Source organism: Gymnogyps californianus, chromosome 22 (assembly GCF_018139145.2).
Source record: "Gymnogyps californianus isolate 813 chromosome 22, ASM1813914v2, whole genome shotgun sequence".
NCBI lineage: Eukaryota > Metazoa > Chordata > Aves > Accipitriformes > Cathartidae > Gymnogyps > Gymnogyps californianus.
The window spans coordinates 5338831-5406454 of record NC_059492.1 but is presented as its reverse complement, the minus strand read 5'-3'; the positions used below and the strand labels follow the sequence as shown (position 1 = coordinate 5406454).

Sequence of the window (67624 nt, the reverse complement as noted above, 5' to 3'; positions counted from 1 at the left end):
TCGGCAGCTGCTGAAGCGCGTGATACCGCAGCTGGTGGCTGATGTGTTTTGGCACCCTTAGGTGCCGTTTGGGGGGCTCTTGGGGCACATGGCAGCCCCCCGCCTCTCTGCCTCCCCTCCTGTGTGCCTCTGCCTTGGCCTCGCGGGAGCTGAGCTCCAGCCGGCTCCTCTCCCTGCAAGGTGCCCGGCATCCTTGTGACCATCTTGGCCGTGCAAGCAGAAAATGAGAGACCCAGCTGGGTACCCTGGCACGCTGCCGGTGCTGGAGCTCTCTGGGGAGGGGGTAAAGCTTTCTGGGGCTCTGCACGAAGGGCTGGTGCTTTAGGGAGCTCGTGGACTTTCCTTCTCTGCCAGGACTGGGACTGTAATGGAGGGATAGCTGAGGACGACCTTCCTCTTCGCCTTCCTCCTCTACTTTCCTTGCCCATCTGACGAGAGCTCTCCCTGGAGGGTAACGGATACTCTCCCTCTCGCTGTGATTATTTGGACAATGCCCCATAACTGCGTGCAAATATGTTTTTCAAACTGGTTCTGCTGCCATCCGAGGAGGGGCAAGATGTGAAAACCAGGATCTCTTTTCGGAGGCTAATGACTCGGAAGTTGGAGCCGGCGGCGGAAAGTCAACACAAACACCCTAATTGGGGATTAGCTTTTCCCCAGTGCAGTTCACCTTGACGTGGGTCACCAAAGCCTCGGAGGGCAGCGGCATGCTCAGCCCTCGCCCTGGGAAGAAGCCGTTCCCTTGGGATCATGGGGGGACAGGGGGGTGCCAGGAAATCGCTGCCTGCCTGTTTGAGCAGTGATTTAGGTCTCGAGTCCGGGTTCTGGGGGGTGAAGGGAGGGAATGAGCGGCGGAGACACAAAAGCACAGCGAGCCCCAGCCCTTCTGCAGGCATCGCCCAGGATTCAGTGTCACGTCCCCGTCCCTGATCCCTGGTACCCCTGAACAGCAGCAGGATGCTTGGGTTCGCACAGCCCACAAGACACGCCATGCCGGCGCCCGAATCCCACAGGAGATGGCAACACGCCGGGAAGCCCACGGGAGGGGCAGTCTTCTTGTTTTATAAATTCTTCTAGTCATTTCCAGCGGTTGGCAAACTCCTCCGGGCACCCGGCCAGGCCCTTGCGAGCCTCCGGGAAGGATGCGGCTTAAATGCAACGATGCAGCTTTTCGTATCAGGAAACGCGTCCGCACAGGGACCCAAACCCGACTGAGCTGAGAGTGTGGAAATGCGGCAGAAACCACCTTTTTTCTTTCCGGGCTTGTGCCCCCGGCTTTGCCACGTGTCCTGCCACCGACCTGCTCGCCGCCGGGATGCTTTGCCGCTCCGGCTCAGGCTCTTGTGCATCCTGTTGTCCCCTCGCAGCCGGATCCGCGTGGTCATGCTCCTGAGCAACGTAGGCTTGTAGCAAGCAATGAAATCTTTCATGAGAGCCGCTGCCATTCCCGGGCAAGCTCCCAGGCGCGCTCTCGGCTGCAGGCAGAGGCTGGTAGAGCCACGTCAAGCAGCTGAACCCCCCCCCACTGCCGTGTGATTTCATTTTCAGGAGCCGATTTATTATTAGCAACAAGAAGCAGCGTGGCACAGGGTGTTTCACGGGAGCGTGTCGGTGGCCTCAGGTACGCCCAGGTCGGCCGCTGTTCGGGAGCACTGTGTCCTCCCGGGCGCTGCCATCGGCGGTGACACGGCAAGCGTCACCCTCGGGCCCATGAGGTGAGGAACTGGTGGTGGCTGCGGGGTGAGGGCAAGGGCATGACACAGCCGCCAGCCCCCGGCTCCTCTCCTGGGGACAGGGACAGCCCCCCCCGCGGCTCCGCAGGATGCCGCTCGAGGGGGTGACCATGCTGTAATTCTTTGCTCTGGTCCCGCACAGACTGTTTCACTCCGGTTCTCTCCCGCTGATGCTCAGCACCACGGGAAGGGTGTGGAGGGGGGGGAGATGGAGGGTCCCAAGGGGCGACAGCAGCCCCCCGTTGTCCCCGCATGCTTTCCCCCCCCCCCCGCAGAGTGCGGATCCCGAGGGGACAAAGCCGGGACCCACCGGGGATGGGGCACAGCTTGGGGACCCCCGGCAGCCCCGGGGGGGGGGGACGACGACCCGCCCTTGCCCCGGAGACACCCCGGTGGCATCAAAGGGAGGGGTCCCCGCACCGCCCCGGCGCGGACCCCCCCCTCTCCCCCCCCCGCCACCGGGGCCACCTGCGGGCGGGCGGGGGGAGGCGGGGGCCGGTGCGGGCGGGGCCTCCCGCAGCCCGGCCCCGCCCCGCAGAAACTTTCCGTCGGCGCCGGGCGCTCGGCGGGAGCCCGGAGCGGGGCCGGAGCCGGGGCTGCAGCCGGAGCCGGGCGGGCCCGGTCCTATGGGCAGCGGCTGCCGGTGGTGCGGGGCGGTGCGGGGCGCTGCCCGGCCGCGGCCATGTCCGCCGAGGCTGCACCTGCGGCGGGCGGCGAGCGGGAGCCGGAGCGGGGCGGCGGCGGCGGCGGTGGCGGCGGCTCGGCGGCGTCGGCTCCCCCCCGGCGGAGGAAGGCCCGGGCGGGCTCGTTGCGGAGGGCTCTCAGCTGGCTCCGCGGCCGGCGGCGGCGGCGCAAGGGTGGCAGTCCCCCGGCCGGGGCGGAGGGACGAGGTGAGGGGCGAGGGGGCGGCGGTGGCTGTGGAGGTGGGCAAGGAGGTGGGCAAGGAGGGGTCGGGGTGGTGGCGGTGGCGGGCGAGGAGGGGTCGGGGTGGTGGCTGTGGAGGGGTCATGGCAGCGGCCAAGGAGGAGTCACAGTGGTGGCCATGGAGGTGGCCAAGGAGAGCTCAAGGTGGTGGCCATGGAGGTGGGCAAGGAGAGGTCACAGTGGAAGCCAAGGAGGGTCGGGGTGGTGGCCGTGGAGGCGGCCAAAGAAGGGTCTTTGTGGTGGCTGACGAAGGGTGGACGTGCTGGCCGTGGAGGTGGCCGAAGAGGGGTCACAGTGGTGGCTGAAAAGGAGTCGAGGTGGTGGCTGTGGAGGTGACCAAGGAGGGGTCACAGTGGTGGCCAAGGAAGGGTGGAGGTGCTGGCTGTGGTGGTGGCCAGGAGGGGTGGAGGTGCTGGCCGTGGTGGCAGCAGAAGTGGCTGAAGAGGGGTGAAGGAGGTGGTGGCCGTGGTGGCCATGGGGGCCGCACTGGCCACGGTGGCTGCTGCCGCAGCGGCTGCGGCAGCAGGCCGGATCCGGCAGTCCCTGGTGCAATCTCGCCCCTGCCCCGAGGGCTGGTGCCGGTTCGCTGGGTAGGTTCTCTCTCCGCTGAGTCAGAAGGTCACTGGGGCTGAGGGAAACCTGGAGGGACGCCAGCCGCTGCCGCCTCCTCCTCCTCCTCCTCCTCCTGAGCAGGGTGTTTGCGTGCTCCAGGTGTGGCCCTTCCTGTCCTAGATATGGCCCTCGCCCCGGCCAGTTTGCAGGGTGCTGCCTCCATAGCCCAGCCACGTCCCTGCCACCTTGACCAGGACAATCGTGCGGTGGAAGGTGCTGCGGGTGCCCTCTCTTTGCTGCCCCGGGGCTGTGTTATGGGGATCCGTGGGCTCAGCTGGGCCGGGACCTTCAGCAGAGCGATGGGTGGTGGCGTGTCTGGTCATGCTCGTCTCCTTGGCGCACTTGTTTTGCAGTAGTAGGTGTCCCGGCGAGGCAGCAAGTCGCTGGAGGTATCACCCCGTGCAGCAGAGAAGTGCTCGGCCTCTCCCACCCCATGCTCTCAGGGACACCGTCTGTGTCACGCCACTGCCCTCGCTGCAGGGCACCTCCGGCGGGGACGTCACCGCGCTTTTGCCAAGGGAGAGGCCGCTTCTGCGGCACCCAAACGCAGCAGGATGCCGTCGCTTGGGACTTTCTTCCTCGTTTTGCCCCGGGGAGTGAATTTCCAGGCATCCAGGGCTGCACGCAGGCACGTTTACTGCTTGGAGAAGCACACGGAGATCTGTGATAGGAGAGGAGTGGCCGTGGAAAGGCAAAAGGGTCTTGGGAAGAGGCTGAGCTCTCTGCTTAGCCGGTCCATCGGATGCTGCCGGTGCCTCCCTCCCGGCCCACCGTGCGTGGATGCCGCTGCCGTGGCCCAACGCTGAAACCTGAGCAGAAAAAATGAGATGTGCCGGAGCATGTGATGTTCCTCTTTGCAGCGCAGAAACGCCCCCAGCAGCTCTGCCAGCCCTTTTTTTTTTTTTTTTTTTCCTTTCTTTCCCTAAAGTTGTAATGTTCACCAGCTAATCCTCGAAATGCAAAGTCACTGCCCATCAGGGACCTCCAGCCCGCTCGCCACACCGTCCCTCACAAGCACGCCCTGCCGAAGCAGCCTGCCGCTCGTGTCAGCCGGGGCTCCGTCACCGCGCTGCCGCCGCGCCGTTCAATTAGATATCCCCGTGTCCGGGAGAGCTGCCCCGAGCGCCCGCCTGCCTGTGATCCGTGCTGGTGATGGAGGGGCTGTGCAGTGCCACAGCCGGCGCCGGGGCTGCAGGACCCTTCCCCTCCGGGCTGTGCTTTCGGCTGCGCTGGGAGCCCATGGCATCCCGCTTGGCGTGCGCGGGGCCGGGAGGTGCCACGTTCCACCGCGTCGCCGCTTGCTCGGTGGCGTTCAGCGAGGAAGCAGCGCGGATGTGCAGTGGTTGCAGCTTGCGTGCATGATTGAATCACCCTCCCCGCGCACTTCCAGCGTGCAGAGTGCGCCGGGAGCCCCACCCTGCTTAACTGCCTCCGGCCCGGCTGCGGCCGGGAGCATCGTCAGGACACCGCCAGCACGCGCCAGGGTTACCAGCATCCTTCCCCGTCGGATGGGGGATAACGCTTCCCTGTATGACGGGGGTCGGGATGCCTCGAGCGGCAGTTTGGGCTGAGCTGTGGAAATGGAAGGAGTGTCGGCTCTAGCAGCGCCGAGTGCCGGCCGCTTTCCAAGGGCGGCTGCAGCTGCAGAGCTGCGCGCTGAACCCGGCAGCATCGGCTGCTGCCGCTTGCAGCTCTGACCTGCCCGGAGGCTGCATTGGCCTCGCTGCCGACGCCACGAGCCCTCGCGCAGCAGGAGCATGCCGGGCCCTGCCCCAGCTGGGAATTTTTCCAAACATCAGCTGGGAGCTGTGGGAGGGGGAGAGGGGAGAGCTTCAGCAGGTCCTTGTAGGCTCTGGGTGCCCTCGACTTTCCCCCTGTGTCTTCGTGGTGCTGGGGGGGGGTGGTTTGGATCAGGCCCGTGACCCGGCAGCTCCCCACTGTTCACGCAGGTGGCTTTGGTCGTGGAGGGGGGACAGGGCATGTCTGCCCATCCCCGGTGCATCCCGGCTGCGGGGGAGCGGGGAAGGATCATGCAGGGTCTTGGGATGGCTCGGAGGGGGGAGGCAGGGAGGGAAGCCGTCCCAGGGAGACGCGGGTCAGGACTAGTTCCTCAGCCTGGGCATCTGCCTGTTCACGACCTGGGTGTCGGTGAGGTCGGAATTGCTCAGCACTGAAATCATGGGAGCAGGAGGATGAAAGCATTTCCACTTTGGATCAAACCCATGGGTCCGTCTAATCAGAGATCCCATCTCTGGCCGCTCAAACAGCTGAGCTGTGTAGAGGAAAGACACAGTAATCCTGCTCATGGGCGAGTTGCAGGCCACCTCTCCGGGGGGGAACACCAGCGGCTTTATGCCGAGGCGGGGGATGGCTCCATCCCAGCTGGAAGCCGAGTCCTCTCCTGTTTCCTGACTGGATGCTCTGCCCTGTTTGGGCGAACGGGCCCCGCTGGCTGCAGCATCCCCTTTTTTATGCCGGTGCAACTCTTTGCCACAAGATAATTCCTGCTGTGAGCTGTAACGCCCTGTCCCGGGGTGTGCAGTGGCTGCCAGCCCACACTGTTTTACCTGTGCACAGCCCGTCTGCTTTGAGCACCTCCGTGGCCCCGTCCCCGTGGTATCCGAGCACCTCGCGATTCCTAACGTGTTTATTTCTGCAATAACGTTTGGAGGCAGAGGAGTAGTTAACCCCTGGGATGGGAACCGAGACAGGGAGAGCGGCTGGGCTGTATCAAGGGTCTAACGCAGAGCAAGGAACTGGGGTGCTCCACTGGCTCCAGTTTGCTCCGTGTGGCTGCTTTTTCCTGGTGGAAGCTGGGAGCAAGGAAGCTGAAAGCTTTTCCCGCTCCTCTGTGAGCGCTGCCTGCAGCCCCCCTGATGAAGGCAGCCTGTTAACCCTCAGCGGCGCGGCAGAAGCGAGCCTGCTCCCGCTCCCCGGGCTCCCCAAGCGCCCGGTGGTGCAGTGCTGCTGCCTGCGAGTGGTTTTAGTCTGGTTTTTGGCTACTGCTTTATCCAGGTTTCGCAATATTCTTCTTAATTCCTTGATGAAGTAAAGGAATCGATGTTCCAGAAATATTAAATTAGGGTTGGTTTTTTTTTTTCCCCTTTTTGATGCCAGCTTAGTCCGGCAGCAACAGATTTCCTGACTGGGGGGTGACACTGCGATGTTAAAAATAAAGCTTTAAGAGCGCACAGCTGCTTTATAACATCAGCAAGTGCTTGTTGAAAACCGTGTGGGGTGGCTTCGCCGTGTGCGTGGTGAGCCGGCAGCAGTGCGGTGAGCAGCGAGTGGCAGGGGCTGGGCTGCAGTGGGGACCGTGCCGGCGGCACCGGGCTCGACGCCGTGGGGTGGTGGGGGTGCACGCGAGTCCTCAAGGCAATTTGGGGCTGGGTTGTTCCTGCATGTTGCTCTGATAATAACTGAGATGTGAACTCTCCCCGGACACTTGATTTCCTCCGTCCTCTGCTGCCGCGTGGCACGTGGTTTGGTGTAAACACAGGCTTTGTGTTTTAGTCCTGAGCTTCTCAACTCAAAGGAGGGAGGAGAGGTGTAGGCACTGCTGCCCCCGCGCCTCCCGCTCCCCGGGATTGTTCCCCTGCGTGTGTGGGAATGAATTTGTTAATCTGCAAAAGGCAAAGAGTGACACTTCAGAAAATGTGAGCAGCAGGAATCCCCTGGCTGGCCTGAACTGGCAACGGTGAGCGGCTCTGCAAACAAAGAGAGGTGTGTCTGCAACCACAGCTATTCCACCTGGAGACAACTGGAAGAATTACTCTTGCGAATAACGTTCCATAAGATCCGATAAAACTATTTCACCGGAGTCATATTTCTCTTTAGAAGGAAGGTCTTATTTCATAAGACAATATCATCATTGACTTTGACTCCGGCAGCGATGGGAACATAAGCCGTTGGAAGGTGAAGAGCTGGGCAACGATGAAGTGAAAAAGCATTTCCCTGCCAAGCGGGAGCTGGAGCCCTGGGCTGGTCCCCGTGGCTCCTGCTGTGCACGGATAAAAAATACCTTACCCGGAGCAGGGAGCTGAGCTCCCTCTGTTTCTGCGGGCTGGAGCTGGAGCTGTCATCGGCAGAGCCGGCCTGGACTCCGGCTTGAGCAGGAAATCATTTTAAACCCTCCTGGTTATGTATTCCTGTTAATGATTGGGGATCTCAAGTGGGGTTTTTGTGTTACCTTTGCCTTGCTGAGCTTTACTTCCCCGTGAAGGGAACAAGGGCTGAATTCCTTTCTCATTCAGGCAGCTCGGCCTCCGCTCCGTGTTTGCTTGGCGACGGGATCAGGTTTAGAAAACACCAGGAGGGACGGATAAAACACCAGGAGGGACGGATCCTTCCCCCATGCCAGCGCAGAGGGGTCCCCGCTGCCCCACGCGTGGGCTGGCCAGTCTGACCGAGGGAGCGTGTGACTTTGGGACGATCCGATGTGCTTGAAGCAGTCATGCCGTGACGACAAGATCTGTATCTCATAGGCAGCTTCCCCCCGCCTCCTCGCTCCTTGCTATTATCAGAGTCCTCTCAATGAATAAACCCGGGGGTTTCTGGCCTGGAGAGTACTGGAGTCAGCATCTCTTGCTCCTGGTTCCCCATTCTTGCTGGCTGCTCCGCAAATGGGTTTTGTAGCGTGCCCGCTGTGCTGGGAATGGCATGCCAGGGAAGCTGCAAATGCTTCCCCTCCACTGCCATGCTTTCCAAGCGGATTTCTGGGTGCAGCAAGGTCTGGGATGAAGGATGAAAGCAGCCGGCTGGCAGTGCAGCCTGTCCACGGATTTCAGAGGGGTTTGTGTCCCGAAGCAGCGATGGGGCAGCGATGCAGGTTAAAGTGGGGTCTGCGGGGATGCCGGAGCTGCCCATGCTGCTCTTGGCCCCCCAGCTACAGCAGGGACTGAAACGTGGGACCCAGGAGGGGCTGGAGCTGGGTTGCCACGTGGCTGTGGGTTACCCCATTAGCCCCATGATATTTATGGCATGTGTGGGCTTTGCTGGGTTCTTGGGGCTCGGCTCCCTCTCGGAGCCGCCTCAGCACCTCCGAGGCTGTTGCTTGCTGTGGCTGGGGGCGGTGAAGCTTCGGTGCCGGCGGTGGCCGCGTTCGCTAGGCAGGTGCTGGCACAGAGGGCGTCTGTTTTGGGAGCGGAGGGGGAAGTGTCTCGCTGTATCTAGGGCAGTGTTGCAGGCTCCAGCCTCTCCTTTTCTTGCAGGGAGAGAAATAGAAGTGCTTCACTGGGAAAGCTGTTGTGTGTGGCTGCGGAGGAGCCCCCTGTGTCGTCGGGGAGGGGGACTGAGCGGCATGGGGGGGTCCATGCACCCTGTTTTGGAGCCGCTGCGAGGGGATGTACATCCCAGGGAGGCCCGGGAGGTGCTGGGCAGCGGGAGGAAGCCCTGTCCCAGCCTGGAGATGCCCCTGGCCGACTCGACTCCTGCAGCCCCGGGGGAAAAATCATCTCCCCCAGTCACTGGGCAGAGACCTCTGATCTATTGCACTTGTGACCACGACCTTAATCCCAGCTGCCCCAAGACGGAAAGGCTGTGCCTTGAACTGGGTACAGCCAGTAATCAGAAACAGGGAATAGTTTCCCACTGGATTCCCCATTCCCTTAACAGCTCCCACAGCAGACAGGGCAGCAAACACATGGGGACACTGGTACAGCCGCCCTGGTGCCAGGTACCGTCCGTGGCACAAGATGGTCTCTCCTTTGCCGAGCGTGCCTTTTGGGCAGCAAAACCAAGCTGGTGAGAAACTGAACCATCAATATTTCCATTGTGGAGAAGGAGACTCAAGTCCAAAGATTAATTTATTGCCGATCACCTTGGGAGGTCAGGACAAAGCTGCTGGTTGATTTTTAATTTTTTTTTTTTTTTTTTTTTTTTTTTTTTTTGCATCACCTCCCCAGTTTTGTGCTGTTCCCACAAAGCCCTCCTTCCTATTTATCCCAGTCTTTGATGAATCACCTAAGGAACATAAACATTGCCAGCAGGAATTGCCCACCGCCTGGCCGGCTGACCCCTCCCTGCCCTCGCAGCGTTTAATGTTCTAATTAAAAATCAGGAGGGAAAGCTGGGCTTCGGAGGGGGTAGGCTGGCGTACGTGTTTCAGAACGGGCAAGTGGCGGGGCTTGTCCGTGCAGCGTGGGCGGCTGCTGGAGCCGCGTTGCCCGTGCACCGAGCTGCCCTTCCCCTGCCAGCCCCAGCCGGCTCACTGCTTGCAAAACCCCATGCAGCTGGAGTAGGGGCTGGAGCCGGGAGAAGCCGGGGTGCACCCGGGGAGGGCATGAGAAGGAGGTGCCGGTGGTGTGAGCCGACATGAATGCAGATGTCCTCGTGGCTTGCCCAGCTGTGACTTGCCCCAGAGACAGGAGTGACCGTGGAGAGGGTGGCAGGGGGTTAACATCCACCTACGGGCGTGTGGGTGCTTGCCCTGAGGTTGGGCAACAGCTGGACCCAGCCCGCGTCCTCGGGCGCTGTGCTCCAACCTTGGAAGTCCTGTTCTAGCCTTGACTGCGCCGTACCGGGCTTGGCTGGGGTGTCCCCATGGGGCTGGGACCCCCCAAGACCTGGGAGGGGGGGTCGTAGCCTCAGTTGTCGGAGCTGTGCTCAGGGCCAGGCAGAAATGGTGGTGGCTCGGTGGAGCGTGGCAAACTCCGGGGAGGTGGGAGCGGGGCCGGAGGCAAGCGTTGTGCTCAGCTGTCCCGATGTTTGGGGACGTTTGGGGACCCGGGGTCTCGCTTTGCCCGCTCGGCCTGGCTGTGGCACCCACGCATCCCTGCCGGAGGGATGGGGCTGGGAGGGTGCTGTGGGATCCGACGGGCGATTCCGGCAGGCCCCTCCTCTCTGCCTGTACCATTGGCTCCGGCACAGCTGCCTGCGAGAGCTGAGCTCTGCCGGAGCTGGAGGGATGGGAGCCGGCGGCTGAGAGCCGTCGTCTCCCGTGGCCGCCCGGGCCACACCGGAGCCCGCTCGGCTCCGCCATGTAGCGCCCCGGCCTCCTCCACCCGGCCGTGGTGGAGGGCGAGAGCGGCCTCATGGGCAACGCGCACCGTAAGAGGAGCCCGGCGGGCGTCAAGGCCGGCTCCTCCTGGCCCTTTGGCCGTGCCGGGAAGCCAAGGGCAGGTAGGAGCGATGGGGCTGCCTGGGGAAGGGCTGCGGAGGGGTCCGGGCTCGGTGCCTTTTGGGGGAGTCGCGCCGGGAAAGTTCGCTGCCTCTGCTCTCCCCAGCGCGGCGTGGGGCTGGGCAGGACCTGAGCCGCTGTGGCTGGAGGCTTCGCTCTCCCCTGCCCTCCCCATGCTGGGGGGGGGGGGGGACGGCGGGCAGGATCAGGCCCTCTGACCCCAGGTGCCGGAGCTGGGGAAGAACCTCTGGCTGCACACAGGGGCTGCGCCGACATGCCGGGGACCAGCCATCGGCTCGCCGGTGCTATCAGGACGGAGATCATCCGCTGAATTAGTTACCGATTTGTTTTTCTAAGCGGTGTCCCAGCGGTTAGAGCAGGGACCCAGGGCTGCCGGCATCGCCTTCCTCCCCAGCCTCTGCGCCCATCCCGTGCCTCGGTTTCCCTCGCCGCGCCCTGGGGAGCGGCAGATCTGGGAGTGTTTGCAGAGAGCACCGGGCTGCTCCCCCCTGCATCCGTCCTGCACAGCTTGCCCACCTCGCTCTGCGTGTGTCTGTCTGTCTGTCCATGCACTGATTGCTCTGCTTCTTTATGCTCCGGCTCCACGGATGCAGCTGAAAAGCCCAGGAGGAGGCATGGGGCGGGGGAGCTCTTTTCTGCGGGGAAATAGAGTGGGGGAAAGGGTCCCGTGCCAGCCTGGACCCACATATTGAACCATCAGCCCCATGGGGTGCCTGGTCCCGGCGAGTTCCCTCCGCGGTTCCTCCGTCGGAGTGGGGCGATGCGAGCGGGGAAGGTCTCTCACAGTAACGTCGTCCCCATCCTGGGGTTACTGATTTCCCTGCTGATGTCGTTAAACTGTCCTCACGTCCCCAGCCCGGCCTGAGTCGGGGAGGGGACTTGACGGGTGCGTGGGCAGGGATCTGGGGTCGGTAGGAGTGGGGTTAGTGGGTCTCGGGGGGTGGTAACCGGGCGGTTTTCTCCTGCCAGCCCTGTGGGACCCCCCTCCTGCCCTTGGCTGCCCTGTTTCCCTCGGTCTTTACAGTCAGCAGCTGCCCAGGTTGAGGTGAGCCGAGCTGTCCGCAGGGTAAACAGGGTCTGGAGTCCACCCCTGGCAGGCTTGGGGAGCCACCATGCCAAGCAAAACTGCCCTGGAGAGGTGGGGGCCGGGACGGGAGACCCCACAAGCACATGGGGAGAGGGTGCCGAAATGCCCTGGCTGGCAGCATCTGCTGGGTGCATGGGGAAACTGAGGCAGGAGCAGTTACGCTAATCGCCCATGGCCATGCAGGGACAGCATCTCCTGCGCTGCAGGCTCTCCACCGTCCACCTCTCCTTGCCGGCTGGCTGCGGTCTCCTCTCCGCCGAAGTCATCCTCTTGTTGTGGTCTCCACCCGGGAAGGGCTTGGTGCCACCAGCCAGGCTGTGTCGTAGCCGGGCTCCTGCTCTTCTCTGGCTCTGCCAGACACTGTCCCTTTGCCTCTGCCCTGAACCGCAGCGGTGCAGGTGATGGGGTGAGCCGCCTTCCCGGGAGAGGTGGTTTGGGGGCTCGTGTGAGCATCCCTGGCGCAGTCTTCACCCTTTCCTTGTGCTGTTCCCGTCCAGACCTCCGTCTGCTCTCCATCCCCCTGCCAGGCTTGGGTGCCCCTTGCCAGTCCCTGAACCAGGACTGCGGGGCTGCCGGGGGCTGCGTGCCACCGCTGCTGCCCTTCCCCGGGGCTGGTTGGGAGAAGCCCTGCTCCGTTTCGGATGCCCTGAAATGGGTGCTCTGTGGGACCGTGCAATACAGCCGGGGCAGATCCTGCGAGGCGAGAGCCGGCGCTGGGGCCGAAGGCTGTGGGGTGGAAGGTGCTGAGAAAACATGGGGCGAGTTGTGTTTGTTCTCTGCGGTGGCTCCATGGCAACGGCGCGGTGGCCACAAAGCGAAAGAATTTGCATTGTGTCGCTTCAGCATTTCGGAGGGCGCAGCTGGGATCACCGGCTGGGGGCAGGGTGCGCCGGCACCCGCCGGATGGGCCCCCGCAGTTGCTCTCGTCTCGCCCCTGCCCCTCACCCAGACCCCGGGAGACCCTGGGTGCTTCTGGATTTTGGGTCAGAGGCTAATTGCATATCGCGGGCAACTGGACCAGTATCCCCCAGTTCCCGTCTCTCCATCCCCGGCTGCTTGGGAGCACCGGTTTGGCCCCGCCGTGCTCACTGCCGGCAGGTCAGGCCTGGGCAGGCATCAGCAGCTGCCTTTGTGCTTCTGCCATGCGTGGGGTGGCGTGGGCACCCACTGCCTTTTGATCCTGAAGGGCCAGAGCAGCGGTCCCCGGGGTCAGAGTTGGCCAGGCAGGAGCCTCAGGAGCATGGCTGAGGGCTGCCGGGATCACTCTACCTGCTGCAGGCAGCTGCCTGCAACCTGCTCCCTGCTGCCTGGGCCTCCCCACTCTGCTTCACCAGTGCCAAACCCGCGCGTCCCCATCCCCATGCCAGAGCGGGGCCCGGCTTGCTCCGGGGCGCATCCCCTGCCTCTCCTTCCTGGGCTCGTCTGCGGCGGGAGCTGCCGGGGAAGGTCCTTGAGCACCAGGGAGACCGAAGCCTCTTATCGGCTCCTTATCGGGACGGCCCTGCCAGGCCCTGCTGAGTCAGGGTGGAGGAACGTGGCGGCCGGCCAGGCTGCACCCCGCAGAGTCAGCGCGGATGCAGCTGCAGCCGGCGCGGGGCTCCCTGGGTGCAGGGTCCCCTGGCACCCGCGTCCCTGTCGTGGGTGCTGGGGCAGGTTGCAGAGGCAAGTGCCCTGGGGGGAGGCAGGTTTGGGGTGAGGGGTGACCCATGGCCGTGAGGCTCCCCGGCAGCAGGTACCAGCGCCTGCCCTAGCCGGGGAGCCGGTGGTGGAGCTCCTCGGCAGTCCCGGCTCTTGCCGTGCAGCTCTGGGGTGGGCTGAGCAGCTCTGGGCGTCTTCCTCCTTCGCAGCCGCTCTTCGTGCCAGACCCACGCTGGGCCGGCTCCGCAAACAGCCGGAGGAGCAGATAAGGGCAGGGGCCCGCCCCGGCGGGAGACGTGCCGAGATTTACACAGGCGCTTTCTCCGGGCACCACCAGCCCGGCACACCGGCCTGCTGGACTCACCTGCCGGCATCCTGCTGCCGGCTGGGAGGGCTGAGCCCTTCCCGGTGCCCCTTCCCGCTCCTGGAGCCGGGGAGGAGGTGATCTGCGGGTGTCCTGGGCAAGCAGCTGCCTCCAGTGCTCGGCTCCGACATGCCGTGCCGTGCCCACTTGGCAGGCGCCCCGTCACCAAAAGACAGGGATGAGAGCTGTCGTTCTGCTGCTGGTTATCCCCCCACCCCAATTTGGTGGCAGCCCCAGCCCCATCTGATAGCTCCTCTCCCATCTCCTCCCCTGATCCCGCATCGCCGTGTCCGTCTCAAGCCCCGGTGGAAGATCGGCAGCTCCTCGGCGCTTCCTCGCCGCCTCCTGCCAGCACTGCCAAGCGAGAGACCCGCGGGCAAGAGCGGGATTGGGTGCTGCTTGCAGGACGGTGGATCCGTGCATGGAAAAACCTGCAAGGTCTTGTCCCTAATCCGTCTCCTGGATCTGCTCCTGTGCGGAGCCAAGTACCTGCTGTGACAGGCACGCCTGCCATTTACAGAGCACCCTCGGTACCCTGCAAACAAGCCGGGCATGACGGCACGCGCCGTGGGGACGCAGCCAGCTCTGAGCACCGCGGCAGGGAACCGCGCAGGCGCCGCAGCAGCGCACATGGGAGGTAGAGGAGAGGACACCAAGGGAAGGTGAGGCAGGGCTGTAATAAACCTGTGGACTTTGGCATAGGTCCGGGGAGGGAGGAGGTGCCGGTGGCCCGTCCCCGACTGTGCGTGCCACCGGCATTGCCTCCACGGCCCCGTGTTGCTTTTGAGGCTCTGCCCGCCATCCTCTCCCGCCCCGTACTCCCCATCTGGGCCATTCCTGCCCGGATCCGGCTCCTGGCCGGGGAAGGCTGTTATTTACCTTCAAACCTGTTTGGTGGCTTCTCCGGGGAGGGGACGAGCGTGGGGTGGGGATGTGGTGGGACGAAGGCTCGCTGGGCTGGAACACGGGCTGGGGCTGGAAGTGAGGTGCAGTCGGGCATCGGGGTGGTCCTGCCTCCCTCCACGGTGCTGGGACCCCCGCTGTGGGCTACTGCCGGACCCTCGCCCGGGGTCCGTGATAACACATGGAGCAGGAGACATTGCACGTCACCGCACCGGCTGCCTGTGGGGCATGCGCCGGGGCAGCAGCGAGGCCAGGGCCGAGTCGGCTGCGGCACAGCCCCGTCGCACAACCAGGTGCGCTCCTGCCATGACAGCAGCCGCGGCTGGAGGTGGCCGGCTGGGCTGGCCGGGTGACGGCTCTCCTCCGAGCAGGGTTTCACCCTGCGCTGGCTCCTTTGCCGTGGCCCGTTGGCTCGCCGGGGCGATGCAGGGCAGTTTTCTGCACTGTGATTTAGAGGAAGAAAAACGATCCAAGTTTGTTTTCCCATTTGAAATTAATTTTATTTCTGCCTCTGCGTGGGATTGTGTTTGAGAGTCGAGCCAGCAGCACAGATCGGGTTGTGTTTATTTGCTTTGCGGAGATGTTTTCCTGGCTGAAGCAGCAGCCCCCAAGTGAGGCCGAGGGCAGGCTGCAGCCCCCGGGCTGGCAGTGGGGGGGGTGCGTGGCCGAAGCCACGGTAAATATTAGTGTGCTCTTATCCTGCCTGGAGAGAGCACAGTCCCGCGGCGTGTCCCAGGGCACGGATCCTGTGCAGAGACAACAAGGGCTCGGGGAGCGAGGGCGCCGGGCTGGTTGCCTCCAGGGAGGCTGCGGCCCCTGGCCCCCCGGCCTCCCTCGCCAGCTGAAGGTTGGGGCGCAGAGGCAGGGCAGGGTGGCACAGGCGGGTGCCAGGTCCCACCCGGGGCCACGGAGCTGCCTGAGCAGAGGTGGTGGGCCCAGGGGAAAGATGGACACGCTCGGGCTCGTAAAGAGGCGGCGTCGCTCCCAACGGGGAGATGCCGGCAGGGCTGCCTGCACCATCCCACCGGCTGGGGAACTGGCTGGCCGTGCTGCAAGGGGAGAGGCCGATTCAGAGGGAGCAGAGGGGCTGGATGCTGGAGCAGAGTGTGGGGGCTCTCGCAGCCGTGGCAGGGCCCACGTGCTGACTGCTCTGTGGGGCTCTCGGGGCTGGGGTTCATGGTGCACCCCATTGGCGTTATCCACGCTTATGGCATCTGCAGGCAACTGCCGCTTTGCCCCTCTCCAGCACGGGGAGCGGGGCTGTCCCCAAGCCTGGGCGCATGCCTGGATGGTGCTGGCCAATGCCTGGGAGCAGCGTGGTGGGTAGGAGTCCCAAAGTGGTGGGAGAGCATCATCCCCATGGGGCAGGGGGGTCTTCTCGCTGCCTTCTCGCTGCTCTCTGCACCACCCTGGCTGCCAGGAGAAGGGAGGCAAGGTCTCCATCCCACCGAGCAGGAGGACACACGCAGGCAGGTTCTCCTCCCCTTCCTTCCCTGGGGACCTTGCAGCCCCTTCCCGCCCGCCTGCCAGCTCCCCCCTCCTCCCCATTTTTCTCCGGTGAGTCAGTGGTGGTGGAAGGGGCGGGCAGGGAGCTGCGCTGCCTGTTCCCTGCCTCCTGCCGCAGGACCCGCCGCTGTGCAGGGAGAAGGCAAGTCGAGGCAGTGCCGTGCAGGCAGAGATGGATGTTTGCAGCTGAGTCTGGCCAAACCTGCTGCTTGCAGGAGGCACAGGCCTGGCGAGGAGGGGGACAGGAGCCAGGGTTTTCTCCTCCGGCTCTCCCCGAGTGAAGAGCAGCATCGTGGCTAAGCCAGCTCTGGGAGGGAGCTGGGCCGGCACCGTATCCTGCTTGCAGCATCGCTGGTCCAGGGCTGTATGGCCCCAGCCGTGTTCCTTTGGGGTCTCAGCTCTGGTCTCTCCCTTGTGCAGCCCTTCCCATTCCCACCCTGGTGCCTGCCAGCCCCTCTCTGCTGGCATAGAGCGGAGCAGGCAGAGCTGAAGGCAGGGTGCCTGGGGTTCCCTGCCCCTTCCTATCATTTTGCCTTGCTGCGGGTATGCTTTGCTCCCTCCGGACCATCCCTGGCACTGGTAGCGGCAGATACCAGCTCCAAGTCAGGGAGACCATCCTTGAGAGAGTGCCTGGCCCTGAGAGGCCTCCGGCTCCTTCTCTGGGAGGATCCCACTGCCATGTGTGGATGAGGCACGTGTGTCAGATCAGCGCCGCCGAGCCTGGGGGGGACGGGGCGATCCAGGGCACGTCGCAAGGAATGCACGAGGGATGGGACGCCAGCTCTGACCGGGCATGTTGCTACCAGCACCGGCTGCAGCTGCGGTGGCTTCCTCAGCCCACCAAGACCTGCAGCCTCTGCCGCAGGATCAGGCCTCCCTCCCTCTTGGCTTCTGCCCCTTTTCCCATCCCTTTTGCAGCAGGTTACACCGTGTGTTGACAGAGCCGGGGTGAGGAGGACGTGGTAGCGAAGGTTGCAGGGAGTGGGAGGAGAAGCGGAGGCTGCTCTTCGTGCGCTGCCACGCTCTCCAGCGTCAGCCCTCGGCATGAGGCTCCTCCGTGGCCAGGCAGCGCTCCTGCCCCGGCTGGGCGGTGGCCGCGGTGCCCTGCCAGGATTATCCTTTGGGTGATTGCAGCCAGCGATGCTGAGCTCCTCCTGCCCCGAGCCGCAGAGGTGTCACGCTCAGGAGAGGGACACGTGTCTCTCTCAGCAAGGGATGCTCTCGAGGCCCTTTTGGGTCCTCCTGGGCGATGGGCCACACACAGGGAGGAGGAGCAGGGACAGGTTGTCTGCCTGGAAATGTCCTTACAGCCCCGGGGAGTAGCTTCCACATGTGCTGCCATCAGCAGACCCACAGGGCTGAAGCTCAGCTGTGCCTGGGCCCTGGACTGGTAGCATAGGGGGGACTGTCCCCCTTTACCCGTGGGGGCTCCCAGAGCTCCCAGTGCCGTGCAGTGGGGTCCCAGGTGCAGCCCCATCCACGTGGGCAGAGCTGGACGCACCGTCGTGGAGGGCCGGACCCTTCCCTGCAGAGCTGGGAGCGGTGTCACTCTCGGCTGCATTTGCCCGCTGTCGGCCGTGGCCCTTGCTGGGACTCGTGACAGGCTGCCCGGAGAGGAGAGGGCAGCGTTCAGCACAGCACGTGGCTGCCCGCTTTGTGCATCCTCAGCCCTTTAATTATGTCCCTTTTCCACTTGCGCTATGAAAAGAGCTGGGGAGCGTCTGCCTGCAGCCGCCGGCACCTTCTGGGTGAGCGCGTGGGCAGCAGGGCCGATCCTGCCTGTGCTGGAGGCAGGGTGCTGGGTTACGCATAGCAGGGGCTGCAGGGCGCTGCTTGTATTTGCTGTTATGGGCACGTAGGAGATGCAGGGGAAGAAATCCTCCCTAAGCCTGGAGCTGCCCGGCCGGGGATGCAGAGGTGCCCTTTGCAAGGTCAAACTGTCTCTCGGGCTGCACGTTCAATGCCTGGGGTCCCGTGGGACCCTCGCTCTCTGCTTTGGGTAACGCTGCTCCGTCTGCAGCCAAACCTCTGTCCTGGCACAACAAACCCTGGGCGCAGCCTGCGGGGAGCTGGCAGGGCAGGGGAAGGAGGGTTTGACGTGTCGGCTCCTGGCTGGCACGAGGACGGCCCTGCCTGCCGGGTAAATGCTGGGAGCTCTTCACCTTTTGGGGCAAAACGCCTGTAGATGGGAGGGATGGAGCTCCCTGAGGCACTGGGCACCCAGGGCTGATGGACGGGGCAAATTCCCCTTCTGCGCAGGGCACCGCTGCTGCAGGCAGCCTGCCTGCTGCCTGCCAGATGGCACGGGGCTCCCCGCACCCACTGCCCCGGGAGCACGCAGCACCTTGTGCGGTGGGGACGGGTGGCTGTCAGTGCCACGGTCTGTACCAGTGCCTGACCACCCAGCATTTCTGCCCCTGCCTTCACGTGCCCCCGTGCCAGCAGCTGGAGCTACTGGTTAGACTGGTCCGAGACCTCGTTCTCCCCTAGCGCCGCCGGCTCTTGTGACCATGACGTAGCCATGCTGGATGCCCCGTCCCTAAGGACAAACGCCCTTTGCCCCGCGATGGCTCGCGTCCCCCCGCTGCGGGCTGAGCTGTGCCGGGAGTGGGGCTCGCCCTGGCAGGGCTGGGGGGGCTGTGGTGGGCGCCAGGTCCTGGGGGGCACTGGGGACCGACGAGGAGGGGGAATGCCGGTACCGTTGGCTGTGCTGTGCCGTATCCCAAGGGCTGGCGCTCGCTGGAGGAAAAGCCTCCCAGCTCCTCCCAGTTGGCCGCACTGTTGTGGAAGCGAGCAACTGGTTTGCAGGGATGCTGTGCCCAGCGGGGAGCAGGCGAGGAGGGTCCTGGGGGGGGTCCCAGGGGTGCAAGAGGGGGGAGTTGGGGAAATCCTGGCCCTGAGCCCAGCAGAACGGATCCCTGCCGGCCGTGCCGTGCGTGGGAGGAGGCGGGAGGGCCGGGGGTGAGCCGGGAGGCCAGAGGAGGGGCCCCCGCTCTCCTTCTCCCGTGACCGAGGAGGGCGGTGGGTGCAGCTGGGGCTGTCCCCTCCTGCCGCTGCGCAACCGTCCCCGGGCTCAGGCTTCTCCCTGCGTGCGGGCAGCTGCACCGGAGCCTCTTCGCCCGGTCAAGCATCCTCTCGCCGTGCGGATGAGGACGGAGAGAGGTAGCTGGGGGCCGCCGCATCCGCCTTGCCGGCACACGGCTGGGTGAGAGCCGCCCCGGCACAATAGACAGAGCCTCCGTGGGGGGCGGTGGAGCCCCTGCTCCTGCGGGGACCAGACCCTCTCCCCGGCCACCATGGTGGTTTTCATGGGCAGGAACCTCTCCTCGCTTCTGGCTTTCTTCAAGAAGAAGGGTGAGTGAGCGGGAGGGAGGGAGCAGCGCCTTGTCCTTACGCAACCCCTGCCCGCCAGGACCCCTGCCTGCCCGGCACCGGGTGCTTGCCCACCCGCAGTGGGCAGGGGGGGCTGCCATCCCAGGGGGAGAGCAGGGAAGGTCACCCCAGCCCCAGCCTCGTCCGCCGGGAAGTTAATGGAATAAATCACTGCGCTCCTCTCGCCGGAAGGCAGCTCTGAGTGTGCCGGGGAGGGGGGGGGGGATGTCGGGCGAGGTGCTGCCGAAATTGGGGGAGGAAAGGGCTTAGGGGAAGGGGAACATGATGGTTGGGGGCTGTGGGTGTTTCATGTCCCCTGCAGGGACCCTGCACCAGCACAGGGTTCCCCTGTGCCACCACCCGCTTTCCCAGCCTGGCTGTGCCCCCGGTGCCTGATCGCCGTGCCGCGGGTGCCGGCAGAGGCAGAGGCCGGCGTGGCGGCATGGCGCGGCAGGGCGGGCCGGCTCCATTGTTCAGGGCCTGCTCCTTTGTGTGCCGGAGCTGGAGTGTGGCCGTCTCGCTGCCTGGCCGGGCTGGCTGGGAGGGGACGGGGGACATGGGGGACACAGGGGACAGAGGATGGGTGCGTGGCGCTGGCGATGCTGAGCAGCAGGTGCCCATGTCCCCAGGGTGCTGCCGCCAGCCCCGCCGGTTTCCTGTGCTCGCCCTTCCCTTCCTCAGCCTGAAATTGTTTTTTTCCAGGCAGGAAGAGTTTGAGGCTTCGCGGCAAGCAGCGGCGTGCAGGCAGGAGCAGGCAGGGCTGTGCCCATGGTGCTGCGGTGCCCTGGCCGGGCGATGCCAGGCGCAGCCCCCAGCAAACACCCAGAGCCAGTCGTGGGCACCCCAGGGTGCTGGCGATGGTTTGCAGGGAGGGGGCTGCGAGATGGGGTGTGGAGGGCTCCATGTGGGCCCTGGCATGGCATATGGGGTCTCCAGCACCTGGGGGCTCGGAGGGGGGATTTGTGTCCTCTGGGGTCTCTGCACCAGGCTGTGCCTCAGTTTCCCTTGTCTGTGCAGTTCCCAGCCTGCCTGGGCACAGAGCGAGTCCCTGCTCTTGGAGTGCTTTGCAAGGCCTGGGGATGATGCAACCCTCCAAAGGGAAAGTCATCATCTCTCTTTCCTCGTTTCATCTCCCCGTGCTGCCCCTTCTCTGCTCGGCTGCCCACAGCCCCGCACAACTCACTGCCTCGTTTGCTCCTAACGAAGGTGCTGGGGAGGAGGGCGGTGCCGTGCCCCAGCTCCGCTCCAGCCGGTGGGGAGAAAACTCTGCGGCTTCACAGTGGAGACAGCCCGACTCCGGCATATCGACCGGCCGGGCAGAGCCATGGGAGACGATTTCTCGCACGGCATTTCCAGCACCCGGTTCAGAGATGAGCAGGATAACGTCATTCCGGGACGGCTGTCATCGCCCGGTGCTTCTCCCGGCTCGCTGGAGCCACATCCTGTGGGTGGGGGTGCATCGGTGGGAGCGCGGCTGTGTCCCCCCAGCCAAGCTGACCCCTCTGTCTCCGCAGGCGCTGCCAAGGGCGAGGCCGAGAAGCGGCTGAGCGTGCAGTATACGGCAGGCGAGGAATGCCCCGACAACGTCTTCTTCCCCAGCACCCGGCCCCCGCACCTGGAGGAGCTGCACAACCAGGCCCAGCAGGGACTGAAGTCCCTGCAGCACCAGGGTAGGTGTCCCCAGCCCCGAGGTGGCCTGGGGACGTGGCGGAGGGTGCAGCTGGCTGACCCCAGCTCCTGGCTGGCCGAGCTGCGTGGGCGGTGCGATGGGGCTGACCGGAGTCCAGTACCGGGGCTGGAAGCGGTGGCTGGGGTGTGCGGGCAGCACTGCCGGATTCGGCAGCCGTTTCGCTGGCTGGCGGCTTCCCCGGCTCCCCCGGAAGGATTTACCCCCTGCCTTCCCTCCGCAGAGAAGCAGAAGCAGACCAAAAGTGCCTGGGACCACGGGGACACCAGCAGCCTCCAGGTGAGCCCTGCCGAGGAGCCGGCTCTGCCCCGCAGCGCTCTCGGGGTGCTCTGGGGGTGAGGGGACACAGGGTGGCCCCTCTGTCCCCCATGGGTGGTGTCTGGGGGCTGGGGGCAAACGGGGAACCAGCCAAAGCTGCAGGACCATGGCTGGGGCGGGTTTGTGGGGTGGGAAGGGGCCGTGCGTCCCTCGGTGTTATCCCCTTTGCCCCATGACGAGCCGCTGTCCCCGTTCTCAGCCTTGGCACGTCCTGCCCTGCCTTGTGGGGCTCTGCCTGGGGACCCCCACCATGCCTGCGTCCCTCTGGCGTCCCCCCCCCGCCCCACTGGTGTCCCCTGGCAGCCCCGAGTGAGGTGGGGTGACGGGGCGGCATGACGGGGACCATTGGCCGTATCCAGCCCCGTGGCCGGGCCCCTCCCTGGCTGCTGACGAGGAGAAACTCCCACTCACTTGGCTGAGCTGGGCTTTGCCGCTTCCCCGGGCTCTGACCCCGCTGCCAGCACCTCACCCACCCGTGTTTGCTCAAGCCACTGCCTCCCGCTGGCTCTCGGCCCCCTTAACCCATTGGAAGCGGGGGGCCGGGAGCCCCTGGGCGGGCAGAGCCGCTGGGGGAGCAGGGCCGGCTCAGGGCGGCGTGGTGGAAGGCTTGGGTGGTGGTTCACGCTGATGTGTCTCATCCCGACCTCCGCCTGTGCCAAGAGATGCTTTGGAGGGAAGGAGAGGCACTGAAAGCTGTGCCCGTCGCGGGGCTGTGCCGCTGGCCGTGCCCAGGGGGACATGCACGTGCTGCGGGTCCCTGGCACGGTTGCATCGCTGCCTGCCTGTCCCTGTCCCCCCCCCCCTCAGCCCCATGCCCCTCTCCCAGCCATGGCAGCCCTCCAGCCCCGGGCTCTGGGGCACAGCAGGGCTGGGCATAACCATGGGGCCATTTTCGGCTTGGCACGGCGGCGAGGCTGGCTGTTCCCTCGGGTGTTCCTCCGGTGGGCCGGACCCCGGCTCGCCTGCTCTCCGGGGGGCTGCGAGGCCACGCGGGGTCCCTGGGGCTGCTCTCGGCCCCGCTCCTGGTGGGAGGACTCTGGATGCCGGCGTGGCTGACTCAGCCTTTGGCCCTCGGAGAAGCTTTTGTCTCGGCAGCACTGGGCTGCGGAGTCAGTTTGCGGCGGAGAAGAGGCCTGGCGGGGGCCGGGGCAGCTCCGTCCCCGCAACTCGGGGTCCACCTGAGCCCTCTCTCTGCCCACACAGTCCTGCGCATCCTCAGAGGATGACAGCGTGTCCTTCCAGAGCCGGGCGGCCTCCTGTGCCATGGACAGCACCTCCGAGGACGCCCTCTCTATCCGCTCCGAGATGATCCAGCGGAAAGGTACCCGGCTGGGGGGCTGCGGGGCCGGGGGACAGGAGCCGAGGGGGTGCGAGGCGGGCTGGGGTGCATAGCAGGAAAGCTGGGCTCTGTGCTGGTGTGGCCACGAGCCAGTGCAGGGATTTGGGGGCCCTTGGAGAGAAGAGAGCAATGCTGGCTGAGTCAGAGCGTTGGGGCTGGGCGAGGGGGACAGACGGACGGACAGATACCGTCTCCTCCCTGCTCAGACTGCGTGGCTGTTTGGCAGCTGCTGGTGCCTCTCCGGGCTGTGCCGAGCGCCTAAGCCTGGCCTGTCCTGGAGCATCTCCGGCAGTGGGGGGGGTGCTGGGGACACTGGGGATGCCCTGGTCAGGGCCCCCCTCACGCTGGCTGGACCCACTCATGCTTCTCACAGGTTCCACCTTCCGACCGCACGACTCCTTTCCCAAATCCTCGGAAAGGGCTGGCAAGAAGAGGAAGGAGAGGAGGACGACGGTGCTGGGCATCCCCCAGCATGTCCAGAAGGAGCTGGGTAAGCGTCGGGGGCAAGGGGGGATTTTTAGGGTCTGGTCTCATTGCCCAGGCTCTGTTTGCCTTGGCTTGGTGCGTCTGCCTTGGGATCACACCGGGTTTGTCTCTCCCTGCTCCCAGGTCTCAGGAACAGCCGGGAAGCCACGGGACACCCCGAGGCTGATGGGCGAGGGCAGGCGGGGCGTGGGGGCAACCAGGCGCCACAGCCCTTGCTGAACGGCGGGCAGGTCTCTGGCGACGCCATCCGCATCCCCACCATCGACGGGAAGCTGCAGCCACTGGCTGTCCCCGGGGGTGCTCGCATCTGCCTGGGAGCCTTGGAGGAGGCAGACGCGGCCCTGCAGAAGCACATCAACCGGGTTTACTACGACGACACGTTGCTGGGGAGGAAGACGGCGGCCAAGCTGTCACCCATGGCGAGGCCAAAGTCGCTGGCTGTGCCGGGCATGACCACCAATGCCAGCCCCCCGGAGCTGCTGAGCCCCGTCATGTCCATCTCACCCCAGGGCACCTACATGTCCAAGATCATCCCCAACGCCATCCTGCCGCCCATGGTGGACGTGGTGGCCCTGACGCGGAGCAGCGTGCGGACGCTGAGCCGCTGCAGCCTGGTGTCGTCCAGCCCGGCCTCGGTGCGCTCCCTTGCCCGCTTCTCGGAGCGTAGCGCCCGCAGCCGTGAGCCCTCCTCCTCCAGCGACAACTGGAGCCACTCGCAGTCCACGGAGACCATCGTCTCCAACAGCTCCACGATCTCCTCCCAGGGTGGCTCCGACCGTCGGCAGCCCGAGGCAGGGCCCTGCGGCGAGGCGGATGCCGCGGCTCGCTCCGACACCGACCAAGTCAGCGTCTACAGCTCCGCCAGCTTCGTCAGCTCCTTCTCCAAGCCTGCCGCCGGCCCCGCGCCTGCAGCCCCCGGGCTCCTGGCCGTGGCGGGCAGCAGCGGCCGGGCGTCCCCTGCCTACAGCATGAGCAGCCAGGCGGAGGGCTCGGACACGGGCAGCCTGGCCAGCGAGCGCTCCTCCGCCCGCAGCGTCTCCCTCAGGAAGATGAAGAAGCCCCCGGCCCCCCCTCGCAGGACCTACTCACTGCACCAGAAGGCTGAGGGGGAGCCCAAGGTGCTGGGGCTGCCCCCCAAGCCCGACCGGCGGTCCCAGCGGGAGAGCAGCGCGCCCTGGTCCCCACGCCCCGAGCCCTTCAGCCCCACAGCTGAGGATGAGGTCTTCTCCCCATCGTCGCTGAGCGAGACCAGCAGCCTCCGCTCTGAGAGCCTGGCCGGTGCCAGCTCCCCCGAGGCCTCGCAGGGCAGCCCCGGGGTGACGGTGGTGCTGAGGGAGCCTCAGGCTCAGCCCAAGTGGAGCTGCCCGGATGGGTCTGACCGCACCATGTCCCCCTCCAGCGGCTACTCCAGCCAGAGTGGGACGCCCACGCTGCCTGCCAAGGGACTGGGACCCCCATCTGTGTCCCCAGGCAGGGCTCAGCCCCAGAAGCCAGACCGGGTCTGCTCCCTGCAGTCGCCTGCGCTCTCTGTGTCCTCCTCCCTCACCTCCATCTCCTCCTCAGCCTCGGACCCTGTCCCCCCTGAGACGCTGCCCTGCCGCTCAGACCAGTTCATCATCCCGCCGCATCCCAAGGTGCCCGCTCCCTTCTCCCCGCCACCCACCAAGCCCCAGCAGCCCACGGCCCCCACCGGCCCCTTCCTTCCCTTGCCAGACCCACCGGCACCCAGCACTGCCTGCCAGGAGCCCTCGGCCAAGCCCAGTGGCAAGTCTCCACCGCCATCGCCGCCGCCTGCCTACCACCCACCTCCTCCGCCGGCGAAGAAGGCGGAGGGGAGCCCCCAGGCCGCCAGCGAGGCCCCCACTGACACCGCCTGGCCCCCACCGCCCCCGCCAGCTCCCGAGGAGCATGACCTATCCATGGCGGACTTCCCCCCTCCGGATGAAGCCTATTTCTCTAGCCTGCCCGATGTCGCGCCGGCTCCGGCGGCCGGGCAGAAAGCGGCACCGAGCCCGGAGACTGCGTCTTCCTCATTCTTGGCTGCCGTCTCCTCGCGCAGCCAGCAGCAAGACCCGCCGGCCGGGGCACCGCAGCCGCCTTCCCCTGCCGAGCTCCCTCCCAAGGCCACCGTGTCCCCGCCACCACCACCGCCTCTCCCCCCACCCTCAGCTCCGGCTCTGCCGCCCCAAACCAGCCTTAAGAAGGCGGCCAATGGTCCCCGGGCAGATGCCAAGAAGGAGCCGGCGTCACGGAGCAAGAGCGGTCCCGTGCCCAAGGAGGACGCCAGCCTGCCCATCGTCACGCCCTCGCTGCTGCAGATGGTGCGGCTGCGCTCCGTGAGCGTGGAGCCGCCCGCCGGGGCCGGTGCCGAGGAGCGGCCGCACCTCAGAAGCCTGTCCGCCGGTCCCTGTCCACGCGGCAGCCCCCTCCTGCCAAAGACGCGGTGCCTTCGAACCAGCTCCACCATGCCGTACACCTCAAGGCCGCCGCCTTTTCCTCCGGTGAGGCTGCGGAGAAGCCACCGGGCAGCAGAGCAGCTCTGCCCGGCCCCGAGGGCCCCCCGGGGACGGCCAGCTCTCCCCCAGGCACAAGTCGCCGGCCTCCACCGCCAGCTTCATCTTCGCCAAGAGCTCCAGGAAGCTGGTGATCGAGACGGCCTCGTCCCCCGAAGTGCAGGCTGACCTGAAGAGGAACTTGGTGGCTGAGCTGATGAATTTCTCAGGGCAGCGCTCGGCAGCCCCGGCTGTCGCCCAGCAGGGCCCCGGCAAGGCGCAAGCCCACCGAAAACCCGGCAAGATCCCCCCTCCGGTAGCCAAGAAGCCTTCGCTTGGCCCGGGGCCAGCTCCTTCCCCCCTGAGCCCAAAGACGCCGGGGGCAGAGGCACTGGGCTCCTCTGTGCCGGATGGGAAGGCCAAGGCAGTGCCAGCGGACGAGAGCAGGACTAAGAGCGAGCCGGCAGGAACGGCGGCCTCGGGGACGGAGGGCAGGAGTGCCGCAGAGCCACCGGCTCAGAGCCTCCCTGCACAAGGTACGTGGGACGGGGGCCCAGCTCAGCCCCACCGTGGGATGGTGCCGCTGTAGGTGCTCGGGCTCCTGAGCTATAGGCTCCCAGCGTAGCACGTGGGCCGTGTTGGGGCTGGGGTGGCACCGGGATGGCCGGGAGAGCCCGGCCATGGGGCCAGACTTGGGGCAGGGCTGTGGGAAGCTGGGGCTCGGGGTGGCTGATGGGCTCTTCCCTCCTGCCTTGCAGACGGACGGGGAGACACGGCCTGAAGGATGAAGCTGCAGGACTGGTGCCCCCGCGGACAGGAATCCAAATCTCTCAGGGACCTGGGCAGGTCAACGGACGAGTGTGGAACTGGCAATTAACTTAATACAGGAAGCAAACAGCCTTAGCCTCCACGGCCTTGATGATATTTATGCAAAAATGGTGTTGGTTTCACTTTCCTAAGTACTACAGCTTTATTTTGCTTTTTTTTTTTTTTTGTTACCTGGACTCGAGGCCCGTGCCCAGAGCCAGCACCTCCTCCCTGCCGGGCTGCCGCTTGGTTTGTGCGTGCGGAGCAGAGCAGCCACGCTGAGAGGAGCGCGGGGGCCGAAGACGCTGGAGCCGCTCTGCTCCCGGCCAGCCAGGCCCGCGAGGAATCAAAGCACTTTGGACGAGGGAACGGGAAGGCTTCGGCCACGGCAGTGCCCAGGGGGGACGCAGGCAGGAGCAGCAGGATGGGACGGAGGCTGGGAGGGACCCGGGCCTCGGCCCTTGATGGAAAGGCAAGAGGGGGCTCGTGGCCAGCACCGATCTCTGCCTGCAGCAGCGCAGGCTCTGGGGACTCGCCCGCTGCCTGACACAGCCAGCCTGCAGCCGCGCCGGCCGCAGGGTGGAGGGGGAGCCCGGCTGCCCCGTGAGCTGGTCTTTAGGCCCAGGGCTCTGGGGTAGAGCCTTGATTTCTGTTTCTGTAAACTCGGGTCACATTTTGATTTCTTTGATTGTAAAAAAAAAGAAAAAAAAAAAAAAAAAGACCAACCAAACCAAACCAAAAGCAACCAACCCTCTGCCGCCGAGTAGCTGCTCAGAGCTCTGTACCTGGCTGGTAAAAATGATGACCGAAGCTTGCTGCCTCCTGTGCTTCCTGGCTTATGGCCACGGCCTTGCCACACACGGCAGCTGCCCTTCCCGGCGGTGTCGAGCTCTGGGGCAGGCACAGACCCGCAGCGGGCTGGCTCCCGGCACCGCTGCCCACACAGGATGGGCAGAAGGCTCGGGCAGCACTAAAACACAGGAGCAGGGCTGGCTGCCAGCTCAGCCACCTCCCCCAGGACAGAGAGGCACACCCGGGTGCAGTCAGCTTGACATTTTATTTGGGTTTACGACAGACAGATGGTTCCCGAGTCAGTGTTTAAGGCCCGCGCCCCCCCACGGCCTCCCACGGGCTCAGGACAGACCCACGAGTGCTGCCTGCACTCCTGGCAGCACCGGCAGCGGCCGCAGCCCCGGGGAAGGCTGAGCGTGGAGCAGGGGGTGCCCGGGCAGAGCAGGGGCCGGGGCCTGCCTGGCTGCCAGGCAGCTGCCCCCAGCTCCGTTTTAGCAGCAAAACAGGTTTGAGCAAGCAGCCTTCCCTTTCTGCCCTCACCGCAGCATCCGCACATGCCATCCCAATCGGGATCAGTCCAGTCCCATGGCACAACTGGGAGCGAGCCGATGGCCCCAGCGTAGAGCCTGAGACCACGGGCACAAGTCACACAGGTCCCTTAGGTGTGGTGCCACCGTCAGTCCCCAGAGCCGGCCCACAGCCGAGGCACGGACGCTGGCTGAGCAGGCCCAGGGCGAGGGGGATGCCGGAGGCAGCTCTCCAGCTGGGAGGCTGCAAATTCAGTCCCAGAGCCCCCAGGTCCCGCAGGGCTGAGCCCCCGGCTCGGGGCACTGGGGAGGAGATGGCAGAGACCGGGGAGGAGAGCCTGGCTGAGGTGATGGAGGGGGCCAGGCAGGAGGCGTGAGCAGCGGCTCTGGCGCTTGTTAGCTGATGCTCCCACCCTTCAGGCTTTTACAGGAGACTCTCCCCAGCTTCGTCAGGAAGTTTCTCTGCTTCCACTGGGCGACACAGTCCTCAGAGACGCGGAAGTCAGCCTGGGGAGCAGAGAAGGGGAGGCAGGGTCAGGCCTGGGCTGCCAGCGGGGCAGCGGTGCCTTGCGCAGCCGGCGGGGAGGTTTGTCTCCTCCACGGCTTTGCCGGCAGTAACAAACGTGGGCACTGAGCGGCAAATCGCTAATTTGGGGTCACCCAGAGCTGGGGACAGTGGCATCTACGTGGCCCTAAGCACTGCCCCACTTGACGCCTGGAGCCCCAGCTACTCCGAGCTGTGGCCCAGCGCCCCGGTGCAGCCCCTCACCTGCAGCTTCTCAAAGACCTTCTTCTTCGGCTTGAGCTCGTCGTCGGGCTCCCCGCCCTCATAGCCCTCCACGTAGACACGCTCCCCGGCGCAGCACCCGGCCGGCGGGTCCAGGGGTTCCACCTGCCGCGGCTCCCCCACGCTGCAGAGGGGTGTGGGGGAACCAGAGTCACCCCGAGGCGGTACCCACCCACCCCTCAGCACTGCCGGGCTCTGGGGCAGGAGAGGGGGGGGTCCGGACTGTACCCCTGGAGGGGTACGGCCCCGATGTCCCCCTCCCTCACCTGGAAGCACACAGCACCATGCCCTGTGACTCCACACCCCTCATCTTCTGGGGCTTGAGATTGCAAAGCAGCACCACCAGCCTGTCCTGCAGCTGCTCCTTGGGGACGAACTGCACCAGGCCGCTGACCACGGTGCGGGGCTCAGGCTCACCCACGTCAATCTTCTCCACGTACAGGCTGTCAGCATCCGGGTGCTGCCAAGCAGAAGGAAGGTGAGGAGCAGAGAAGGGGACTGGGGTGGCAGAGAAGAAGGGGGCAGACCCCCCCACACACCCCAAGTGCCCATGTCACCACGTGGGAAGGTTACTCCCCTCTCCCCGTTGTGCCCATACCTTTTCCACACTGATCACTTTGCCAACGCGGATGTCCAGCCGGGATGGGACCACGTTTTCCGGCTCCGAGTTCTTGGTGCCCTTCTCTGCAGGCTCTGCAGTGCAAAGGGAACAGTTGCACCACTCAGCATAAACCCAGGGAGCTGGCCAAGCCCTGGGGAGCACACAGTGACCCCCAAATGCTGGCCCTGGGGCCCACTGAATTCCCTGCGTGGCTCTATACCACAGAGCACAGTCCCTCCTCTGCTTTGGTGGCCTGTCAAGCACCAGAGAAGCACGCTGGCATCTGTCCTCTCCGGGGCAGGCAAACAGCCCTGGTGTTGGCCTTTCCTCACCCTTTCTAACGCTCTCCGGGGCTGCTCCTGAGACTAAAGTTTCAGAACTTCTCTCTAACCTCAGCCCCTGGAGGGACTCTCTCCCACCCAGCCCTGCGTGGCCAGGGCCCCACTTCCCCGAGCTCCCAGCACCTCCTTACTGGCTTTGGATGGGTTGGGATACGCCGCGTTGGTCAGCTTCTTCAGTTCCGGGCTGTTGAATTTCTCTCTGATGGGGTCAAGCAGTTTGTTGAGGGCCACTTCCACCGAGTTCTTCAGGTCTCCGGGATGCACAACCTGTATCGTGACAAACAGACGAGTTCCTGCATGGTTTCCTCCTGGGCAGGGGGAGCAGCAGAATTTGAGTCACTGATCTGAGGCCAGAGAGGTAGGAACTGGAAACCACACAGGGCGGGGAGATGAACCCCAACCCTTGGCCTGATTCCCCCTCGGACATCAGAGCCCCTCTTCTGGACACTTTTGCTTGCAGCCTCAGCTGGGAACAGCTGAACACAGTTAACTGCTGCTCTGTTCCAGGACGTGGCTGACGTGGTCCTGTCCTGCACCAGGACAGGCGGTGTCCCCACATCCTTCACCCATCCTCTCACCTTCAGGCTCTCCTGGCTGGGAGCACCCTGCCACCCTACAGCCACTGAGCCACGCTCTGCTCCACACCTCTTCCCGGCGCGGATTTCCATCTCCCACTGCCGCTCAGAGCCCTCCCAGAGAGCTCTCAGGAGCCTCAGGGACAGGGAGAGGGTTCGGTCCCTCCCAGCACTCACCTGCTCAGCAAAGTCCTTCTCCAGGGCCTCATAGGCTGTGTAGGTTTTGTTTCCTCCCCATTTTTCTTCTCGCAGAACCACAAACTCTGCGACACACAGATTTTAAGGCTCAGATTAACCCAAGCAGAGACTTACCCCTGCTCAGCCAGATAAACCACCCGCCCCACTTTGCCCAAGAGCTGAGGGGGACCGCAGCAGGGGCTGGGGAGGCGGCACTCCGAGGCAGCCTGCTTCAGGGGACACACGCTCCCGTCCCCTCCTCTTACCCACCGGAAAAACTAGACCCAGCATCCAAGCGCGGTGAGCCCCTCACCTGACTTGAGGGGAAAGAGGACGTGCTTGATGAAGGAGAGGACACCGTTGTTCTCCACGTTCCCTGGCTCGCAGAAAGCCTTCTTCAACTTCTTCTTCACATCCTCCTTGCGGTCCAGAAGGTCAATCTTTGAGTCCTGCAGGAAAAGATTTCCGCAGCCCTTCACCCAACCTCTTGCCCAAAAGAAACAACTCATGCTGGAGTTGCTGCAACTTCTTCTTAGACCCCAGTGTGAGTGGAGAGAGAAGTCACTTTCTCTTGGGGTGCAGCCTCTCTGCCCCCAGCCATTAAACCATCCCCCTGCAGAACCCCAACCACAACCACCGTTCAGGGACCAACCTCTTCCGACGAGCTCATTTTGCTGCCTGTCAGACCGGGAACCATCGGGTTCATCAGATGGACACGCTTGGCATAGCCCAGGGAAGGGAGGTACTGGGAAAAAGCAAGGAGGCAAGTCATGGACAATCCTCTTCTGACGATTGGCTTTAACTCACAATCCCCGTTTGCTCCTGGCTCCAGATAACTCGGGGACCCAGAATAACAGGACCCAGAAAGCCATCACGGGTTCACAAGGCGCTGACAGCCACAGCCAGGGACGTGTGGCAGCACTATTTTGCACATCAGAGCGCCACGGACCACGAGAGCAGCAGCAGCAGGAGCTGCGAAGAGCCGCGTGGTGCCAACCGAAATCACAGACACGCTTCTCCCAACGGATTAGCGAGTGTTCGAGCCCTGAGCCAGACACCAGCATCGCTGGGAACTCACAAACACCCCCCATTCCTCACCTTCTCTGCAAAGGTGAATATCTTCCTCTGATCAACTCCTCCGAACTGTGCGTCGACCTTGAGGTACTCCTCATCCAGGGCCTGCGGAGAGACACACACAGCCTTGAGACTGGACCCAAGACTCCACACTCCAGCTGGGCTTAACCTTCCGAGGTCCTGCCTGTCCCCCAGGATCTGCCCAGCCTCTGCCGGGGCACTCGCGCCCTGGGAAGGACGGGAGCTCTCCTGCCTGCCTGCTGTCCTGCAGCTGGCCAGAGTCGCTGTAAAAGCAGCTCTGCGCTCAGGTTACGCTTTGTGCTGCTACCAAGTGTAACATTGGGGTGGAGTATAAGAACCTTGGCGTTCAGCCTCCCATGTCCCTGCAGTCCTGGCGTCGCCCAGCACCTCCCCGGCCAAGAGGCTCTGCCGACCCGCCTCGCCACGCACCTGCAGGCCTGGGTAGAGCAAACCGCTCAGCAAGGGGTGCTCCACCTGCTTCACCACCTCCGCGCCCGCCTTCTTCGCGTCGTGCTGCGTCACCACGGAAGAAAGGCGGTACACATCCAGCGTGTACTCCCTGTGGGAAGGGACAGCACTGTTAGCACCGGGGAGGGGGACATATTTTAGAGCTGCTTCACACAAATGCTGGTTCTGGCCACATCGAGAAGAGTCAAGGCCTGGAGGCACCTTCACTTTGTTCCCTGAATGACAGTGCCTGGGAGCAGGCTCAGGAACAGGGTAAGCTCAGGAACAGCAGAGCCCCAGGTCAGGCTCTCCCATCCCAAGAGGATGAGGCACCCCAGGACTCACTTGCTGAGCTGGTAGTCAGTGCCCCGGATGAACTTCAGCTTTTCCAGGGGCACCCCAATGCTCTCCAGCATGGCTTTGATCACGTTCTCGTAATAGCGGGTGCGCAACTCCAGCAGCTCCCAGGGGGCCTTCATGTTGTCTAGGTAAGCATGGAGGTCAGCAAAGAGTATTGTCACCTAGTATGGAGGGGGACAGAGTCAGTGCCACACGAGTCAGGGGAACTACCCGTTCCCAGCCATCAGCATGGTGACAAAGTCCCGCAGGGTCTGAGCTCCCAGCCTGGCCCCGTACCTCACACCCTGCCTTCAGGAAGTCTGCGATCTTGGACATGGGCACGAAGTAGGCCACGTGCGGCTTGCCCGTGGTGGCGGTCCCCCAGTAGATCTTCAGCTCTCGCTCCTTCAGGATGGCCATGAGCTTATCCTCCCCCAGCACCTCCTGTGGAGGACCAAGACACAGATCCGGCACGGCTGAGCCTCCCGAGAACACGCTGGCGGGGCTGGGGGAGGACGTGGGCAGGACAATGTCCTCCTGAACAGCTGAGCCCCGAGCCGTGCCCCGGCTCCGGCTCACCCTGCATGCAGCATGTCCTCGGGGCTCCTGCCGGGTCCACGGACCCCCTCCGCTACACCCAGGGCCTGCTCCGGCTCCGATCCTCCCCCCAGCCTGCCCTGTCCCCGATCCTCTCCCGCGGCCTGCCTCGATCCCCCCGCCTCGGCCTGCCCCGGCCCCGATCCCCCCCCCGGTACCTGCAGGTTCCGGGTGATGAGGTGATACTTCTCCTGCGGGCCGGGCGCGGGGTCCATGGCGGCGGCTGCAGAGAACGAGACAGCGTTACCGGAGGCACCAGCCCCCCGGGAGCCCCCCGAGCCCCTGCCCGGTCCCGAGGCCGCCCCGGTCCCACCGGCCCAGCCCCACCAACCTTCCCCGGGTTGCATCAGCTCCGCTCGGCGCTCGCCTGCCGCGCCTGGACGTCACTTCCGCCGCCCAGAGCGCCGAGCTACCGATGAGGAGGGGCGGGGCCGCTCTCCGCCAATGAGGCAGTGCCTCGCGCGGAGGGGGCGTTGGGGGGGGGGGGGCTGCTGGGCCGCCCGCGCCGTTAAGATGGCGGCGGGTGAGCGCAGCGCGGCCCGTTCCTCCGCTAGGCCCGGCTCAGGCCCCGGCGGTTCATTTGTCTTGTTGTAGCTTTTTGTTTATTTATTTGGGTTTTGGTTGTGTTTTTTTTTTTTTACTCCGGTGGGGCTCGGGGGGGACACCTGGGCCGGGCTGGGCCTGGCCGGGAGGAGGAGCCGGGGGCGGGCCGCGCTCCTCCTTCGGGGCGGCCTCGGCCCCGCGTAGCGGCCCGGGGTGGTGCCCGAGGGATGGGGAGCTAAAAGGGGGCTGCTGAGGTAGGGACAGGCACGTAGCGGGTACGAGTAGACCTGTGAGTGAGAGAGAGGGCGAGGTCAGAGCTGCGGAGTGAAACGCTGGCGTTTGCCTTCGTGCTCTCGGGTGAGATGAGAGCAGGATGCCCACGTCTCGAGATTTTGCTTTTTCAGCGAGGGTATCTCGTGTGGTGGGCAAATCATGGGGCTGAGGGGAGTGTTACCCTGTGGCCTGTGATTGTTTTCTCTAGCGGGTGCCCCCTGCTCCCCGTTCTCTCTTCAAGGAGCAGATGCCAGAGCAGTGCAGCGCTGCAGGCTTGTGAGATCTGCGTCTGGCTGCGGGGAGTGGATGGGCAAGGTGACCAGTCCGTGAGCCTTGGCAGAGCTGTGTTTCTCAGTAGCTTTGTCTTTTGATGTCATTATTTACTGAAGCTGTGCTAGAAACCCACATAAAGCATGTGTAACTCTCCAAAGAGCCTTCCTTTGGCAGCCCCTAGGAGAATGGCCCATCCGTGCTGGTGCTTGTGCAGTTGGGCGTGAGCTGGCTCCAGCATGGTCTGACCATACAAGCAGCAGTGCTGGAATGAGGGACAGGGTGAGAAGGTGGCAGCAGGCTTGTCTTACATCAGTTTAAGAGCCATTTAAACTGTTACGGAGGATTATCCTGGTGTAAATCCTTGAACAGCCCCTGAATTCAACACACTTCTGTGGGGAATGGCGGGGGGCTCTGTCTGGGCTTGTGCATCATCGATTGCATAGTTACCAGAGTTCTGCTTCCAGAATCAGATGTAGGGCTGAAAGTACAGACCCAGCACTGGTTGCAGTTAGGTGAATTGGGAAGGACATGGCAGTAAAGAAACCATTTCATTGTCTGCAAGCTGAGCATGTAAACATCTCCAAATGTACTTTCTGTAAGCCAGTTCCAGCAAAAAGGCTGAAATTGTTTGATTCTCTTTCAAGTCCTTATTGGTTAGGAGCTAGATTATCAGACTGCTGCACTCTGTAGGACTAAATCCATGTTTAATTTATTTTTATTTGTCTTTTGTTTTTCTTTGAGGCACTTGAGCACTTGTAGCTAAATTGAAGACCTCCAGGGAAGCACTATCTAGTGAGGACTGCTTATGACTCCATATGTTCTTGTATAGGTTTTGTATGTACATAGCTGATTCCTGAGGTATTTTCTTCCTTCAGTGTGGTTACAGCATTATTCTGAAAGTGCTGATTATTATTATTATTTGGACAGAATGACAAAAGGAAGCAGCCGAACTGGCTGGGTTTTGTTCCTGGAGTAGATAACCCCCCCCTTTTTGAAAGCAGTACGGAAAGACAAAAGGTATTCCTTTAAATTTGTTGGTCAAAGAGGACAGGAAATACCTTTCCTTAGTCCAGATTCTCCTGCTGGGTGAGAGTCAAATGCAGGGCTTTCAAGTCAAAAGATTCATGCTAGTGTGAGTTCTCACTAAGAGGAAAACAGGTTTTGTTTGTGAATACTTTTAAACTATTGAATTTTACGGGAAGGTTCTTTATCTTCTGATCTTTCATTATAATATGTGTTTTGTATGAGCCTGTTAGTGACTAATGTGCTGCTGAATGTCCTCTTAGCTCCCTGACAGAGTTGCTCTTCTGTTGCTCAGTGTTTCCTAACCTGTAAAAGACTTTTTATTTGTGTAGTATCTTTGAAGGACGGAGGTGGGGGTTGAGACACTGGGAGGGTCTGTGAGGCTTTATTTAATGCCTGAAGTGTGCTCTGTACTTTAAATGTAAGGTCGTAAGAATGTAATTTGTGAATACTGGTATCTGGTGGTAGAGTGACTGATTTACAGCAGCTTTGGAGGAGACAGTACAGACTGCGTTGATGATTGGGGCTTGCATTAGTCCTGCTTGATAAAGCCAAACAACCTCGTGTGTGAGAACACTCATGGAATGAGGGACTGGTTGTTATTATATGTTGTTAAGACCTAAAATGGTCAGGAGTAGAGGTAATGGAGATCAAGGAGTTAAAATTGTTGTGCCCCAGCTAGTATTTTTGCCTTCCCCATTATATTACTGCATCTTTGGAAAACAGCTGAGTTTCTTTTAAGATGATGTTTTTGCTGGCAAGTTGGAGCTGACTCCTGCTGATTTCTTTTCTGAAAGGGCTGATCAAAGGGCACCAGGATCAGGTGAACTTCAGAACAGGCTTCTAGAGCTGTAAGCAGAAGGCACAGGGTCACTGAGATAACAGGAACCGACAGCAACATGGATGACCATTCCCCTCACGCCTCTGGGCTTTGTCTCTGTCATGAATTTAAACCTACTGGTCATAATACAGTTCCCAGAGCCAAAAGGCTGTTTGATTCCACAGAGCAGGTTCAGGCCCTGCAGTCAGCTAAGAAAGCTTGTGTGTTGAGTCATCACTGTAGCACTCCAGATCCATCAGAGAAACTGCTGCTCTGTTCCCCGATTCTCCCTGCTTTCAAGGATCCTCTCATTTTCTGGATGATACTGGCCATGACGACCTTGTTGCCAGTTCTTCTGCATCAAAATACGATGATGTAGCCATTTCTCTAGATACAAGCAGATGTTTTGATGATAGCGAGCCAGATGACTCCCTGTTGGAACTGTCAGACAGTGAAGAAGGGAGTTCTCCTTTCAATTACACCGAGGAAGAGATCCAGGAAATCTTGGCAGATGATTGTATGGAATCTGAGCGGTACCTAACTAGAAAAAGCACTCTGAGCCAAAATGTAAATGGAAAGGGTGAAAAGGATGAGAGCAGCAGCTGCGCTGGGGCATCAGTCATCAGCGAAGATGCAAACGTAGAGTCAAAGATCGCAGAGAAACCAGACGAACCTCTGTCCAGAGAGTGTTCTTCAGTTGGTTCTGAATGTTATCTTAGCCTTTCGAACGAAATTGCTAGTTTGGATGAGAACCACCTGCAGTCAGCCCAAGTAACTCGCATGCTATTTGACCTTGACATTCAGGAACTTCTAAGTCTTAGCCCAATTGATGCTGACTATGTAGATCAGCCTCTGGAGGACAATTGTTTGGAGGAAAACGAAAGAGAAGCTTCAGAAGCAATCGTAAATGATTGCCTAGAGAATGATAAAACTGCTAGTAGCTGTGTTCTTGAAGAATCCTTGGAGGGGCTGATGTCTAATGGCCGGCAAAGCCTGGGTGTGGATTGCCTGGGAAAGACTCCCTTTACAAGCAGAGATGTGTCTGACTTCTGTGGTGATCATGTGGGAGGATCCATGCCGCCTTCTGACCTTGCCTGTGGCCAGAGGACAGCTGATGAGAGTTCAGCATCTGTGTTGCCGAGGTGTCCCACGCCATCTTCTGGGGCCAGAAACCAAGAACTTTCCAAAGCAACAAAGAGCTGTTTTTCAAGGAAATTAGACTCTCCAGAGGATGATGAGGGGGAAGCTACAGAAGCTGAACAGCCATCAAACAGCATCAAAGTAAACACACATCTTAATTCTTGTAACTAAAATGTTTTTAATTCCATTTCTTTTGATTTGTACTCGCAGTAATGTCCATATGCACACAAGTGTGCATTTTTACACAGTAAGGGAAGGTTTTTCAAGTGGAGGAAAGTGATTTTTATATAACTGTATAAGCAAAACTTACATGGAATGATTTTCTCTTAGGTGTTAATCCCCTTTTTCCTTATCTTTTTAGTTAAGTGATACAGCTATAGGCCAGATGGGGCAGGAAGAGACAACCAGTGGGAAGAAGGCTGGCAAAGTTATTCCTGTGCCACAGGAGGAGGAAAAGAGGTAATTTCTTAGGAGCCTCAAAGTGCCTTTGCACTCTGAAAAATGTCCCAGCAGTTTCCCAAACCAGTTTGGTCGGTTGTGTGCTGCTGGTTTTCTCTTTATTTTTTTTTTCTTAAGGTGCACTGAAACAGTGAGAAAAGTACTTAACATTTTACCCTGTAAGATACTGTAAGATGGGGAAGAACATAGGACTGGTCCAAATGGGAAAGAAGGTTGCTAAGACAGTCCTGGGCAGTGGTCTGCAGAGCAGAAGAGGGATGTTTGTCTGGCTTGGCTTGTTGGCCGCTCTCCTTCTGGAGCGGTTTCCGGCAGATGGCAGCAGCAGAGCAGCTCCGGGCGCTGCGCAGGGATGGTTATCTTCTGCTCTCCAGTGCTCCCGGGCCTGGAGTTGTCAGTTTGGTTCTTCTTCCCCGTGGCTGCTGCAGACCTGCTGCACTCAGATGTTCTGTGCGTTGCCGTTCCCAGTGTGGCCTTGAGTAACACGAAAAATGTGCTGCTTTTGAGGGCTCGCTGCAGGTTCCTGGCTTGTTAATCAGGATGGTGACTTGCTGGTTCACTCAGCTGACGCTCACTCCTGCTTTGCTCTCAGTATGTTATCTTTACAGCTTTATTCAAATAAATACGTTTATTTTTGCAATCACAGAATAGTGCTACAAGAAGTTCATGTCTGTAATAGTTCTGCAGGACACTTTGCCCCCTCTGTCTTCTGTAATCTAATTTGACAAATTGTCTAAAAAAATTAATGCCATCTTTTATTTTAAAGACTGAAACAACGGACATGCATTTCAGAAGCGGAGCTTGAGCAAAAGAAAAATTTCTATCCAGAGCGTGCACATCCATATCAAGAAAAGTGTAGCTCCTACACCAGGTAACCCCCAGATGGGGTGGGGTAAGGTTATACTGGTGGGGAGGGCAGAGCGGAGGATAGATATCCTAGCAGGAGGCCTGGCTTGCTGAACTTGTATTCTTTGACATTTTGAATGTACTTGTTTTTCAGAGGGAAATAAAAAGTTCCTGCTACACTTGCTAGCACTACCATGCACGGAGTTCCCATACAGCAATCAGTCTTGTTCCAGGACTGATTCAGATGAGTTTCGTAGTTTGGGATACTTGGGAAACATCATACAGGGGGCTTGCTGTGGTAAATCAGGGATGCTCCCAAAACAGGCCCAGGTTACCTGGGAAGAGCAGAGCCGCGGTCTGGCTTGTTGTGTTGGGAAGTGACTTGTTCCTGTCAGTCCACAACAATGAACCCAGACTCGGAATCTTTAGCTTAAGTGCTGAGATTTGGATTTACTACTGACACCTTCTACACATTGCCCTCTCAATGGTGTCATCCAAGAGCTATCGACTGTGGAGGTTTAAAGGAAGGTGTCTGTAAGGAGCAGGTATGGATGTCAGCTGAAGAGCAGTATCTGATGGGTTGATGGGTAGAACTGGGAAGTTCTGAAGGGCAAAGAATGTTCTGGTAGCTTCCAGAGATGGCCTCCCACTGTGGTTATTCTGAGTGTTCATGGGTGCAATAATTGTCATTTCTTGAGAGTTGTAAGAAACTGACAGTTTTGTGGCTCATTGCATGGAGCCTGCACTTATCTGGGCAGCACGAACAGCTGCATAGCCACAGGGCTGCTTTCCAGTGTATGAATACAGCATAAGTAATGCAGAGGGGACTACGCAAGGAAAGCTAAAATGGCCTGTTTTCTCTTCCTTTCAAATTAAAAATGCAAGACGTATGTTCTGAGTCACAGAAAATCAGGCAGGAGCTCCAAATGAACAAGGCTGGTGAGTGGAAGAGATCTATTTTGCTGGGGAAGAACATTGTCTGTGATGCACACAATTTGATTTTCTTATTAGCACAAACCTCTCTTATTCCAAATAGCTGTAGGCTTGGAATTCAGCCCGAGAGACAGCGTGGGCTTTCCCAGTTGTCACAGAAGGACCTTCTCAGTGGGCTGACTTTGACCCTGTATGGTACTTCTGTGCACCTGGATCTGCAGCGATGTCTTGTGTATCATTTGCGTAGGAGATGCAGAAATGCAGAATGATCCCAAGAAATTCCTACAGGAAAATTAGCAGGTTTCAGAGCCAGCAAGGGAATTCCCTTTGGGAAGCAGTAACTAATATATTGCTGCTACAAATCTTTAGCTCTGTTTTGTATTGCAAATCTCTTGGCATTTGTCTTATGGTAGTGCGTGACTTTACTATCCCTTCCTCTACCTGATCTGTCTGCTCTTCCTCGTATCTGGTCTCTTGCTCCTTGCTCGTATGTTGTCTGGGTGAATCACAGGCTAGCTACAGCAGAGACTTAATCCTTTCACTTACCTGCATGGTATCTTGCTCTTGCAGGTTCTCTATAAACACAAATTTCTTATATCCGTGTTGGGTGATTGTGTATTGGTGGTGTGATAGCTGCACTGGCTACCACATGTGAAATCTTTGAACATCAACTAGTTGGAAGAAATCCTTTTGTATTCAGAATAAATTTTTCACATCTAGCCATCTCAAGTGAGTTGGGAGATAACCTGTGGTTCTGGTTGTTTTTCCTCTCGTTCTAGTTTCTAGAGGATATTCAATCTGAATAGATACACTTATTTGCAGCTTCCCGTAGGAATCTAAATGCTGCTGAGGCTGCGTTGTAGCAGATGTAAAAACAAGATGCGATTTGAACATCTGCTTGGAAATGGGTGGCTGAAACTGATAATTGACCACAAAAGATTTCTGCAAGCTGACCATTTGTTAGCATTCACACTTCATTATTGCCCTTTATCCAACAGTAAATAGAATCATATCCTCCTTGATGAGATCCTCCTCGGCAATTCTGGTTGGTTCTGTATCAGTCTATAGAAGTTATGAGGCTCCTGCTTTTGTAACTGTGACTCTTGGCACTGAATGTTAGCACTCTGTTGCTTAGTCTTGTCCTCAGCAATGTACGTAGCTGGATAGGCCTATTTTTAAATGGGCAGGGGAAGGACAAACTTAACAGAAAAAGCATTTCCCTCTCTAAACATAGCCTTCTCTTGGTTTCCACCCAAACATCTGTACTTCAGGAGATCTGCTTTCACAGGTCATTAACATTGCAATTGTGCATATGGGATAGTGCTTGCACCACCTGCTGCTCAGACAAGTATTCTCATGTTGTTTGGAGCGGGATCGCTCTCGGCAGTCATGCACCCCCGGGTACCTGGGAGGCTGAGCTAGCTCCTGTCTGACCTCCCACCACTGCTTTCTCTGAGCGCTTCTGCTCGCAGAACTCCACCAGGAGTTCTCCTTGAGGCTTGGTTTGTTTGGTAGAGGTTTATGATGCTTAGCAATTTTATCAGACTTCTAACAACCTGGGAGAAACCTGATAAATTATTTTCTTGGATCCCTCTTGAATCAAAGGGAGACGAGGAGGGAATACCTTATAAAGAGTCACAGACCATCTGGTCTTACTGTAATAACAGAGATCAATATCTTTAAAAAAACAGACACACTAGGTTTAAAGTGATGGAAAGGGTAGTATAAGGGAACATATGGAGAAACAAATCTGTGAAATACAAATGAACGCTGTGCTAGCAGACTCTGCCTTGAAAGTCTGGTCTGCTGATTGGTACTGAGCTGGCTGAGGAAAAAACTTTAGTCTTGAAACAGTTCTTACCTTCCCAGAGTCATTTTGCTTGAGTGGAAAGCATGCAGGGAAGATACAAGACTCGGGCTGTGCTGACATAAAGGAGGAATTATATTTATGGCTGAGCCTAGGAGGGAGATTTCACTTCAAAGCAAATGAAATCCACCTACAAACCCTAAATTTCAAGAGGGATGTGAGGTGGGCTTTGGAGTAGGGGATGGGGTAGGAACTGATAAAGCAGATTGCAAGGAGGCTTGTGGTGAGGGGAGTGGTGGGAGGAGTTAGCTGTTCTTAGCAGAGTGTGATACTCCTGAGTCTATGCGACTGGTCCAGGGGCTTCTCTAGTGGCAAACCACATGGCTTCGGTTTGCAGGTACTTTTGCTGAGATAATCAGAACTCCTGGTTTCTAAATGAGAGTGGAACTTGCCTGAAAATCTCATCCTAAATCTGTAGTTTGGTCTCAACTGTTGTGGAAGGTTGGGGGATGGACTGTGCCTGAGGAGAAAGAAATCAAAATGTTTTAAGTTCTGTTCCATGGCAGTTCAGTTTATCTAGGGTGTCATTGTACCCTTTCCTCATGAGTAATGGCCATAAGGGTTCTTACTCTGAGCCCTGGGTTAGATAGTTACGTGAGGCACTGAGATAATAGCTCTCCAAATACTTGATGGGCTTAGTCTGCTCCTGCGACTTTGCCTCTTGTAGAGGACCTCAAACCTCTTACTGGTGTGAAGTACTTGTGAGTCATGGTGGTAGTTTGCACACCTTCTTGTCTTCCCTCAGGTGCAGGGGTGAAGGGTGCACCCCTGACAGTAGGAAATGAGCCCCCTGTTTCGGTGACCCATTTCAACTGTGACTCAGAATGGCAAGGGAGGGGGACTTACATGTTGGAAGGCTAAGAATTTGTGAAAAGTTGTGATTTCTTCTAGTCACAGACACATCTTGCATCAGCTTATTGCAGACAGTGTGAGCTGTTGTGCGACGGTGAGAGTTTGCCTTTTGTTAGCTGTCTTGGAGCGCCTCCCTTCCTAAACAATGCAGCCTGAAAACATGGATTTTTCAAGAACACTTCTGAAATCTCTTCTAAAGTATCTTTTTTTGACAAGAAGTTATTCCTTTGTGTAAATAAAAGCTGATACTGCAGTTTATGAAGGAGACCTGGATTTGCTCAAGAGACGCTATGTTCCCTGGAAAGGAAGAAGTGTTACGCAGAACCGTGATTCACATTAATCACATGACTGCAGTGGCAGGATGGAAAAGCCTTTGAGTTTCGACTGGGCAAGGACACACACTGTTCTGTACTGAGAGCACCTTGAAACAGTGGACTTCAGCAAGGGCAGTATTCCAGGGAAGTTGCCTTTCACTGAGCTGTAGTGCCTGTTCTGAGTGTGCAGAAGGGCAAACGCTACAGCAAGGTTGGAGTTACTGATTGTTTCATATTTCGTGACACGAATTCAAGGATTCTTGCATTCTGCTGAACCATCTCTTGCCAAGGATTCGCTATGCGAGGCCTTCAGATCTGCTCTTTTGAATAGAGGGGCTTGTTCTGTGTACACAGATAGCACTGGCTGTAAGATCAGTAGTATTGGAGCGCTCGAGTAATGAGTAAAAGTTTGGTGCTCTGTGACCCAGGTAACTCTGACCTGGAAAGACCTCTTGGGAGCAGCCTGTATGACATAGCTTTTTGGAACTTTACGATAAATATATGTTGAGTGTAACGCAGGTATCTCTCCTCAGCTGTCGGCATGAACAAGTTGCTTTGCTGGCTTGAGACCTATCTGGTCACTGGCTGCTCTTGCTGAGCAACCGCTGTAGAAATGAAACTCTCCGTGTTGTGGATGTGATGACCCTGTGCCAGCCAGATACTGCTTCTCCAAACCAACTGTGTTGATAGTGTTTTTGCAGGAGTGACCCCTTTGGTGGTTTGGGCTCCTTCAGATGGGTCTGCAGTTTATAAATGCTATTTCCTGAGTTATGCTGATGCCTCTGCACAAATGAGGAAAAAAATAAGGTAGCAGAGTTGGCTTTTTTCAAAATGCAGAAGGGGCGAAGCAGCCTCTAATGATGTGGAAAAGCTTTGTGACACTGAGGCCTGGAGATAACCAAACTTATTGAAATGTAATTCGTTTTTTAATCTTGCTACTATAAGACTGCTTAAAGTTTGTGGGGTTTTGTCTTGTTATTTCAGAACATAGCTGAAAGCTAAGGTCATTGCTTAGATGTAGCAAATGAGAGTATTTAATGTGTGTACAGCGCTTTCTGAGGAAAATTTGCTTCTTGTTTAAACTGCTGTGTAGTCGAGCCTTCAGCCTTCTCTGCTGGGCCAAGGAGAAGGAGCTTTGCAAAGAAGGTAATAAAGCACAAGGCAGTGTTCCTGAAAGGACAGTCTTTAAACTTTCGTGTTGTTACTTACCAAGGTGCCTTCAGGAATGCGATTACCCTTTTAAAACCTCATAACAAGAAAATTAGGTACCAGCTGCAAGGCCCAGGGAATGGGGAAGGCTTTTTCAGAGAAGATGCTGTTCCAGCCTCTCATACATGTGCTTCTCTTGTGTTTAACTGTTGTACTTACTTTTGCAGAAATTACCCAAGGTCGAACAAGAAACCTACCCAAAGGTACAGCCTTACACAGTGGGTGAGCAAGAACTTGGCCAAACACCACTATTTTCAGAGCATTCCTGACCACTTCCAGCGTAGCCCTGTCACAGCCTTTTCTAATGTTTGATTTTGCTGCTGAGGGACTGTGCTGGTTCTTGTTTTGCATTTAGAGTTGTTCCTAATTGTTCTGGTTTTGAGTCGTTTGTATTTTGATAAGCTGTTTTATGAACTGTTTTTAATAAGGCCAATGGAAGTTGCTATGTTTTAGAAACATTTGGAACTGGTTTTGAAATGCAATTTAAATGTGATCTGTTTTGTGTAGGTAACTTCTATGTTTTGTATCAGTGTTGTCCTTTGAACTGAAAACAACTTCCTCACAGAGTAGATAACAAATGTAGTTGGTGTTCAAGAGGCAAGATTGCATGTTGGATATGAGGATGTAATATTTCAATGATGGAAACTGGAAAACGTGCTTTGAAGAGGAAAAACGTTTCTTTAAAGCTTTGGTCCTAAACCTTGGCATTAAATCTCCTACAGCGATTGGGCTCCCTTTGAATAACATTAAGGTTTTAAATTGTAAAAACAGGCTGTGGCTGCTGTCCCCCTCCATTTGACAAAGACAAAGTTGTGTTAGTTTACAGTAAACTCAGGAGCAGCTGTTGATTTACTTGGTTTGGTTATGTCTTGTCTTGTTCTGTTGTTCTTTCTGTCCCTGAAAAGTTTGCCTTTTTTGATTTGTTTTTACTTGTTTCATTTGTAACTTTTCTTGTAGAAATGTTTCCTGAGATTTGCACTGCAGTTTATAAATATTTTGCACCTGTTAGATGTAGTTTTCTTTTCTGCTATGTTATTGTGGCTCTCCCCTTTCACTTGCCTGCTTTCTGGACTGCCCAGAAGAGTGTGACCTTGTGGTCATTTAAGCTGCACAATCCGACAGCAACTACTGGTCTTTGTGCTGCCTCCATCTCCTTCCCTAACAGAGCATAGAAACTTCAGATTATTTGGAGGATTTGTAAAACAGAGAGATAGGTTGATCTTCTGCAAAATGCTCTTCCCAGGGGTGCTAGGAGGGCCTGCACAGGCCTTACGAACCCTTTAGGCATTTATAGGTGGATTTCAGAGAGCAAATTAGGTTTATTCATGGAGAGAATTGTACTATATTTTTATCATAGTAATTTGAATTTTTTGGTGACACTTTTGGCTACTGTGATTTTAAAGAAATAAAATTTAGGTACAGTACTAATGTTTTTCAATGTTGTGGTTCATGTATCTTATTATTTTGCCCTTCTGTAGCACCTTTCAAATCTGGAACGGAACAGGAGGAAGTGGCTTTAAAAAGCGGGCAAAGTTTGTCACTGTCCTGGATGTGCAGTGACTGAGGCACAGAGAATCGAAGTAATTTGTCCAAAGGATAAGCAGTGAAGCTTGGAACAGAGCCTGGTATTGCCTGACTGCACTAACTCCTAGATAATACTGCCTCCATTAACAAAGTAATCCATATACAGCAATTTTGTGGGGCAGGGGATGTCTTTTTTTTTTTTTTCTGATGGGTTGTACAGGCATGGGTGGTGCGTGCCCAGTGTTAGGGCTTTGTGTCAATAACTGATCTTCTCCAGTTAATAACATGTTCTTAATGCCAGCATAGCCTCTCATGTGACTTTTACCACTGCAAATTTTGCTTGCAGAGAGCCTTGCATAGAAAGAGAAGGTGACATCCCTTGGCAGCCCTTGGTTGGGTAGTGTGGGGCTTATTAGCACATGGTGTCTGTTGTCTTTTAAACCAGTGAATCCCACATATTAACCTGAAGAGACTTCTCTGAAAAAGGAGTAATTTACTTGTGGTCCTGAGGGCAGTTTCACGTGCTGTCCAGGTTGTTGTCGTATCTGTAAAGTCCACCTCCTCCTAACACACATAATAAAGGAAGGAAGAAGATTTGCTTCAAATCTCCTTGTTCCAGGCATTTTGAAAAGGCAAGTGGGATAGCAGGAGCCTGACTGCAGAGCCTGTTCCCCCCCTCCCCTTGCAAAAGCAGACTAGCTTGCCTGCTGGAGGGTTTATCTGATATTAAACTGCTAACAGACTGGCTCTTTGAAGGCCCAGAAGTAATGCAGGCCTGGCGGCAGCTGTTGCAGTCGCATACTGCTGGGATAGTGAAGCTCTGTCTCAACCAGTCATCGATGGTCGCTGCTGATCAGCAATGATATAACAGAGCAGGAACACAGCGGTAGGAAGACCACAGGCAATCTGCTGCCTTTGCCGTGCATGCTGAGGTGTTGCCTTTTTTGCGTTCAGAGATTTCCATGCTAGCTGCCTTGATTTTGTTATAGATCCCTTTATGACATTATTAAGTGACGCATAGCAGTCAGGATGTTATTTATATTAGCCTTCTCTTAAAGCAGGCATTCTGTTGCCAGTTCAGCCATGCTGAGAAAATGAAATTATTCTGAACAGGCAGCACCTTACCATGACAGCAAGATGATGGTGTCTGTATGTGTGCTGTGTCTAAGACCAGCTTCCCAGTGCTGGAGGACCTCGGGCAGAAGCGGGTGCCTCCTCCTGAACATGTGTTTTGTGGTCTTTGTGAATGTAAATCTCTCACGTGAATGAACGCTGCCATGGAGCAGCTCTGCACTTTGTAAAGGCTTTAGGCTTCTGGGCAGCCTTATTGCTGAAGATTTCATTCTTTGACTTTGCAACCGTGATTCATATATGCTGAACGGTAGAGATACTGCAAAGGGAGGGAGAGATTGTGTATTAAGCCTTCATGGAAGGACATACTGCATGTTTGCTGCTGGAGTGTAGCCAAGGGCTCCGTGTATGATTTTTGCTGTAGTAGAATCCAGCAACGTCAGATAAGACAGGAAGAGACTGTTTTGTGCAAGCCCTGTGTGAGCTCTGTGATGAAATGTCTTACAATTAAAAATTTGGTAACATTCATCAATGTATCGCAGTCTGACAACAGCAGCTAGAAAACAATGGGACTGAAATTAAACTACTGTGTGGCTTTTTCTGCCATCCTCTCAAAAGCTAACCAACTCTTCCCTACTTTTGTGCTGTAAGGTTATTCTAAATGGGAGGAAGAAATTATGTCCTGAAACGTGAAATAGCGGAAGCTGATAACATTCTCCCTTTGGTTTGAGAGGGTGTCTAGTACTGTGCTGGCTGCATCCTCTGCAAAACAGGTCTGGATGGTATAAATAGGTTATATTTAGCAGTTGGTGGCACTAAGTGTGGGGGGTTTTGTCAGTTACGATGTACTGTAAAGTGTCAAATGGCATCGTGGGGCTATGTCATTATTGCCACTCAATGACTCTGCATCCAGTGTGTTCAGATTGCAAGCAAAAAGATGGCTTTTCTGGCTGCCAACTTTGCTGACTCCATCTGGGATCTAAAATTCAAGCTGCGTCTTTCCTGGCTCTGTCGCTAATAATAAAGATTCTTCATTTGGAACTTAGTTAACAAAATTGATGCTGATGCATGAGCTGAAAGAGAATTCAGCTCGCTTTCCTCGAGACGTGTGGGCTAAAGCACTAACAAGTAGGAACATAATTTTAATCTGTAAGATCATCAGACAATTTAATAGACACCAGATTTGTGGAGGAAACAGAAGATACTTTAGCATAACAAGCATGTTGGTCATATAGCTTTTTAACAAATGCTAGAAAGCTGATTCAATTTGGTCAGTTAGGCTTCTGCTTCCAGACTAGCCAGTAATAGCTCATTACATGTTGTTAGGAGGCTTTTCTGCGAATCTGGGGAAATTACATTTGGTATAACATATGGTATAATCTTCAACTCTGTCCTTGGGAAGTGATGTCTGACTACTCAGTCAATGAATTGCCATATTTTTATCAGCAAAATGGATGTGCAGCTGTGACATACGCTTTGAGTGATGTAACCTTTAATGTCTTTGGCAAATACTGGCATTAGCAGTCTGTTCCTCTCCACTTACATCTCCTCCAGAAAGTTATTACCAGCTGAGATTATACTAACACTTTCTGTCGTGTAGGTGTTTCCTCCTCTGATGCTATTGAACTGTCGGGTATAAAATGCCTAATGTTCTCATTTTCCTCCGAGGAGACAGAGAACGGAGCTTGTGCTGCTGCTTGTTGTACAGAGGGAGGTGGTGAGAAGTGTATGGTGTTGTGTGTTGTGAATTGGAAGGACATGCTGTGCAGGATTGTTTGCTCCACACCGCCTCCTGCGGTTCCGTTTTACTAAACTCGTGGGGGAGGAATATATTGGCTAAATTGTACTTGTAGGCACAATATTACAGTGCTTGAAAGGATGAAGGCAAGTGGTGCTTAAGTTTAAACACGCACTGCGTATATTGGCAAAGGGTTCTGTTTTCAGCTTCTTGCTCCTTATTGTGCCCTTAGTCTCTGCTCAGTTGATTCTTGGAAATCAACGGGATTAGTCCCCAGGGGCTGCACGGCATCGGCAGAGCCGGCTGGAGGGCTGCTTTCCTTTTGCTTTTGAGATCAATGGGGAATCAGTTCTTGCAGGGCTCTCTGGGATCCCTGTCATGCCAGCCCACTCCCACTTGCTGCTTTTTAGTATTTATTGAAACCTCCCTTTCCTAGCTCCTGCTTCCACCAAGCAGTCAAAATCAGCAGTCAGGCAAAAACATGCGGGGAAATGTGGGTGGCCTTTAGGGTTTGTTTTTCTGTGGCCCAACATGACTTTCCTCAGCGCTGTCATCTTTTTTTTTTTTTTTTCTCCTTGATCTCTTCCCTTTATTGACTGTAAAACACCTCAGGAGTATCTTTTGGCAACTGTTGAGAATGAGGTAACTCTTCTAAAGATGGGCTTAGGCTTGGAGTCACAGCGGCCCAGAGCCTTAATGGTGTCTGACTCGGGGTTACAATGGAATTTGATACCCAAACAGCAGTTAAAGCTTTGATGTTTATGACCCTCAGAAAAGTAGGATCTTAAGTAGCTTTCTTGTCCTATAATGGGAAACACCTTTTTCTAAAGTGTGGACTTAGTACATCAATTCAGAGTTGCTGAAAACATTTCCTTTCAGGGAATCACGTGAATTGGATAGCTTGGAGTCCCTCTCTGATGAGTTGAGTTGCTGCCAGCCTACATTTGTTTCTTCTCACCAATAGCATTATTACCTTACTTTTAAAGCCTGCAGTTACGGAACATAATGGTAACCCTTTTACCTCCTGCCACATTATGGTGCAAATACTTAACTCTGCACGAACACTGACGCTTTATATTTTCATTCTTTTCTACCAAACAAGGAGTGAGCACATCTGTTAAGAAAGAAATAGTTTAAACCTGTCACTAGGGAACAGCAACAGTTACTGTAAAAAAGGGGATATGGTCTGAATTCCCAGGGACAACTGTCTTTAAAAACAGACACACAACCCCCCACCCCCCAAACCTGCCAAATTACCAGGCTGAATTTCCTCACTAGCAGGCTTCTGAGGGCTGCTTGCTTGGCTGTCTGCTCTAGGATTATGAGAGAGCATCTCCCTTATCATTTTGCACATGCTGTACCATCTGTCCTAAATCTCCCTTTATAGGGGTATGGATTCCAAATGACATTACTTTCTTAGGAGATAACAGACGTGTCTGAAGAATCTTGCTAGGTATGGCTGTAGTGCTATTTGTGTTGCAAGTTTTTTTTCCCCTTGTCCTGCAGCTAGAGTGAACTCTGGTGAACCTTTCTGGTTTTCTGCACCCAGACATTGAGAAAACGTTTTATGCTGTAGTCCCTGGGAAATACAGAGAAAATCCCCCTGTTCTGTTGTGTGTGTTCTGCTCGAAGCAGGCGAAGATGAAATATTACTAAATTCAGATGTTACAAGAACACAAGAGATGCTTTTAATCTTTTATTGTACATTATAAAATGTTTATTGCTCTGTCTGTATCAGAGGTGTTGACCTCTCCCTCTTGGTGATGGAGGAGTATGTTCTGGCAAAGGATCCACTGAAGAGACCTTTGGGATTGCCCTGCCTTCTGAAACTGGCACAAGGGAAGCCCTTGCTTGTTCACCAACACATCTGCAAGCAGACCTCCTAGTGCCTTTCAAATCAACTATTTTGGAAAGGCTGGTGACAGTGGAAGAGAAGAGATGGCTGAACTCTGTTACTGCCAGCCTGTTTCTTTGCAGGGACTTTTAAACCAGGCTCATCTGAGTGCAGGTTTGTTGTAAAGAGATTCAAACCCTACTCAGGCCAACCTGTCTTGGTATTTGATGGAACAAGTAGGATCTTGCCTCATCCCCTAGTGCATATGGAGTGGTCTTGTGGAGTAATTAAATGAATACAGATACCCCATGGCACACTACAAAGAGTAAATCTTTTCCATGTGATGGACTTGCATCTACCAGCTTCCAGAGCACCAGCAATCCCAGGGATCCTGTCAGCTTACAACATCAAGCACTTAAGAGAGAGGAGAACCCCAGCCCCTTTCCCATTCACCGTCCTCCTTTTTATGGAGGACTGCCTCCAGCAGATACCTGGCATTACAACGTCACAAAAATAGTGCAGACAGGACGTGTAAGGAGAACCAGACCTTCCCACCGGAACCCTACTAAAAGAAGCAATTTAAGAACTTAAGCCCTCAGAAAAAGGTCCCTTAGGCAAGAGCCTTTCGCAATAAATAGTTATTGCCACTGGAGACCTTGCATAGCAACCGGTATCATGAGTTTGTTTTTTCTTTTTTTCTTTTTTTGCTGACTGGCTACATTTTTATGGACCTTTTATCGCACTGGTGGTGGACTCAGGCCCAGCTGAAAATACCATGAAGAAAATGGTTGAAATTATCCTGGAAGCTAAATAACGGCTTCTGGTGTCCCCTCATATTGGTCTGTGCCTCAGTGTTCGGCGTGCTCCAAATATCTGAGATGAAGAGCACCAGTGCGAGATAGGAGAGACAGCAACGGTGGAGACATGTGCTGCAGCCTAACTGGAGAACACCCAGGGAAGTTCTCGCAGTGGGAATGGAAACCGGGGTATGCCTTTTTCTTTTCTTTGTTTTAAAAACCCACCTGCAAGATGTGTTACACAACACATATCAATGGAACAAAGCAAGCCGAGAGCACACAGCAGCCAAAATCTGGTTGCTAGTCGTGTCTGCAGTGAGCTTTCCTCCTTTCTTGCTTGGAGAGGAGAGACAGTGACTGATGCCTGAGCTCACGTTAATACTGTCAAGATGTAGTGACAGTGAGACAAAAGAAAGATACAACAAAACCTTGTACATTTCCAAAGACAGGAAAATTGTTCCAGAAGACGGCGTGTGAGGGTGGAGAGGAGTGTGTGAGCAGTTGCTCCAGCCCAGGTGATTCATGAATCCAGTACAGGATCACCGGCAGCAGCTGTCTCGCTGCTGCTTTTCCATCGTAATTGTTTGTTTGGGTTTCAGGGTTTTTTGCAGGATTTTTCTTTCTGGCCAGATGTTTTACAGAACACAGACAAGGAGGTGGATGCCAGCAAGTGACAATCACTAGGTCTCTTTCCAAATTGCTCCAACAATATTTCACCTCCCTAGTCATCGAGGCTCAGAGGCAGAAAGTGAGAGTGAGGAATGGAGTCCATCTATCAGATGGCAGGCTGTCACGCTTCAATGATATTCACTGAGGGCTTGTTTTTTGGAAACTAGAAGAGAAGAGGAGACAAAAGAAGAAAGAATGTATAGGAATAGCTAGAGAGGAGAAAGACCACATGAGAGATGAGTGCAGCGTGCTGGTCAGTTTTTGTTTTTCTAAAAGTTCTTATTCCCATCCCCTTAGGATAATGAAAAAGGGCCAGAGTTGAGGCTTTAGGGTTGCATGGTTCATCACTGTCTGCTTCTGAATGAGCATGGATTAGTGGACTATTTCAAATAATAAGTAAATGGTGGGGATGTGCCAGCATGCAAGTTGTGAATAGAAACACAAGAAAGTTAAATTAATTTAAATAAGTTGGTATAAATTATAGGCTTGAGTCTGCTTACGTTATGGATATGGCGTACCTTTAACATCATGTGTATTACCAGCCGTGCTCCTGCTGATTAGCTCTTCAGTTAATTGCAAGAGTAATATCCCCTTTACCACATGCCACCTAAGGGCTGCTGTGGGGGTGAGGACCCAAGCAGCTCAGGGACTGCAGCATCGCTCAGTGCATTTTTCTTCCAGAGATGTTCAGATATTTCAGAAATACGGATTGAAATCTGTTTTACTGATGGACATGCAGGCTAATCCAGAGGTGGGAGTGAAGTGCCGGTGTCCTGATGCGTCTGGAGGCTCAGACCACTAATGAAGCCGTGGTACTGGCATGCGTGGATGTGAAGGGGTGTTTCCTTTCTGCATCCCAGCTGGAGGGAGGAGGCTGGAGTGAGGATGTTTAACAGAGGCTGCTTTTTGGGTAATTTAGCTGAGGCCCAGCTGGAAGTTGATTGTCTGCCCTGTCCCCCACTGCGTGCCAGCAGCATCTCACCTTGCTGCGGAGGAGCCCTCCGCTCTGGTGCTCGGGAGTGCTGTTCTCCGAGGCGCTCTTGACTTTCTCCTTGCTGTTATTTGGCTCATTATCTTTGATGATATCGTACTGTCTGCAAAACAGGGCGATCACCCCTAACAGGAAAAAGCATTAGTGATCACACAAATGAGCTCAGCCCCTGGAGCCTGCAGAGATCAGAGATCCCTTGCTTGCCAGCCGGCTTTGTGCCTTCTGGTAGAGATCTCAGCAGCATTCACAGTTGCTCCTAAGGATCGTTTTCTAACACAGCTAGTCAGCCCTCTGGCTTTTTCCTTCTCGATGCCTAATTCCATGCTAAACTAGTTAGACAGAAGGACAGAAGATTAATTATATTCCAACTTCCCTGTCATTAAATGGGACAAGTGTTTTAAGCCCTACATTTGGATAGCGATCAACACTAACCGTGTGGTTAAATGGGATCTTTGCTTTGCAAACACAGGAGCTCCTGGAATTTCTGGTTAGTGAAAATGTGTCCTCTGATCTTTCTCCTCTGGGGTGAAGAGAAGGAGCTGGAGCTGGCAGATGAGAGGCAGGTACCATACCTGCCTGCATGTGATACAAGCCAGGGCCTTTTTGAGCAGGAGGACAACATCTGCAAATATGCAACAGTGACGGCAGCAAAAGCTGCCAGTGGAAATTTCCTCCCACACACGCAGGCACATGAAGAGAAAAGCAGGGGCAGCCATGACACATAAGACGACTGCAAATGTCTTTCTCGGAAGCTTTTATATGACATTTTGACCAAATAACTTCTCTGCCTGCAGATTCCAAACACGGAGGTTAAGCAGACCCAGGCAGATGCTGCTTCTCCCTTACTGAAAAGTATTCCAACTCCCCTAATAGCAAAACATATGTAAAGCTTTCACCAGATCATCACAAACTGCTTTATAAAGTGACGTGTTGTTATGGCAGCTGCCCTCAGGTATTACTGATAAACACGGCGGTCCAAATTCTTTCTTGTGTACGTGAACAAATGGCTGATCCTAGGAGAATAGGTTAACATCTGCCACAGTCACACCTTCTGTGATTTCTGATGGTAAAACTGAGGCACAGAGAAGCGAAGTGCTGTGAACAATACCAGAAAGACAGACAGCACAAGAGCTTGGGTCTTGTCTCACTTCAGAGCACTGGGCACAGACCGATTCCAGTGGACATTTGCTAAAACATCATCATACATTCAGGTTATGGCCAGGCAAGGTTAAGGGCTGTATATTGAGACTTTGTAAAGAACCCACTAGATGTAGAGAGATTTTTTTCCCCCCACCCACTTCCCTTTTTAAAGGTAAGTCATCTGTCTAGAAGGGAAATTGTGGTATTAGCAAATTCTTTGTTCTGACACTGATCTGAGTTTTAGATTAGACTACAGTGGGAGATGAATCAGTTGTTTCAGGTAATTATTCATGATTGTTTTTACTGGCAGGGCATTTAAATTTGAATGTGCACAACTGAAACTTGACATAAATGCTGAAAAGATCATGGACTAGAGGTTTTGGAAACCTTTTAATTTAATTTAGGTTTTCATTTGGTTATCATCTTTAGCAATAATTGCTGTCCAGTCTCTGGAAATGCAAATAATGCATGGTAAACTCAGGATTTTCCAGGGCAAAAAAATATTATATGTGTATCTGATTCTGTGTCACCTGGATGCACTTGTAAAGAAACCTTGCAGAACTGTACAGGACACAGTTCATCCCTCCATCCCCCTCTCTTGTGACAGATCTGAGCTCAGTGACTGGTTTCCTCTTCACATCTCTCCCTGGAGGTATCTCATCTCAGCAGAATCTAGTATAAATGGGCCAAACCTTCTGTTGGAGTAAACTGATGCAACCCCTATCAATTCAGGATTGTTGCAGTTTACAGCAGCAGAGATGACAGACCACCACCTTTAGAGGACATAACGTTACGCTCACCACTGAAACGGCAAGTTGTCAAAGTCATCAGCCACTCAGTACTATTGTGGTGGGTTTCTCTTCTGACCAAGGAAAGTTCTGTGTGTGACTGTTTACACGCTCTGTGTGTGGAAAAGTGGTTTGACTGGGACAAGAGGACTAAATACCGAGTGGCAAAGGTTGTCTTTTATGGATCATAGATTTACCATAGTGCTAATTTCCCTTCCTGCTAATTTCCTTGGGTCACCTGAACCGTTCCCCCTTGGGCAATGTGCTCTGTGACTCGCAGGGAACAAATGTTGTTTCATTAATGTTTTACGTTGCAGCAGGAGCAGCGGCTGACTGGCAGCCAGGGCAGGCTGGGGCTCTAAATAGAAAACAAACATGTGCAAACTTTATTTCCCATTAACTCATGCATGTAATTTCCAAACAGAACAAGCTGAAGGGCTGGCTACAGCCACTTCAGACGTGCTAAGCTTTTGGAGCAGGAGTCAGAGGCATTTTCCTATCCGTATTTGCTAGCTTAAAACATATGAGCGAGAGATGTCCTAGGTACAATTTGCTGTAAGCTCTATTGAAATGTGGTCCCAAACTCATGTCGGAAAACTCTTGGTTCTCTTTGGAAACTTAATATAGTTGTATATATTACAGAAAATCATAGTAAGGGATCTTCATATTGAAGGAGCACATTTATGTGATGCTCTGTTAGAGGCTGTGTTAATGTATGTGCGTAGCTATGCCCATCACATCCCACAGCAAAGTGGCCCTAGGATGATTTTACTGCACCTTCCACAGCACTGGGTGCTCTCAGCTGCAGCTGGGCTTGTGGTCTTGCTTATAAAATCATATACTGCAGTAGCCGTCTTGTAGCAGAGCCTCTGCTTGGATTAAAAGGATTAGTGGCTGCAAGGTGTAAGGAGGACTAGGGTGGAATTTCAAAAGATTGCCAAAAGTTTGGCTTCAAAGCCCCCTTTGGGATAGCAGCTTTCAGCTAATGCTAGTCCTTCCTCCCTCCACCGTCCCAAGCTCATGCAGACTTTTCCTTCCTTTTGGTTAATATGTTTCTGCTAATGTCCCTCCTCTTCCTATTAAATACTATTCTTTGTATTTTAATAGTGGATGTTGAGAGGATCTGGGTTTATTGGTGTTTGGGGCTACTTGTTCTTTCAATGCTTCCATTACTTTAATTGATTTTGAAGTGGGTTTTAGTGTATATATAATAGTGGGTGTTGAGAGCGAGACTCTTAAATTTCTGTTTTGCATGAGAGTGGGAGTCCTATAATAGCCAGATAATTACAGTGACCTGTATCATTTGAAGGGCTCGAGGCATCCTGTTGGATGGCTGCGGGCATTATCACCAGTGCATTCTGGAAAAATTGAGATTACAGGATTAGCCATGGGGAGTTAGACAATTGGTTCATCAAGTCCATCACCTACTTCCTGCTGGACCAGATCAGACCACTGATTCACCTGCTTTTGGCACTGCCCAACTTGTGATGCTGCAGAGGGAACGGAGGTGCCCTTACAGCTGAATATGCAGTACTCTTTATGGGCGGAAGGGTTTCTTTTACATGATTACACATGCAAACCAAGCAAGCCGGCGGGCCCTAGGGATATTACATGCTTTTGACAGAAAGATTGAACTGACCTGCCCACATAAACAACACCACAACAATGATGAGAATTTCCCCCGCTCGCAGCTGTTGGTTTTTCTTCGCCATCTCCTTCATTGTCACCTCATCTGCACAAGGGGAAAAAGAGATCATGATACCTAACCGCACAGCTCAGGCTGCACTAGACACTGGTTTAACAGTGCCCTTGACTCAGATCATCAGTGCGTCAGGGTCAAAGCTAGCAGGGAGAGAGTCCTCGCCCGTCAGTCACGCCAGCAGCACGAGCTGCGCTTTGAACTTGCAGAGCATCAGCTGCTCTGCAGCAACTGCCCCTGACAACCTGCGGGAGATGGGGCCAGGGAGGAGGAATGAGACAGGATCACCAGGCAGTTACCGCAGAGGAGCTGCCATGGGGTAAGTCCACATGTTATCTGGCCCCGTGGCGGCTCGCTCTGCTCTCTCTCTGGTCTCTGTTAGTGCCGTCTGTGCCTGTCACAAAGCCTTGCATGCTTCAGCAGTTCCTCTCCCAGCTCAGGAGAGTGGAGCCTGGCATGATATTTTTCAGTGGAGCCATGAGATTCAGAAATGAGTAGAGCCTTTTTGCAGGGCGTAATGCACCTCCTTGGCTTCAAAGCACTAAGAAGATTACAGTTCAGGCCTCCAGGGAGGGAAGCAGTGCTCCTCTTAGTGCTTTCAGATGAACAGCAATTCAGTATTTACAGACACCAAATCGTTTTAGCAGAAAGAGTCGAGAACTCGCAACATCCTAGGAACCACGGCCAAAAGCCCTGCAACAGGCTGGGTCCTCAGTAGGCAGGTAGTAACCCTTTATATCCCAGACCCCTGTACTCCCTAGCCCTTTTTGGAGCGGAGATTCTTGCTGACAGAAAACCTTCAACAATCTGGTTTGGCTTAAGAGGAACAAGGGAAGGAGTTGCCAGTGAGGAAGCGCCTGATTTCCTCCATGGAGATATTCAAAACCCAACTGGACATGATCCTGGACAACCTGCTCTAGTTGACCCTGCTTGAGCAGGGGTTTGGACTAGGTGATCTCAAGAGGTCCCTTCCAACCTCAGCTTTCTGTAATTTGGCAGAAATATTTGAAATGTAAGAAAAGTGGGAGTCTCTGGGTACTTTTTCCCCTGCTGTCCTGGAACCCAAGCAGAGGAGGCTCAGCGAATCCCCTCAAGTGCCCTGGGAGCACAGTGGTGATGTGCCCAGTGCCACCCAGGGATCTAGCTCCACATGAGTTCACAGGCTGCTCAAGAATTTCCCCTTGCATTCTCCACTTGCAAGGATGCTGAACACACAGCTCCCAGTCTGGAAACCTTCTCCTCCTCACTTTGCCTGTTAAACCTCATCTGGAACGGGAGAAATGAACAGCCAGCCTTCGTCAGCGTCTCCCTATCGCTTTGTGCACCCATCAGCCTTGTCTGCTGGGTACGCTCGGGGCATCCCGCTTGTCCACGTGGGGCTGTGAGAGGGCACTCAGCCCTGCGTGCGTTTAACCCGGCTGTTCTCATTGCAGAGGATACTGCTTTCCTCTCTGCAGAGCCCTACGCTGCCTGGGCGTCCCAGGGGCCACATAGGAACTCACCCACACTTGCCTTTATTTTTAGAGGCTAGTTTCTCAGCTTCCCTGGGGGTCTTGAAGAGGACTGGCTCACTGGCAGGGCTCTGGCCTTGGATGCTGATGGACTGGACATGCACAATGTACTCAGTGTCCTCCTCTAGGTCCCAGAGGGCACAGGAGCGGGTGGTGGTGTTCACCTCCTGGATGAAGCGCAGCATCCGCACGTCCTTCTTCTGGAAGCCGAGAGAGGAGAGCACAGAGTGGTGGAGAGGCCTCTCGTGTGCACTGCTGTCATCTAAGACCACTGCTTCCTGCCCTGTCCACCACGATGTGGAGACCGTCGGACCCTTTCCTCTCTGCAGCTACCAATACATGAAGCGCTGCTGCAAAGAGGACGGGAAGCCAAGTCCCCTGCCAGACCACGAGGGACAGGACGAGAAGGAATGGGCTTAAACTGCAGCAAGAGAATTTGGAAACTGAGGGGACCTGGGGTGAAGATGAACATGACTGAAACTGGGTAACTGCAGGCACCGTACCTGTTGGGAAATTGCAAATCCAATGACAACTTCATCTTCCAGAACATCCCAAGTCACAACGGCTGAGTTGGCTTTCAGGTGTTTGACTGTGACATTTACTGGAGCTGACGGGCTGTCTGCAAGGAGGGAGAGCAGAGCCTTTACAGAGGCAAAGTCACAGTCGCAGGCAGGAGACAGAGCAAGGGCAAGGAAGGGAGTGGGAAAGGACTTTGCTCAGGGTCCTTCCTGTATGTGGTTCTGGGTATGGGACCTGCAAATTGCAGGTACTCCATGTCTTAATTACGAGTGAGGTTCTAGGAGATCTCTGCTGAGAATATGAGTTGCATTAGACACGTGTGAAATAACTGACCCTTGGAAAGAGTTTCTTTTGACAACACAGCAGACCACTGAGTAGCTCATTCATCTCATCCTTCCCAGCCACGTACCACGTTTTCTCTGTTGTTTCCCATTACGGTCTGACAGTGACAGCTGGGAGGAAATGCAAAATCTGCCTTGGAAGTATGAAAACTGAATGCTTTGATGAGCACTCTGGAGGTTTGAAATTCAGGAGTAGTAAATGAAAGTGTTTCTTTTGCTTTTCCCTGTTAGTTTGACAGAATATTTTTTATACATGTTTTGTGGCTGACGGGCTGTCTCTCAGATGGTCGGAGGACATCCAGCAACCATCCACTTACAGCTAACAGGGCAGAACATGCTGCAACAGCACCGATGGACCATTGTAATGTGAAAAGTGCAGGGCATGAAAGCAGTAGCCCGAGGCTCCGTGTTTAGTGTTTATTCCCAACTCCAGAGCGCAGCTGAATTTCCAACTGCAGGGTGGATCTGCGTGGTTGCCAGCCTTGCCAAAGTGAGCTGGGCTCTGATGTACCGGCTGGGCTCCTGCCCTCCTGCACACCCTCACCAGGAACCTCTTCCCAAGGGAGCTGCACAGTGCAAAGCCCTTCTTGGCACCTCAAGGGGAAGGTTTTACCTCGTAGGCTTGGCACAGTCCTTCCAGTGCTCCGTGCAGCAGGTTGGACTCCTGTTCCCTCTCCTCTGGTCAAATTTAATTCACAATCTCCAGCTTGTGCCCCGAACCCAAAGGCAGTAAATGCTAACGAGACTGCTAGGACTCCAGCTACCCCCAGGAGGTCAGTAGGGTGAGGAGGAGTCATTTTTTGTGACTCTCATCAAAGAATAATACTTTTATTGCTTTGTAATCGTTGCACAACACTGCCCTGCTGGGGCTGGGGCTGAGGTCAACAGTAAAAGAAGGATGCATGTGTGCCTGTCTCCAGTAACACTTGTTGGATTTATAGTCAGTCCCAGCCGCCTGAATGTGGCCGAAAATATTCTAGCTGTAGTGTCAGTGTCTCCTGACAACTGACTTCGCTCCCGGTGAATGTTCCCCCAGGAACAGAGAAAATAACGGGAGCACAAAATTCCCCAGCTGACGGTCAGTGCTGTTCTACACTTAGCAGAGCGATGACCTTATTCCTTTCTCTCCTCCCCAAACAACACCCAGAGCTCCCCTTTCTAGCAGATGGGAGACCCACACCCACCAGTGAGACCCTTAGGAACGGGATGTCTGGACCAGCCGTTGGGACCCAGACTGATTCTAGTGAGTCTTTCAGTGAGCAAAAAGGCGCATGGCTAAGTTTGCACAAATCTGGGACTTTAAAAGGGGGAGCAACAAGCTATCGTGGGCTCCAGGGTTTCATAGGGGGAGGTGTCCTTCCTCTCTGGAGTAGATGATCAAGTTGGTATTGACCCAGAGCATTCTCATCTCTCAGGGGCTGGCCTTCATGAAATGAGGCAGCGGTCTCCAGCCAGCTCTCGGAGAACGGAACCGTTTATCATCCCCACCCTCCGCTGCAGCAGCAGGGCTGAGGACAAGCTGAGCAGGGGAGACGGATCGTCCTCCTCAGCCTGAACACCGGTCCCTTCTGGACTCAGCTCCCTGCTGCGACACAAGGAAGGGATGTGGGTCTGCAGCTCCTCACCTTCCCCCGTGACTGAACCCGTGTGCCAACAAGAGCAGGGTCTAATTTTAGGAAGGGGCAGTCACCAGATGGGAATGCGTACAGGGAAGGTCTGTGAGTCATGCCTGATGAATTTGCTAGAACATATGGGGGACATGACGGAGTTGAGAGATGGGAGACAAAACAGTCTCCAGCTGCAGCCAGGCACTTCACCCTTCTCAAAGTACAGCTGTACAGTTAAATCCCGGCATGGTTGTCTTTCCTGGATATTTTTAGGAGCTAAATTTTTTTTAGGAGCTACCACTGATGTACCCAGCTTAGGTTGAGGAGGCCTTTGAAAAGAGATGAATTAACCCCACAGGAAGAGAGAGCAGAGTGTCAGGGAAAAAGCTTCAGGCTGGGAAAAGGGAATGTACAGGACACGGCACTTGGTGCCCGAGTCCCCTTTGAAATGTGTGACCTTGAGGGAGGCATAGCACAAAAAGTGTCTTAAGTTTCCTGACGACATAAAATGTGGGGGAGTTGGGAAGACCTAGCAGAGCTGGAGAAGAGCAAACAACCTCTCTGGGAATTGGTGAGAAAGGGTGGAGGGCTGCGAGGCAGAAGGGAAGCACTCGGCAAAGCTGCAAGCCAGTGCTCGAAGCCTGCGAAGCAGGACTCTGAATGTAGGCAGGGGAGAAATCAGCTGGCGTGGATGGTCGAGAGCACTCTAGAAAACCCCCTTCGTAGTATTACCTGAGAGAGAGACGGAGTAAGTCGAAGTCAGCAGATAATACAGCGAAATCTAGGACAGCAGATCTGAGCATGCCTTTCCTTTCACTACCACAGACGAGGAGTAGCTACACACAAATCAGTGGTGTCAAACCAGTACACAAGCAATTTGAAAAGAGAATTAAGCACGGCATTTGACAGAAATACAAAGCCAGGAAAATTAGTTTCCTCCTCCCAGAGCTGAGCAAATAATTTGGAACCAAAATTTTAATCCTGAGGATGCTTTTCTCCTCTCTCCCAGGAGGTGCATGATGAGATCATGACTTTCTAAAATCTAATCACTCTTCCAAGATATTCCACACCGCTTTTGGCTCCCTGGGCCAGTTGCGGCTCTTTGTAGTGCCAGCCTGGCTGAGGTCAGGTGGAGAAGATGTAATTTCTGTTTCCCAGCTGGCTGTAGGGGGTCAGCATCTCTAGCAGGACCTCGAGGTGCCAAATCCAAATGTTTGGTTCCTTCTAGAGTCCTGTGCAACTGCTGGAAGCTTTGCTTCTGTGCCTGCAGCGGCCAGGGAAGCTGCTGGTGTTCTGGGAGCGGGCACGGAGGGTGGGATAGCCCCAGGGGCTGTTCCTTCCCTGCTCTGGGCGAGATAGCAGGGAACATGCTGTGCATCAAACCTTTCTCATGGAGGTTTGCTTCAGAGACGCTGAGGACAGCACATCCCCTGTCTGGTCTGTAAGGGACCCATATGGTACAAGATTTCTGGTTTAGCAGTTTAGCTTCATCCTGGCGCAGAGGCTGCGATGCCTGCCGGAGCAAATCACACATCGCAAACTGGCAGAGGATCTGTTTGGCCAAACTGGAATTAGAGCTGTGTGCTCGGCTGAAAAGATGCTCTCATTCTCACGTCAGCAGAAATTGCAGCCCCCTCTTTAAGGGGAAGCCTTGATTAATTAAGATGAAATAATGATTTTTAAACGTGAATGGCTGCTTCAAAAGTGATCATGCTTAACCTGTGTCTTCTTTCCTTCCCACAGGGACCCTTCATCAGGGGAGTCGCAGTCCTGCGTCCCCCAGGGCTGTGTGCCCAAGCCCTACCTCGCTCCTACCCACCGTGGGCCCTTTTGGCAAGAGCAGGTCAGAACTGCCTCTGCACAGCAAGGAGGCATGAGCGATGAAGATTACCCTTAATCCCCTCTTAATGCTGAGAACTCCTCCTAGCCTCTCATTAAACGCTTTGCTGATTATTAATGGACTTTTATTTGAGAGAGAGGAAAAAAAAAAAAACCCACACTTTACAGCTTTGGGCTGATTCCTCCCTGGCTTTTCATTGTCGACACAGCGGCTGCTGGCACGAGGAAGAGGAAACCACTTGCCTGCCCCTTACGTTGACTTCACCATCGGAGCTGTAGCGTGGATGGGATGGGGAGGGAGAAAGAGAGGGGCGCAGGTTTGTCTCCATCCCACTGCTGCTGTCACCTGTGAAGGTGGGGCTGCTGATCGAGGGTGGCGGGGTGAGCAAAGGGGGTGTCCAAGACACCGGGGTGTCTTCCCTGGCACCTCTAGGATCAGGGAGGTACCTAGGCCACAAAGATATCACTGGGAGATGCTCAGAGCTCCTGGCTCCTCCGCCGTGGTCCTTCTCCTTACTGTTGTGTCTCTCTCTTTTGAAGCCACTCTCAGTTTGCACCTTCGGCCATGAGCTCTTGTGGGGCTGGGGGTGAGAGCCAGCTTGCTGCCTTTAGCCGTGCAAGCTGCAGGGGGAATCATTGCTTAGAGTAAAAGGGAGAATCTCTGGAAATATCACACCCTTGGAGGTCACCTCTGCCAGCCGAGTCCTGTGGTCAGGCTGTAGGTTTGGAATTAGAGCGTATTCCTGGATTTATCTCCCCAGCCAAGGGGCCCAGCCTAGCCCCAAAACCATTCTTTCTGAATTCAACTGTCCTGGAAACTCCAGCCACTTGGAAGTGCCTGGAGTGAAATGCAGTTGCATCCTACATGGCTAAGGCTACGCTGTAGTCACGGCATTTTCCAGTTCAGTTAGTTCCCATCCCACAAGCCGCTCCTTTCCTGCTGTGAAAGGCTCAGCTGCTTCAGAGCCCCTAGGACGTGGTCCAGCAAGCAGAGTGCCTGCCGAGGCTCTGAAGCGGCTTGTTCGGTGCTATCCGCCTGCAAGCTGCGTGCCCTTTCCTGCGGGAAGCAGTGAATGTCAGCCTTAAATCCCACTAGCTCTTTATTCCTGCACCGCAACCTTCCCTGCGGACGCGGGAGATGGAAGGACACGACCTGCAAGGGGACGGAGCATCCCGTAAGGTCCCGTGTGATGTTCTCCGCGAAGCGCTGCTGCCCGCTCCCTGAGCGTGGGTACAAAAAGACCTGCGTTCGCTGCCTTTCTGAGCCTTTCTTTGCTCTCCCAGCATGGCTCCCTTCAGGGGATGTAATTGCTTGTCAGCTTTATGGGGTATGTAGGAAGGGCTGGCACCGCCGCTCAGCTTCCCCCAGTGTTTTAATGAAGGGAGCCTGCAGAGGAGTGGGAGGGAGCAGGGCCCGCCGCTGCCGTCCCGCTCCCGGCTGCATGGGAAGCGGGGCTGTTTGCTGCGCTCTGACAATTTCAAAGAGCAGAAAGACCAACTGGTGGTTCTTCAGCCTGGGAAAGAGGCAATTATTTCCTGCTGACCGCCCACTCCCCTGTACAAACGGGATATTAGGCCAGCCCCCTCCTACCCCCGCTGTCCCAGGCCCTATCGCTGATTCCCCGGGGAGTGGGTGCCCAAACGTGCGGGTGCAAATGCTGTCGAGGAGGATGGAGCCTTTTCAGGGAGCACGGAGATGCTCGCTGTGTCCAGCCCGGCCATCGGGAATTCCTTAGGGCAGGAGGAAGGGGTATTTCTACTTTGGAGAATGTCCCGTGCTGCCAAACCTCAGACTCTCCGAGTCCCGAAGCCGGGCAGGATTCGCTCGGGTCTCGCCAGCGCCATGACTTGGGTTTTAACGCTGCCAACCCAGAGCAGAGTCATTGCCGTGGCACGTTCTATCCAGGACCCGAATGTCCGGGGAGGACTGGGTACCACGGTCTTTTCTAGCTCTTCTCAGCCCACACCTATGTTACATTAGAGAAATGAGAGAGAAATCTGTCAGAGGCAGAGAGGGTGAGAAAGCCCTGGAGTTTCCCGGGCAGCTGCTGGATCTACTCTCCCGGGAGTTTGCCGGCTGGTCCTGACCCAGCTCTGCTCTTGTATCCAACACTTCGATTTTTACTGCACACATAAAGATTTGCATGCTTCGCTGCTCAATACATTTCTGCTTTTAACTGAATTATACTTGAGTCAGGCCTTAATTTGGCCTTTGGGTACTGTATAAACCAGGAGGGGTTGAGTTAACAATAAATGCCAAAAGGATGAGGCCATATTCAGTACCGGTGCATGGGTACCGCTCCATGAAGGCTGCTTTTGGATCCTGCCATGGTGTGCACGGTTAACGTGTGCGAGCGCGTCCCTCTCTGGGAGGGATCTCCCTTTTCCACATGTATGTTCCCAGTAGGAGACAGCGTTTGGAAGAGGATGGCACAACCTTGGCTGCCTTGCACAACAACGTCCCTGCTGAGAGGCTGACACTGAGGTTAGAAACCTCCGTATTTCAATTAAATCTCTCCTACGCTGAATGCAGAAATCAATAAAGTGCTTACGCCATCCGTCAGCTAGCCAGGAATCTCCGTGGCCTCCATGAGACGGGAAGGGGCTGGCGCGGGTCGGGTTGCCGTCTCCAAATAGCTGTCAGACCCATTGCTGCTTTCTCGTGCGGGCCGAGCCTATTGCTCGCTTCTGGTTTCGATCCTGCCAGAGTGTGGGTGAGCTCAGTTCCCCTGCCTTGGAGGAGGAGGTGAGCGTGCCCGGTGAGATACAGGTCAGGAAAGAGCATCCACAGTCCGGTTGTCACCTCGGCTTTGCTCTCCTTCCACCCCCCCTGCAGCCGGTGGGGCTGCCTGGGCAGGAGGTGAGGATGGAGACCCACCTCAGCAGGGGAAGAGGAGCTTGGTTTGCGGAGTGGCTCAGGGTGTGAGAACATGCTTTAAAGCTTTAACAGCGACCAGAATTCAGCCAGATGATTTTGGCCCCGTTTTGGGCAGCGGAGATGGAGGAGCTGTTAAGGGGCTTCTTGGATTGGAGGCCAGCCCAGGTCCTGTGAAGGCTGAGAGCTGGACGGGGCCCAGAGCTGTGCTGGAGGGTGAAGTTTTACCTCCGCCTGGGCAGTGCGTTACCTTTCCCCTCCATCTCACAGAAATAAACCTGACTTGAGTTGCTCTACGGGCAGGCACCTTGCAGGGATGCTGTTTGCCCTAGCAAGTTGCAGGGGCCGTGACCTATTTTGGGGTCTTTCATCACCGTTGCGCAGCATCGCCCTGCTGCTCTTGTGCTTACTTGCTGGCTGGGGTCAAACCACGACAAGAAGGCTTCACCCACACAGCGCTGGTGGGATGCCGAGGGCTATCAGAGCGTTAGTGTGGAGGTTATTTCTCAGCTGCCTTGTCTTCCCAGTCCTGCTTCCCCTTCTTGCTCACCCTGGCATCACCTTGCCAAAAAATGGTCCTGACTGGCCAAACCCCCCTTCCAGAGCGGGGCTCGTGCTCGGTGCCGCTCACTCGCCAGCCCTCGCCGCTGCATCGGCGGGGGGGAATTTGCACCGGTCCTCTCCCGGGGACAGCAGCTTTAATTTTTACAACAGGCGTTATTTTAAACCCACTTGCATGAGCTCTGGGTCCAAAGGGGGGGGACTGCCGAGCCTCCATCCCTGCCTGACCCTGCTGGGGATGGCCTCCTCTCCACGGGCTTTTCCAGTGACTCTTGGCTTGCACGCCTTGGCGGCCTCGTGGCCACATCATCGGGTAGAGCTGGGGACACAGAGCTGGTGGTGATGCTGCCGCTACCTCTGTGTGACCTTGGGAAAATCACTCCATACCCTCATTCCTCTTTTCCCTCTCTGAAAAACAGGGACAGCACAAGTTCACTGCCTCACCGGGGTGCGGGGAGAGAACATCACAACCCTTGGCAAAGCAGACCACAGAAAGAAGAGGCAGCGGGGGTGCGTGGCACAACACCAAGGTCACGCAGCTTCGTCAGAGCCCAGAACCGAGTCTCCTGCCTCCCCACCGCACGCCGTAGCCACAAGACAGGGCGGCTATCCGTGTTTACAGAGCTGCCTGGCTCCTAACGTGGCACGGACACCTTACGGCACAGAAACGCTGCCTGTAAGACAGGAGCAGAAGGCGGTTATGGGCAGGGGCACAACTCCATGTTTACTCTCAGTTGCTCACTGAGGTGATTCAAGGATAAGGAAGAGCAAGGGAAGTGGCCTAGTTTACAGAAAATCGGGAGGGCTGTTACAATTGCAGACGCCTCCATTGTGCCGCGGTGTTTTCCCCATCGCTCCCTCCGTTTGGGAATGTTTCATTAATCTCCCCGGGCCTGTCAGTTGTGAAACGGCAACTTCAGAGTGCCGATGTCTGGCCAAGGACGCGTGTGTCAGAGCCGAAGGCATTCGGGGAGTTGCTGCAGCCCCGGCGCAGGCAGGACGAGGGCAAATGTAACTCCAGCAACTCCCGGGGCTGGCTCAGGCGCAGGAATTTCCACTCCCCGGAGCTCTGTATCCCTAACAGTCACCCCCAGCCTCCTGGAATGCAAGATATTCTAGCAACCAGCGTTTTGCAAATCAAAGCAGCTGTTCCACCAACATCTTGCAGCCAGCGAGGGAGCCAGCCCTCGGCTGACTACACAGAGCCGGGGAGGGCGTCTGGCTTGGGCTGGTGCTGCGTGGCAGGGTGAGGGCTCGTGGGGAGCACCCACCAGTGGGGTGCTCGGGTGAAGGCTCAGCCCAGCTGATGCAGAGGAGGAGAGTGGACCTGAGCATGTCCTGGTCTCTCCAAAATAAGAGCTAGCTCATGGGGACCTTTGCCTTCCCAAAAGATCCCCCACGTCAGAGGACCCGCTTAGCTCGAAGGGGCCTGGTTTTAAGTAGCCGGGATGTGCTGTGCCCCAGGTGAGGAGGTTCCTCTGGGGCAGCAGTGCTTCCTCAGGAGCTCCCAGGGCTCCCAGCAGTGCCTGGCTGGGCCCCAGACAGCCTGGGGTGAGCAGGAGTCGGGGAGGGGGATTGCCAAGGCTAATGTGCCATGGCGTTGGCAGAGCCGACCTGGTTTCGCCTCCTCTGCTCTAGTTCAGCCCCGTAACATGAGCGGGCGCCGCTGCTCAGGGGCAGGAGAGCCTTTGCCTCCCCCGTGCCCGGCGCTGGGCAAGGGTCTCCGTTCGCTCTCCCCGAGCCCCTGTTTTCACACCACATTGCTACGAGCCGCCTTCCCCGGGGACGGCCGGCTGTAAGCGCCCACGCTGGGACACCGGTGGGGGCGAGAGCTCGGCTCTTCCCGAGACCGGTGCCCCGGGGCTGCGTGTCCAAAATCGCCCGTCTCTTCTGAACCCAATCACCGACAAAGTCCCGGCCGGTGATACCCCCAAACTCCGTCCCCTCGGCGCAGCCCTCCACGCAGCACCCACGCTTCACCCGCTGCTCCCACCCGTGCGCACCGGGGGACTCCCCCTCGCCGAAGCTTTCACCCCCACACCCCCGGGCAGCCTCTCCCCGGGGCCCGGCGGCCCTTACCTGCCTCCACCGGGCGCAGACCGGCGTAGCTGAAGCAGAGCAGGAGCGCGGCACCGGTGCAGCCGAGGAAGGGCTCCATCCCCCGCTGCCGCCGCGCCGCGCCGGGCCGAGCCGCTCCGGGCCGGGCCGGGCCCCGCCGGCGGCGCGTCCTGCGGGCGCGGCGGCGCCGTTCAGCACCGCGGAGAGCACCGCGGCCCGGTACCACCGGGGCCGCCCGGTACCGCCCGGTTGCCTTCCGGTATCGCCCGGTTGCCACCCGGTGCGGTTGGGTTCGGCACGGTTCGGTTGGGCTCAACACCGCTCGGTAGCGCCCGGCACGGCTCGGTTCGGTACGGTACGGCTGGGCTCGGCCGGGAGGCGGGGGCGGGCGCGGCCCCGCCGAGCCCCGGCTCCGCCCGCTGCAGCGCCGGGCAGCCCCGCTCCGGTCCCTCCCCCGGCCCCGGGGGCGGCGGGACGGGGGCGGCTCGGGTCCCCCGCCCGGCCCGGCCCCGTTGCCTGCCTCAGTTTCCCCGTCCCGCCCCTCCCGCCCATGCCGGGGTCCCGGTACACCCCCCGGCCCGGCCCTCCCGGTGGGGGCTGCTCCCCGCCGGGCCCCTACCGGGGGAAGGAGATGGGCTCTCACCCCGAGACGACCCCCCCCGTGCACGGCGGCGGTGACATTTTACCGCCGGGGTTTCACTCAGCCCCTGCGAGTCGCCAGGCTCTAAATTCCGCGGTAACGAGAATTAGATGAGCTTCTGGAATTAGCCGTGCCTCCAGGTTAATTAAGCCAGCAGCGCTCTGATTTATGGTAACTAGTTGAAGGGAA

At 56.6% G+C, this 67624-nt stretch overlaps 4 protein-coding genes across 5 annotated transcripts; 2 read left to right on the top strand and 2 right to left on the bottom strand.

Annotated features, from left to right (window-relative positions):
• The first annotated feature begins 10294 nt into the window (after nucleotides 1-10294).
• KIAA1522 (KIAA1522 ortholog) lies at nucleotides 10295-26554 on the top strand. The gene is given in 9 exon segments (XM_050909811.1): nucleotides 10295-10388; nucleotides 20792-20947; nucleotides 21188-21243; nucleotides 22486-22603; nucleotides 22995-23111; nucleotides 23231-25483; nucleotides 25486-25665; nucleotides 25668-26135; nucleotides 26358-26554. Coding segments are annotated over 9 exon segments (3459 nt in total). The 5' UTR covers nucleotides 10295-10300; the 3' UTR covers nucleotides 26381-26554.
• A 902-nt stretch (nucleotides 26555-27456) lies between these two features.
• YARS1 (tyrosyl-tRNA synthetase 1) lies at nucleotides 27457-33041 on the bottom strand. Its single transcript, XM_050909815.1, has 14 exons — nucleotides 33016-33041; nucleotides 32843-32907; nucleotides 32385-32531; nucleotides 32094-32269; nucleotides 31731-31860; nucleotides 31305-31385; nucleotides 30859-30951; nucleotides 30520-30655; nucleotides 30207-30292; nucleotides 29586-29721; nucleotides 29111-29205; nucleotides 28779-28972; nucleotides 28495-28636; nucleotides 27457-28232 (listed from the first exon to the last, which is right to left on the bottom strand). The coding sequence occupies exons 1-14, from the start codon at nucleotides 33029-33031 to the stop codon at nucleotides 28122-28124; spliced, it is 1608 nt and encodes a 535-aa protein (XP_050765772.1). The 5' UTR covers nucleotides 33032-33041; the 3' UTR covers nucleotides 27457-28121.
• A 1676-nt stretch (nucleotides 33042-34717) lies between these two features.
• S100PBP (S100P binding protein) lies at nucleotides 34718-61385 on the top strand. 2 transcript variants are annotated; one of them, XM_050909912.1, is made up of 5 exons: nucleotides 34718-34790; nucleotides 35594-36897; nucleotides 37118-37215; nucleotides 37979-38083; nucleotides 61206-61385. In XM_050909912.1, exons 2-5 carry the CDS (start codon nucleotides 36136-36138, stop codon nucleotides 61357-61359), a joined length of 1119 nt encoding a protein of 372 aa, XP_050765869.1. In that variant the 5' UTR covers nucleotides 34718-34790; nucleotides 35594-36135; the 3' UTR covers nucleotides 61360-61385. The 2 variants fall into 2 exon arrangements, with proteins under 2 accessions (XP_050765869.1, XP_050765870.1); XM_050909913.1 differs by lacking the exon at nucleotides 61206-61385 and adding an exon at nucleotides 43401-44605.
• FNDC5 (fibronectin type III domain containing 5) lies at nucleotides 49266-66908 on the bottom strand. The gene is made up of 6 exons (XM_050909915.1): nucleotides 66817-66908; nucleotides 57499-57614; nucleotides 56997-57195; nucleotides 55425-55517; nucleotides 51849-51982; nucleotides 49266-51029 (listed from the first exon to the last, which is right to left on the bottom strand). The coding sequence occupies exons 1-6, from the start codon at nucleotides 66893-66895 to the stop codon at nucleotides 50988-50990; spliced, it is 663 nt and encodes a 220-aa protein (XP_050765872.1). The 5' UTR covers nucleotides 66896-66908; the 3' UTR covers nucleotides 49266-50987.
• Nucleotides 66909-67624: the final 716 nt, after the last annotated feature.

What these genes read in the sequence shown, in the direction of transcription:
- YARS1 (XM_050909815.1), bottom strand. An exon ending in TCATCACCCGGAACCTGCAG is followed by an intron (nt 32,532 to 32,842) that starts GTACCGGGGGGG and finishes GGTCCTCCACAG; the next exon opens with GAGGTGCTGGGGGAGGATAA. An exon ending in TCCCAACCCATCCAAAGCCA is followed by an intron (nt 29,206 to 29,585) that starts GTAAGGAGGTGC and finishes TTTGCACTGCAG; the next exon opens with AGCCTGCAGAGAAGGGCACC.
- S100PBP (XM_050909912.1), top strand. Translation starts at nt 36,136, where the DNA reads ATGGAATCTGAGCGGTACCTAACTAGAAAAAGCACTCTGAGCCAAAAT. An exon ending in CCACAGGAGGAGGAAAAGAG is followed by an intron (nt 37,216 to 37,978) that starts GTAATTTCTTAG and finishes TTTATTTTAAAG; the next exon opens with ACTGAAACAACGGACATGCA. An exon ending in AAGTGTAGCTCCTACACCAG is followed by an intron (nt 38,084 to 61,205) that starts GTAACCCCCAGA and finishes TCCTTCCCACAG; the next exon opens with GGACCCTTCATCAGGGGAGT.
- FNDC5 (XM_050909915.1), bottom strand. Translation starts at nt 66,895, where the DNA reads ATGGAGCCCTTCCTCGGCTGCACCGGTGCCGCGCTCCTGCTCTGCTTC. An exon ending in TCTGCGCCCGGTGGAGGCAG is followed by an intron (nt 57,615 to 66,816) that starts GTAAGGGCCGCC and finishes CCCTCCTTGCAG; the next exon opens with ACAGCCCGTCAGCTCCAGTA. An exon ending in ACTAGCCTCTAAAAATAAAG is followed by an intron (nt 55,518 to 56,996) that starts GCAAGTGTGGGT and finishes CCCCTTGTGCAG; the next exon opens with ATGAGGTGACAATGAAGGAG.